At 32.8% G+C, this 72,089-nt stretch overlaps 1 pseudogene; it reads left to right on the plus strand.

The window, feature by feature from the left end:
• Window positions 1-2,112: 2,112 nt before the first annotated feature.
• Window positions 2,113-44,202, plus strand: LOC149572287 (transcription factor E2FB-like; annotated as a pseudogene).
• Window positions 44,203-72,089: the final 27,887 nt, after the last annotated feature.

Genomic DNA, 72,089 nt, shown 5'->3' on the forward strand with positions numbered 1-72,089 from the left:
TAGCAAAGGGTTGTTAAGTCCACTCCATTAAAGGATTTGACTAATGCACATATTAGAATGAATCAATGGCCAATCTTTGTTCTGTAACTTTGATTTGTTGAATGAGATTCTTTCAATTGCAATTATCACCTGACTATGATAGATAAGTCTCTACTATACCATATACTGCTTGTAGCCTTTCTCAACTTCACTAATATTCTTATACTTCTTCACATACTCATTGAATTACATCTTGGATATGATACAATGCATTACATATATATCGATCCAATTAATTGCCTGTAACCTTACTGGAGTCAGCTACAATACCAAATTCATCACAACTCACAAAGTCGGCCCATTGTCATAACTTAGGTTCAGAAGATAGACTTGGTGATGTTCTAACACTTGCCAAACCCTATCAATAGTCCACATACTCTAGCACTCAATTGAAATTGAAGCTCGATCCATACTCATCACTACGAGTAGCAAGAACTCGGTCAACGCTGTGCGACTCAGTGAACACTAAGAAACTCAATAGATACTAAACCACTCAGTTGACACTGCATGATTTGGTCAACACTAGATTCACTTCATTAACACTATGAGCTCGGTAGACACTATAGAACTTGGTTAACACTACAAAGCTCAATCAACACTAAGAACTTGATCACTTCTATTGAATAACCCAATAGACTCTGCTATGCTTAGGCAATATAGTAAACTGACTTAGATGCTTGGTAGACACTATGAAGCTTGAAATCAATTGCAATCTGACTACTTAGCTTTGTAGCTACTAAATCACTGGTAAATAAATGATAAGCTTGGTAGCACTGTAACTAACTGGCTAAGTGTTAAGTCACTAATAGATAAATTGACCTTAATGTCAATAATATGTATATGCTTAAACTATTACTCATCAATTCAATATAATTACTATAACTATAAAAAGCTTTTTGAACAAAGAAAACCTAGAATATGTTTGACATTGATGACAATCAATTATGTAAAAAATGCTACAAATTAGTCTATAGAGAGTATAAATATAGTAATAATTTGTGTCATATTTCTTCTATTGCAACTTCTTCTTATGTTTTATGTTTCTCAATATTGGACATAAGAGAGGGTGCTAGGGGCAATGATAAACTAATATCTATTAGAAATTTCTAGTTGAGCTCTTATTGGAATGAATAAAATCTTAATATAGACAATTTTAAATTGCTTTAACCTTTTGAGAAACCTAACTCATGTATATGTCACCTTAGCAACACTTCCCCTATATTCTCACGACTCATCATGGACACATGTCAACATAAACATGTGTTTATTGTACATTTTTAAACTTTTGTTTAGCTATACATATTGTATGGATAATATTATTATAATTTAACTTATTGTAAAACTATAACAAAAGACATATTATAATTATTTAGGTTCAAATAAACTATAAAAGTCAAATAGCAAACAAACAAATGTCATATTAAGAAAAAACATTCTTTTGATTTATACTAGATACATTGTGGCGAATCATAATTTTTTATTTAAAACATATATAAAATAATTGCACAATAAATTAACTTTAAGATATCTTAAATCATTATTCTACAAAAGAAAATGCCCTCCATGTTTCAATATTATACTAAGTTATAGATAAACTTTAATAGACATGTCAATAGGCTGTCGAAATCAAGAACATTAGTCAAAATAAAAAGCCTGATATATATAGTATTGAAGGAAGGGTACTCATAAAAGTAGGAAAAGCGTTGTCATATATAGAGTATTGCAGAGATCCGGTACATTATTTGTTTGTTTACTTCACGAAACATGAGCAAAACAGGTATACGAACGAAGAATTTTGTGTCAATATAAGCACAGTCTAAATAATCAACCAATGGAAATTCAAATGCCAGTGACATGAAACCAACTTCAGCGAACTTTTCTGTTCATAATCTGATGTAGTTCAAATATAATGGAATTCCATTGCCTTGTAAATAATTCAGCCGGCCTATGAATTGCCCTATAGCTAGGTATCCCTATTCATCTGCCTAATAGAGTTTAGAATCACACCTTATACAAATAAATATGAAACCCTAAGACACACCTTATTCAGAACTTAACACCATTGTATATGAAATGGGCATTACATGTCTGGCTTGTTCTCCATTCCCATCAATGAAGGGCATCAAGAAGAAGATATGGGATTTCATATTTGCAGTTCTTAAGAAGGAACAATCCTATATCGGCAAGAGTCTTGTTGTTCCAAGAGGGTGTTTTTCAGTGTATGTGGGGAAAGAGAGGAGAAAGTGTTTTCTTCCAATTTCTTATTTGAGCCATCCAGTGATACGTGCTGTTCTTGAGAGAAGTGCTGAAGAGTTTGGAGTCAATCAAGCTGGGATTCTCACACTCCCCTGTGATGTGAAAAGTTTCCAACATGTGTTATGGCTGGTTCATACCGATCCCACCGGGTAGGAAAAGAACAAAGAGGAAATGGCTAAGCATTGTTATCTGGTATGTGGCTCACAATTAATTGAAGATGTAGATAGATCGTCACAAGCAAGATTTCATTTGAATGGGAATGGATCCAAAAACTTCTATTAATCATATGAACATATTATCTAGTCTAACTCAAAGCATTTATACACTAAATATTATGTGTTCAGGTTCTATAGTTTGATATTTTCTTTGATGGAACATGTTATGTTATATACTATGTTTCGAAGATCTGAGGAGATTCTCGTCGTAGGTTGGTACTTTTATCGTTTTGTCATGATTTATATAAGTTTTAATGTGAATAGAATGGAAATTTTCATAATGAAATGAATTGTAATATATTAATATATAAAATAAATTGAAAAAGGTGTATAAGAAAATATGCATCACCTCTTAAGCATCTCAGTCTTTCTCCCACAAATATCTAAGAACCTTACTTCAAGTTGGATTACATCAATTGTCTCTTGATTAAATATATGATTTGCTTCTCTAAAATTAATAGACAAAATAGAAAATTCCAAAACAGAGACAAAAAGAGACACAACTTTTAACATGTTTCACCCATGAGAGAGTGGAGAAAATCTCTATTGAATCATTGCAACTTACCTAAATTATGATTTCACATTACAGAAGTGTTAAGAATGTAGCTTCATTCCGATTGAAGCATATAATTCATTATTAATAATGTATATTAGTATTTGTGAATTATGATAAGAATAGTATATATAAATGTGTGTGTGTGTGTGAGCGCGCGCGCGCATGCGCGTGTGTGTGTGTGTGCATGCACGTATATATGTATATATGTGTGTGTATTATATAGTCACAAATGTTCTTATATATGTTGAATGGAAACATTTAATAATAATAACAAATATTGATTAAACACACACACACACACACATATATATTTGTGTGTGTGTGTGTGTGTGTTATATAATCACAAATGTTCTTATATATGTTGAATGGAAACATTTAATAATAATAACAAATTTTGGTTAAACATTCTTAATATCCTTATCAGATGTCATAACTATCTACATGACTTAATACTAAACTATGCCCAATTAGTCATATAAAGCAATTGGTTTTGAATCGATGTTCTTGTTAATGTATTATGGTAAAGGCCATCAAGGGCCATGACTCTCCATGGCATAAGGTACTATGGGAGTCATGCTCCTTCATGGACTTGACTACCGATCACATATATAACTAAGGTTAATGATTACTATTATGACCAATCAATAAAAGTGGCAATACAGTCATAGACAATAGTCATTCAACTAATCATTTCTAGATATTCAAAGTATTTCACAAAATATTTAAAATTATTAATCATTTCATCATTTTTTAAATATACTTATTGACAATAAATAGTAATCATAATATCAATCATAGCTTCAAATTTATATAATTGAGATAAAGTAATGCCTCTCATGTTTGCAATATGTACCTTGCCTATTTTTTATTCGAGAGATACTTGATACTCTTATTATATGTACCTTGAGATGACCTAAGGGTCAGATGTTATACTTTGATTCAATATCACAGATGCTATACTACTATGATATTCATTTTTTCATATTTGTACATGTTGATGACATTTAGAGATGACAGTAGGTCTATGATGATATCTGATTATCTAGTATTTGGACATATTTTTAAATTATGTCATGTGATGGATTTTATGCTATGGTTATTTACTTTATTTTTGTCTCTTTATGCTTTATGTGAATACAAGTGATGTAAATAGATTATTTAGGTATAATTGAAGAAATGGTTAAATTAGTTATTTAATGCATTTATTGCTTCATCTCTGTTATGTTAGAAATAGGAATTACTCAAATAGGGGAAAATTAGCAATCTAAAAACTTCAGTCACCAACTAGATATTATTTCTTACTTTAAACCATACATAAAAAAGTAATAAAGTAATGTTAAATAGTAATAGTAACCATGCACAAAGATAACTCATAATACCATATTTTGTTAGCTAGGGAAACCTTGGCCAAGGACCCTGATGGGGATGATACCCACAAGATAATATACTGATATATAAGTTCTTTGTTAAAGGATGGAGCCTCTTAGGATTCCATGAGAAAATTCAGTATAGAGAGTTCCAATTAGAAGACTTTGAATCCCTATTAGGAGATTCCAACCCTATTAGGATTTGTAGTATAGTAGATGCAAGATGAGCCCACTACCCAAACATGCATTTACAATTCCAAGAAGAGTTCACTACCCAAAAAAGTAATCAGACATCTAGAATATAAGTACTGTAACTTCTTCCTTGATTGATCTTTGATCTTTAGCTTGATCTCGGATCACAAATAGCTTTACAAATCTTTGCACATATTGCTTTCACAAAAGTTCACATACAATTGCTCAACACAGAAACTTCAAGATAGCACATCACAACATTTATATTCACAAGATGTCCTTTGCATAAATACCATGCCTTTACACAAATTGCTACTAGGTTGGCCAACACACACTTTTTCAACTTAAACTAAAAATCTAGGATGTCGGCCCTAATTGGACAAGTAATTACTTTGTAAACAAAATAATTCATTTCCTTCAATTTTGTTGTCCTATTTATTGGTAAAACACAAATATCTCTTATCTGTACAATACATACTAACTTCTGAGGTTATACACATCATCATCAACATGTTGCTATCTCCATCTAACTTTCCTAGTCATAATATGACATTTGCAACAAGTTACAATCAAAACAATACATTGTTGTATAACCAATTCCATACTTAGACAATTTTCTAAGTACCAAAAGCTAAGTATCTTTATATCCGAGGTTTCCTGTAAGCATGTACATCATGTGTTACATAAATGACAACAATTACATATTTCCATTAGCCAATTATCAACATGTTATTATGTGCAATTTCACTTGATCGTGTGCTTTAGTGTGTTGGATTTATATCCCTAGTAGTGGCACATGGAGTTAGTGATTCAACTATTCATATTTTACAATGTCATCCCTGTATGGTTGACGTATCCTTATTTAATTGTTTAAATTAAACCTTTTAGTGATTATTAAATCTGAACTCATTTGCATTATGTGATAAGACTAGTAAGCATATTTATGCATTTAGAGGTTCACATTGTCGTGAAAGTTGTTAAGTTAATTTCTATGATTTTGGGTTTTTGGGATTTAAATTTTATTGAACTTATTTTTTGGTAGCTTTGTCTTAGGTGAATTCTTATTACGAGGAATAACATGTTTCCGTTTGGGTCAATACATAGTCTAGCTAGTCTAACTAGCTATTTGCCCTAATCGATTATTCACTCAAAAAGTTAATAAGTACTGAAAAAGGGATTTGTTTTATCACTTTTCAATTTTGCAAATTAGAAATTGGAGAGCTTTTTCTGAAATCCTTTTCAGAAGGATTGGTTTCCTATTTTCTATGTGAGTTGTGAGCATGGGATCTTCATGAGGTTAGTCTTGTTAGATTCAACTTAGGGAGACCTTGCTTTGTCAACACTTTTGGTAGTAGTAGTGGGTGATTTATTTTATCAAGTTGATTTTAGTTTCTGCCCCTTTTGCTATCAAGTAGGGCTCTCCTATTTTCTTATTTCTACTTCATTTCAGCTTTTATTTCTAGTAGCAGTTTGTTAGGAGGCTCAGAACTACTATTCCCTCTATTTCTATTTGTTGGTTCTGTCTAGTTGGTCGAGTATGAACATTTTCCCTATTTTTGGGATGGTGGTTTGGGGTTTCGCATTGTTATGTTGACCATTTTTGCATACAGTGTTCAAACCCAAATATTATTGGATTTTTGAGGGTTTTGTACCCAAGGACCAAATGATTTTTTATTTTGAAGTTTTCTAGTTTTTGGGGTTTTTACCTTGTTTTGTGTGCCACCTTATTTTCTTAGGTTTTCTTAGCATGATGTTAGTCATGGCCCTGAATGATTCATTTGGATGTCATTCAAACCATCATTGCACTTTTATGTTGCATTGGGATGTGCATTGCATCCTTCCTCCTAAGTCTATTTTTGGTTAAGTGACTTTTTGCATTGTGTTTTCATCTAGCCCTTGTATGATGATCTTCATGATGGTGGTGCGCTACACATGAGTACATACACGTACATTTGTTAGGTGACTAGTGAGGTTAAATTTTCTATGGTACTTCTAAAAGTTATGATCATTGGGGTTGGGTTAGGAATTTGCATGCCTAAGGGCACTCATAGTTGGATTAGCATGGGTAGGTTAGGGTAGCATATGGAGGAGGCTTCTATCTCACGACTTGGCAATCATGGTGCCATAGGTTGGTAGAGGGAGAGCTTTAATTAAGTGATAACTAAATAAAATACTAGGTGGTAATAAAACTTAAGATAATAAAAAATGTTTTGTGCTAGAGCCTTCCATTGAAGAAGTTGAATCTATATGATCTGAGCTTGGGCTTTTCAATGCCAAGTGAATCTCGATGATGTCAACCCCTACTTAGCAGCCCATTGAGTGTCTGACCAAGACTTGCAGTTTATGGATTGTCTATGTTCTTAGTTTAAGTTATCATACTGTCTAGCATGACTGTTAGCCATGGATGTTTGCATTATGTGTGATTGTTATTGGATCATTATCTCCATCAGCATGGTGGGAGTGGACCTACGAGTTCCACGTGGTTGGGGCGAGTAGCTACCTATACCACTGTTGGGGACTAGTGTAGAAAAATGGTCTACTATCCTAGTGCGATTGTTGTTGGATGTTTTCACTTTGTACTTCAAGTCCTAGAGTATGCTTTCTTGTGATATATGCTTTCATTGGAATGCTTGTATATCATGTTTAGATGATGTTAGTATTGATGCATTTCCTTATTATGATGTTTAGCATATTAGATGATGAGTTGATTTCTAGGATTATCTTATGCTTTACTTCTAGCATGTTATATTTCCTTATGCTTATGTTGTAGCACATTTTAGTAGTGATGTCCTCATAAGATAGCACTGACAATCGATAGTTTGGGACGTTACGCGCGAGGGATGGTTAGGGCCCATGATGGTCTTATGATGCTATTATTGTTGGGAGGAACTATTTACTTAGTTGGTTATTTTAGTTAATTGCAATGTTATTTCTATATCCTGCGATGTTGCTTTTAGTTATTTCCCTACACTGCTTGATTAGATGGTTATATGCAATTTTTGTCTTTCAGTATTGTGTTCGAGTATTTACACCTCAAATTGTGGATCCCATACTTCCTGGTGTGGAGGTTCTAAACTTTGTTTTACTCTTTATTTTGTCCTTGGATTGTTCTATGCATTTCTTGGGAAACCATGTATCATCATGGGGCAATACTATAAAATGTTGCACACCGAAAGGAGTTATGTCATGTGATACTAGAAAGTATTGCACCCCCTTTGAAGAAGTGTTGTATGATACGTGTAAAGTATCACAAGCCTTCCTAAGAAGCATTTACAAATCCTTGAAAATATCACATGCCTTCTTTATAAAGGTCATACAATACTAAAAACTATTGCATAGTGCTATATTAAAGTATCGCTCAAGTTTTGGAAAAGCTCACATGGGTGGACAATAGGCACTTTTTGTTGAATAATGTTGTCCTTGATGTCACACAAATGTCATATCAGTCATTAGTCTCAAGTTCACCAAGCTCAGATAGTCTACAATGCAATTTACAGTGCCAACCGAGCTCACTCGGTCATTGAAGGAAATGTGGAAGACAGTGTTAACTGAGCTAACTCAGTCATCGAAGGAAATGTGGAAGACAGTGTTAACCGAGCTAACTCGGTCATCGAAGGAAATGTGGAAAACAATGTTAACCGAGCTAACTCGGTCAACGAAGGAAATGTGAAAAGTCAGTGTTAATCGAGCTTCACTCGGTCTCCAAAGGTTAGTTTCCACCGAGCTCACTCGGTTATCTCAGGAACCTCAGTACTTACCGAGTTCTCCCAGCGATTGAAGGATTGTCACGAAGTTCACTGTATCCACCGAGCTCAGTCGGTTAACACAGGAATTATTTTCTGAAAAAAGTTCACCATGCAAGGTCGGCCAGTATAGGGATTTGCTAATTAATTACTTTTAGCCGACTATTGTAATTATTTGTTTTAGTCAGTGATTTGAGCCAACTAAGATAATCTGAAAGGTATATATGGTCATTCAAGTTATGAATTAAAAGTGTGTGATTATGAAAAAGAAGTTATGAATGTGAATTATAGTATGAAGAGGCGAATGTTGAAAAAAGTCTGATGAAGAATCAGATGTGTTGAAGGAGATGCAAAGTTGTATTTGATCAGTAAGGATTCAGTCAAGCATAACAGAGATCTGCAATCAGCAAAGATAAGTTGCACATTATATCAGGTCATTTCATTGTTGCTTTCTAAGCATTGTAACAGTGTATTCAAAATCTCTTAATAGAGTTGGTTTAACAACCATTCAGTAAATCCTCTAACAAGGTGACAGTTTAGTTGAATTGTTCTAAAGACCTCTACCAAGGCCACTCCTAACAGGGTGATTAAATCCTTTAACAGGGTCACACCTAACAGTGTGTTTTTGTAACCTTTAACAGGGTTGGCTCCTAATAGGGCTCACTTCAGAAGAGTGAAAAATAGTATCTAGATACATTGGTGGTTTTTCCCATATTGGGTTTCCACGTTAAAACTGGTGTCTCTTGTGTTTTAATTATTGAATTACTTTGTGCATGATAACATATCAGTTCTTAATATTTATCATTTGCTGCATTATCAAGTTTCAACATTTTATTAGTCAGATCAAGGGTATATTCAGACATCTTAGGGACTGTGGAAAGTTTTTGTAATAACTGATTCACCCCCTCCCCCTCTAAGTTACTCTATTCTCATTTCCAACAATTGGTATCAGAATTTTTGGTGCTTGCAAGAAAAGATCTCAAGGATCTAAGTCAAAGATCAAGATGTCTTACAAAAGAGAAATTCCAAAACTCAATAGAGATAACTTCTCCACATGGCAAGGATTGATGAGACTTCATCTGGCTACTGTTGGTGATACTGGACTAAAATACCTTGAAGAAAAATATGAAGAACCTCCTGGCACATTGTCTGTCAATGACATTGCTAAAAAGAAGACTCACAAAAATATGATGATAGACATAGCATCCACTCTCAATTATGAAGAATTTGATGACATTAAGGACTACACAACTACCTTTGAGATGTGGAACAAGCTAAAAGAGATCTATTGAGGAGATGATAATGTAAGAAGAGAAAAAGCATAAAGTCTAAGAGGACAATTTGATCAAATGAGGATGAAAGAGGATGAAAACATTGCAAAATATGTTGAAAGAGTTAAAGCATGTGTGAGTGCAATCAGAGCATCTAGAGGTGATATCAAAGGAGAAACAATTATAAGCAAAGTTCTCAGAACCTTGCTTCCTGTTTATGCAATCGAAGTTTCTGCAATTCAGGAAAGAAGGTGTGAAGCAAATCATCAGATAAATCTTGAGGCCATAGTTGGAAGACTAACTGCATTTGAACTAGATAACTTTGATAACTATGTTTCAACCTCCAAAAACATTGAATCAGCATTTCAAGCCAAGCTCTCACTCAAAGGGAAAAACAAAAAGGAGAAGGAATCTCAGTCAGAAAGTGAAGATGAATCAAGCCAAAGTTCAGACAGTGACCTCGAAGTGATTGAAGCTCTACTAACAAGGAAATACTCTAGAGGCAGAGGAAAATACAAAGGTAAAGTTTTTCTAATTTGTTTTTCTTGTGAAGAAATTGGTCATATTGCAGCAAGGTGTCCAAACAAGAAAAACAATGATGAAAAGAAAGATTACAAATGGAATGGCAAGAAAGACTTCAAATCATTCAAGAACAAAGGTAAGAAATCATGCTTCATGGCTGAAAATTCTAAAGACTCTGATAATAGTGAGGATGAAATTGTTTATATTGCTGTTAAAGATGATTTTGACAGTGATGAGGAAGATAAAATGGCACTTGTCTCTCATATAAGTAAGAATGATACATGGATTATAGACAGTGGTTGCTCACATCATATGACTGGTGATAAAACTAAGTTTGATCAGTTTGAAGACTATGATGGTGGCAGTGTAAGGTTTGGTAATAATGAACCTTGTTTCATAAAAGGAAGAGGAAGAATCTGTCTAACCAAAGAGCTTGTATGTAATAATGCCTATTGGGTTGAAGGTCTTAAACATAATTTGTTAAGCATGGCACAATTACTCAATACTGGATTCAAGGTGGAATTCATGCATGGAAAGGCAAGATTGTTGAATGAGCAAGGAAAGCTGATAGGATTTGGCACCCAAACTAAAGGTAACTTGTTCTATCTAGAACTTGGTGAATGCTCATGTTTTATTGCTCAAATTGAAGAAAGTTGGTTATGGCATAAAAAGTTGTGTCATGTCAATTTTGATAACCTGGTAAAAATAAGAAAATTCAAGAAAGTAAGAGGCATTCCTAACATTAAGAAACTTGAGGTTGGTCTATGCAAGAATTGTCAGATTGGTAAAATGGGTAAGACTAGTTTTAAAAGTAAAAACTATCAGTCTGAAGATATATTAGAAATTGTGCATACTGATTTGTGTGGACCCATTGGAATAGAAAGCTATACTAGAGAAAAAAATTTTATTCTTTTTATTGATGACTACTCAAGAATGATGACTCTCATGTATCTAAGGAACAAATCAGAGGCATTTGAGAAATTCAAATGGTATTTGGCAAGAGTAGAAAAAGAAACAGGAAAAAGACTAAAATGCTTAAGGTCAGATAGAGGTGGTGAATTCATCTCACATGAATTCAAAAACTTTTGAATTGAAAAAGGTATTAAAAGACAAGTCTCAGCACTAGGAACTCCTGAACAAAATGGAATAGCTAAAAGAAGAAACAGATCCATCATGGATTGTGCAAGAACCCTGATGATAGAAAAGAACATTACTATCAAATAGTGGAAGGAAGCCATTAGCACAATAGTTCATACCTTAAACCAAGTACAGTTGAAGAAGGACTCATTCAAAACTCCCTATGAATTATGGTATGGCTACAAACCCAATGTAAGTTATCTGAAAGTATTTGGAAGCAAATATTATATTTTGAAAGAATTTAGAAAAGGAAAATTTGATGTAAAGGTGATGAAGGAATATTTTTAGGATATTCATGCAAAAGCAAATCATATAAATGTTTAAATCTATCCACTCACAAAGTCATAGAAAGTGCACATGTGAAAGTTGATGATTTTGCAGACAAATCTGAAGAAGAAAGCAAAAAGGTACCTGAAGATTACAGAATATTTGTTTACATTGAACCAGATACTATACCAAGCATACCATTCACTCAAGAATCCTCAACTCCCGAGTCATCAGTAACCGAGTTGTAAAAAGTTCAAACCGAGCCACAACAACTTTCAGACACTACCGAGCAAGTGTCTACCGAGTCTAAAGTGCCCAAGCCAATTCTTACCAAGCCAGAATAGCCTGAACATGAAATTGAAACACAAGGAGATAGCAATGAAACTCATTCAAGAGGCAAAGAACCTGTATTAGCTAAATATGTCAGAAGACATCATGCATGAGATTAGATCATTGGAGACAAATCTGAAGGAACCTTGACAAGAAGCAAGAAAAATACTTGTTTACTTGCTGATTTTGAACCTAGAAGCATTAAAGATGCATTGGCAAATGATAGTTGGATTGAGGCAATGAACGAGGAAATAGAACAGATACAAAAGAACAAGACATGGACTCTTGTACTGAGGCCTAAAAATAAGAATGTAATTGGAACCAAGTGGGTATTCAGAAACAAGTTGACTGAAGATGGTAAGGTATCCAAAAACAAAGCCATATTGGTATGCAAAGGATACTCTCAAGAAGAAGGCATAGATTATGGAAAAACCTTTTCTCCTATTGCAAGATTGGAAGGAGTCAGAACCTTACTTGGATATGCTGCTCACATAGGATTCAAAGTTTATTAGATGGATGTCAAGTTAGCAATCCTCAATGGAATACTAGATGAAGAGGTTTACATTGAACAACCTAAAGGTTTTGTTGATCCAGATAAAAGGAACATGGTCTACAAATTACACAAGGCACTATATGGTCTAAAACAAGCCCCTAGAGCATGGTATGAAAGATTGCATAACTATCTTATTCATATTGGTTTTCAAAGAACTAATGATAATAGTAGCTTGTATATAAAGGAAGGACCAGATAATAAGATTGTCTTGGCAGAAATATTTGTAGATGATACTGTTTTCACAGGACATGATGATCTTTGCAAAGAATTTTCAGAAGAAATGAACAAGGAATTTGAAATGTCTATGTTTGGTGAAATAAAATTCTTTTTTGGTCTCCAAATTCAACAAAATAAGAATGGCATCTACATCACTCAATCAAAATACATCAAGGAGATATTGAAAAAGTTTGGTATGGAGGACTGTAAACCTATTGGAACTCCTATGTGTACTGGATTGAAACTTACCAAATATGATGAATCCAAAGAGGTAGATCAAACATTGTATAGATCTATGATTGGAAAATTGCAATACGTAGTTCATACTAGGCCAGATATTGCCCTTACAGTTGGTATTGTTGCAAGATTTTTAGCAAAGCCAAGAGAAACTCACTTGATGGAAATCAAAAGAATAATGAGATATTTGAAAGGAACTGAAGATTATGGCTTATGGTACAAATTTGGAGGTAATTTGGATTTGAAAGTGTTTACTGATGCTGATTGGGAAGGAAACCTTGATGACAGAAAAAGCACAAGTGGAGGAGAACTCTTTCTTGGAAAAAGATTGGTTTCTTGGACTAGCAAAAAGCAGAATTGTACATCCCAATCTATAGCAGAGGCAGAGTATGTTGCTGTAGCAGTAAACTGTTCAAATATTGTTTGGTTTAAGAAGTTATTGCAAGGAATGGAGATGGAAATCAAAGAACCAATCGTCATGTTCTGTGACAATACTAGTGCAATCAACATATCTAAGAATCCAATGATGCATTCCAAGACCAAGCATATTGCAATAAAATATCATTTTGTCAGAGAATTGGTGTAAGACAAGGAGATCAAATTGGAATATGTCCATACAAAAGAACAAATTGCTGACATATTCACAAAGCCTTTACCTAAGGATGCATTTTTGTTTCTCAGAGGTAAGTTAGGGGTCATTTCCCTATCTGAAGTCCACTAAAAATAAGTTCTAGTGATGCATCAACGCATACAAGATTGAAGATCTATCTGTTGATGCAGTTTAATCAGAAATCATTGCATATGAATCAGTACTAAAGGTACATTATAATTCACTTAATTTCTATTGTCTTTGGCATGTGTTGTCAAAGAGGGAGAGATTTTACTGTCATATCCTTCTGAAATTTGTGAAGATTTGAAAAGTTTTCCATGAAGTCCCTTAACAGAGGGAGACTATTGAAAGAGGGAGAAGTCTATTATCTTGTTGAACTTGTTTTCAAAATTTCATTTCTGTTATGACATGTTGTGTTGCCATCAAATGCCAAAGAGGCAGATTGTTGAATAATGTTGTCCTTGATGTCACACAAATGTCATATCAGTCATTAATCTCAAGTTCACCGAGCTCAAACAGTCTATAATGCAATTTACAGTGCCAACCGAGCTCACTCGATCATCGAAGGAAATGTGGAAGACAGTGTTAACCAAGCTAACTTGGTCATCAAAGGAAATGTGGAAGATAGTGTTAACCGAGCTAACTCGATCATCGAAGGAAATGTGGAAAACAGTGTTAACTAAGCTAACTCGGTCAATGAAGGAAATGTGAAAAGTCAGTGTTAATCGAGCTTCACTCGGTCTCCAAAGGTTAGTTTCCACCGAGCTCACTTGATCATCAAATGAATCATGGAAAAGTTAGTGTTAACTGAGCTTCACTTTCCACCGAGCTCACTCGGTTATCTCAGAAAACTCAATACTTATCGAGTTTTCCCAACGATTGGAGGATTTTCACGAAGTTCACTGTATCCACCGAGCTCAATCGGTTAACACAAGAATTATTTTCTGAACAAAGTTCACCGTGCAAGGTCGGCCAATATAGGGATTTGCTAATTAATTACTTTTAGCCGACTGTTGTAATTATTTGTTTTAGTCAGTGATTTGAGCCGACTAAGATAATCTGAAAGGTATATATGGTCATTCAAGTTATGAATTAAAAGTGTGTGATTATGAAAAAGAAGTTATGAATGTGAATTATAGTATAAAGAGGTGAATGTTGAGAAAAGTCTGATGAAGGATCAGATGTGTTGAAGGAGATGCAAAGTTGTATTTGATCAGTAAGGATTCAGTCAAGCATAACAGAGATCTGCAATCAGTAAAGATAAGTTGCACATTATATCAGGTCATTTCATTGTTGCTTTCTAACCATTGTAACAGTGTATTCAAAATCTCTTAATAGAGTTGGTTTAACAACCATTCAATAAATCCTCCAACAAGGTGACAGTTCAGTTGAATTGTTCTAAAGACCTCTAGCAAGGCCACTCCTAACAGGGTGATTAAATCCTTTAACAGGGTCACAACTAACAGTGTGTTTTTGTAACCTTTAAAAGGGTTGGCTCCTAACAGGGCTCACTTTAGAAGAGTGAAAGACAGTATCTAGTTACATTGGTGGTTTTTCCCATATTGGGTTTCCATGTTAAAACTGGTGTCTCTTGTGTTTTAATTACTGAATTACTTTGTGCATGATAACATATCAGTTCTTAATATTTATCATTTGCTGCATTATCAAGTTTCAGCATTTTATTAATCAAATCAAGGGTATATTCAGACATCTTAGGGACTATGGAAAGTTTTTGTAATAACTAATTCACCCCCTCCCCCTCTCAGTTACTCTATTCTCATTTCCAACACTTTTTGGATTTTTTGGAAGTTTTTTGGAGGTGTTTTGGATACGCTTTGTGGTGTTCTCAAATGCCTTAGAATTGCATTTTGAATTCAATATGTTTTGGGATTCATATTTGTTTGTGTCCTTCTGTGGTTAGTCATTTTGGTTAGTAGTGGTGTTTGGAGATCTGTTGGTGTTTGGATGTGTGATTAGTCTTCCACTGTGATCTTTGTGATCCTCATATGTTGTATGTTAAAAAAAATAAAAAAATTATATGATGTTATAGAGGAGAGAGTCCTCTTCTAGAATGTATAATTTGTCTCCCGATAGATTTGTTTTGAAAAATGTGGTGGGAGATGAAAACTATCAATTTTGGTTGAGTTAAAATTTGAATTATTGTAGAAGAGAAAATATAGGTCTAAAGCTATTTTTTTAAAAATTGTTCTAGCTATATATTTTATCTATAATATAGTTTGAGATCAAAAGGAAATAAGTTTATTTCCATATAGTTTTATGGTGGGAACTAGACCCCTAATTTTCAGCATTTTTCAGCGACTAAAAAATTATCTGTAAAAAATAGGAAAATATATCAATTCTTATTCCAAATAATTATTAAAAATTCTAATCCTAAACTTCATCCATTTCTGCAGATTTCATTAGTTTACTTCATCTTCAAATTCAAAATAATAATACCCAATATATGTCATTCAATGTGAACAGTTATACTTTTGTTAGCCTTTTCCTTTACAAAAGGGTGACATAGGTTTTTACTTTTACCCTAGGATTATAACAATACTTGAAGAACTTTAATTAGATTCTTACATAGAAGAAGATATTAAGATGCCTGAAAATGAATCAAATAAGACATCCTGAAAGAGATGCAAGAACAAGGCTAAGAAAATAATTGTTGATGTTGTCAACTTAGACTATATTCTTCCATCAATATCAAAACTAAAATCTACTTATCAAGTGTTTAAAGGTATTCAATTTATACATTTGAAATCAGAAATACGATCACATTACTCACTTTAAAACAACAAATCTTAAATATCAAAATGATTAGAGAGACATTTTCATCTTACTTCTTGAGAATCACTTAATTAAGAGATTAAATCTCTATTACAGAGAACAATATTGGTGATCAAGAACTTTCTCTAATAGCCCTTAGAGGATTACCAATTTCATGGGAATCTTTATCTAGTGTGCGAGTTGGCCTTCTCTACCTAACTTTAATCAATTGAACAATGAGTGCACTCAAGAGATATCTTGACTAATCTCAAGAGGGATTGGTATAAATAAAGAGGGAGAAATTCAAGCACTAAATGCAAACTCTAGCAACAAAGGGAAGAAAAATAAATTCAAATGAAAGAGAGGAAATAACTACGAAAATCACAAAAACATATATCTCTCTAAGGTCTAGTACTACAAGTATGATAAATTTTGGACACACACACACACACATTCTGCCTTGAAAGAAAGAAAGCTTAAGATATCATAGTTGAATTTAAAGAAATTGAGAATCATGTATTCTACCTAGCTCTATCAAGTGAGTTAAACTCTAACAGCAACTCTTGGATAATTGATAGTGGAGCTTCAAGACACATAGCTGGGTTTAGGGACTAGTTTGAAACTTTTGAAGGACATTCAACTGAAGAGGTAACCATTAGAGACAATTCCACCTATCTAGTCAAAGGAATATGGACCTATTCAATTCAAATAAGAACCAAAATTACTTTACAATTAAAAGATGTTCTCTTTCAACCAGACATAAAGAGAAACTTGATTTCTATTTTAGGCCTAGGTGATCAAGGTTATCTTGTTACCTTCCATGAAGATAAAGTATTACTTTGGCTTAAAAAATTCTAACATTAATAATTTTATTGTTGTTGGATCTAGAGATGGTAGCTTATAACAAATATGTAATATTAAAAAACATGCACTAATCCATGAAACATCAAATCATAATGATGTTTGGCGTACAAGAATAGAACATCTTTGGTACAATGACCTATGTGCTATAAGAAGGATTGCTAATAGATTACCTCACTTAAAATCTTAACATACTAGAATTTGTAAAGGTTGTGCTCTAGGGAAGAACACTAAAAGGTATTTTTCTTAAAGTGAACATAAATATAAAAATATACTAGAACTTGCCCACACTGATTTATGTGGTCCAATGTCAACACCATCATTAGTGGGATTTTTGGATTATGTAATCTTTGTCAATGATTATTCTAGGAAAAATTTGATATATTTCCTAAAACTTAAGAGTCAAATGAAGTAGTTGAAATTTAAATAATTTAAAGCCTTAGTGGAAAATAAATGAAGGAAGAAAATAAAAACCTTAAGATCAAATAATGCATGGGGGGATAGGGGGAATATATATCTGGAAACTTTAAAGAATTTTGCATTTCTATTGGGGTTAAGAGTGAGAGTACAATACCTTATAATCCTCAACAAAACATAGTCACAAAAAGGTAAAAAAAAACCATCATTGAGGTTGCAAAAGACATGATGCATGATGAAAACATACATTTTTCATTTTGGGCTTAAGCCTCAAATACAACTGTGTACATCCAGAATAGATACCCCCATTCAATCTTAGATAATATAATAGTACTTGAAGAAGTGTTTGCATGGATTAAGCAAGACTTAGGACAGCTAAGAATATTTTTTTTCCCCATATATATTCATGTTCCTATAGAAAAAAAGGACTAAATTATAAGCGTCCAGGAAGAAAGGAATATTTGTTGGTTATAGTGAAACCAAAAAAGGATACAAAGTCTATGTTCTAGGACAAAGATCAGTTGAAATCAGTAGAGATGTTAAATTTGAACAAGATGTTTCTCTAAACATTGAAGATGATTCAATCACAAAATTAGATATAACTGAGAATAAGAGGGAGAACATTATAAAAAATTATGAACCTTCGTCATCATCTAATCTTGAAAATGCTAAAATTTCCAACAATAAGAAAAAAATGGGCAAGAAAGATGGTTGAAGAAAATAATGTGGCACCTGATGAAGTATTTAGAGAAACTAGAAGAATGACAAATCAAGCACGCTATATTATAATTATGATCAAGCTTACTAAAATAGAACCATCAAATGTTGAAGAGGCCTTGACATGTCAAGCTTGGAAAGATGCAATAATGAAGAAATATCAATCCATCTTAAAGAATGATGTATGGGATGTTGTATCTAAACCTAAAGATAAATCATTTGCATCTTCAAAATAGTTGTTCAAAATCAGATATGTATCAGATGGTAACATTGAAAAACACAAAGCCAAACTTGTTGCCAAGGGGTTTTCTTAGGCTAGAAATGATTATGAAGAGACCTTTTCTCTACTCACCTTATATGCTTCTATAAGAGCCATTATTTTCATTGCATCATAAATCTCTATGTATGTAAAATAAAGAAAGCTCTCTACTACCTTAACAAGCTCTTCGTGCTTGGTATCAAAGAATAGACAACTATTTCTCCAAACTTGGATATTCCAAAAAAGAATTTGATCTTAACATATATTTAAAATTTTCTTCATTGTACATCAATCCTTTCTTGCATATTATCAAAAATTTCCTCACTGTACATCTAGATGTAATTATATAGGCCTACTAGATTGTTTTGAAGCATTCTTTCCTAGATTCCATATACAATATCAAAGGGTGCTACACCTATGGCTTTCTTTATTGTCACCCTGTTAGCCCATATTGCCAACTATAGTTTAGAATCCCATGCTTTTTTATTATCATCCAAAGTCCTCTTTATGACTTTTAACAAGCTCTTGTTTGTAGGTTCAACTTGTCCATTTTAGTATGGATGATAAGGGGAAGATGTTGACCTTGTTATCCCATATTTATCACAAAACTTTATGAACTCTTTTGGCCTAAAACACATGGCATTGTATAGACATCCAAACCTTGAAATAACATTATTCAAAAGGAAATTATTCACCACTTTACTAGTAGCATGTCTTGTAGGAGTGGCCTCTACCCATTTTAAAAAATAATCGGTGGCTACTAGAATTAATGAATAACTAGCACTTGATTTGGAAGAAATTTCTCCTATAAAATCTATACCCCATTTCTAGAAAGGTGCTTGGGCTTCAACTATTTTTAAAGGAGTATTTCCAAAAAACTTGAGCTTACCTACAAATCTTTGACAAGCATCACATATTCTAACCAATAATTGAGCATCTTCAAAAAGAGAAGGCCACCTAAATCAAGGTATTTGTTGGAAATATAAGAGGAGTAACTGAGAGGGGAGGGGTGAATTAGTTACTACAAAAATATTTCTTAGATCCATTAGATGTCAGTTCAAAAATATAAATAGATAACTAAATACTTTTGAAGCTCAACAAACACATAGAATGTTGTAACTTGGTAGTAACTGGATTAGCTCAATAAAAGATTAACAAATAAATTATTAGATGTTATCTGTGATTACCATTACTTTAATTTAGTTGCAAACACATAAAGAAAACAACATGAACACATTTGACACCAAGATTTAATATTGAAACCCAATTTGGGAAAAACCACCAATAGCAACTAGTTACTAATTTTCACTATTCTAAAGTGAGCCCTATTAGGAGCCAACCTTTTTAAAGGTACAAAACATAGTATTAGGTGTGATCCTGTTAGGAGTGGCCTAGTTAGAGGTCATGAGAACAATTCAATGGAATTTCCACCTTTTAAGAGGATTTGCAAATAGCTATTAAGCCAACTCTATTAGGAGATTTAGATCACTACTACAATGGTTAGAGAGTAACAATGAGATTACCTGATTTGATTGCAACTAATTTGTTAATTTTAGATCTATTTTCTAGCTTGTACTTGATCCTTCCTGATCGAATATGGGTTTGCTGCTCCACATGGATATTCTACTTATTCTTCAAATTAACTTCCTTTGCTCATCATTAGATATTCAATCACATCTTCACAATTTGCACATTTTCTTCCACTTTCCACACAAACTTTGAAATCACAACTTGACCTTATACTTATATCTTCCACTTTTTCAAGTTAGCTCAAATACAACTTACAATAATTAATATTCATCACCTTAGTTAGCTGGAATCAATAGATAAATCAATTAAGATTAATAGAAAAAAATAAGAAAATCCTTCATTAGCCAACCCTACTTGGTAGAAACTAACTCTAAAACGATTTCCTTTATTAACCAATAGAAGCTCAATTAACATTGCAAACTTACGAAAGTCCTTTGGCAATTGAGTGAGCTCGATTAGCACTAGTTCCATCCAACTTTACTTCAAAACTTGAGTGGGCTTAGTTAACACTCACTTTCTACAACTTTTCTTTTGATGCCCAAGTGAGCTAGATAGGCACTGGCTTCTAAACTAGGCAAACATAAGAATACTTAATAAACACTGAGAACTGTCTTCACTGCCTGCGTGAGCTTGAGATATAATGACTGTAGATGATATGAAATTTGTGTAACATCAAAGATAAAACAAAATTAACTAATTATATCCAACACTCTCATCACTTTATGGGTAGTGGTTTTAGCCATATAATGTCCTCCACAAACTCTTGCATGCATTTCATTCAATATCTCTTTGGATTTTTCTTGATCAATACATTTCAATAACATTCCTCTAAAGTTTCTCTGCCACAAATTATTCCTAATAGTAATATACCTGATAGCCTATAATATTATTCTTTTTTTCTCATTATCTCTCAAATGGGATTGAACTCCCATGTGCTATAAGTAATATATGACGTTGGTGTACCATTCATAATGATTCATATCACATAACCCTAATCTTATGTCATCTACTACCAAATTTATTTGATTTTCATCTAGGTTTGATTGGGCCATGAGCTTCACTAGTCCTTGACCCCATACTAATTTTGTGATCTAGATATCAATGTTGAATTCCTGAATTCTATTAATTCATCTGCATCTCCCACCAAATACCTCCTGCTGAGAAAATATAGCCTTCACAACTACACTTGGTACAAATACAATAACAATAACACCTACAAGATAACACCTGAAGGCTTTGACTACTTTTACCAAGGCATAATCCTATTTTTCATTTATCTCATACTTTAATTCAGTAATCTAAAGGGATCTACTAAAAAATGTAATAGGCTGTTCATACCCTTCTTCATTATTTTGTAGTAGAACTGCCACCATAGTATGAAAAGATGCAAAAGAAAATATGTGCATTGGTTTTGTGCAAATAGGGGTCCTAAAGAATGGAGCATTTCTTATAGCTATTTCAATATCTTGATAAGCATCTAAAGGTTCAAAATCCCAATTGATAACAACTTGCTTTTTGAGAATCTTACATATTGGTCTACTAATTTTAGAAAAAATTGTAACAAACCTTCTCAAAAATTTTGATTGCCCAAAGAACGATTGTATTTATTTTGCATTCTTTAACTTAGGAACTTTATCAATGGAAGCTACTCTTTTAGGATCTATCTTCACCCCATCCTTTGACACTATATGGCCTAACATTCTCCCTTCTATTACTCCAAATGTACACTTCTTTGGGTTTAGAGATACTCCATACTCTAAGGCTTTAATGAAAATATTCTCTTGATGTGTATAGTGGTCCTCAAACTTCTTGGAATATGCTATGAGGTCATCTCAATACACTACCATAAACTTGTTAATATAATCATTGAAGGCCACATCCATAGCTTTCTAAAAAGTTGCCCTACATTAATTAGCCCAAATGGCATTCTCACAAATACATAAGTACCCCATGGAGTTGTAAAAGTTGTCTTAAATTTTTTTTTTTTCATTTATAAGGACCTAATTATATCTTGAGAATCCATCTATCATAGACATCAATTCAAAACCAATCAGTTGTTGCAACATAGCTTCCATGTTTGGTAACCCATAGTTGTCTTTCAAGTAATAATGTTCAAGTTCCTAAAGTCCACACATAGACTTATGTCTCCATTCTTCTTTTTGACAGGCACCAATTTTGATACCCAAGTAGAATGCCTAATTGATTTAATTATTCCCCCATCCCTCAACTTCATTAACTCTTCTTCCATTTTAGGAGCTAAGGTGGGATTTACTAGTATTTGTTTTTGTCTAAAAGGTTTAACATTTTCTTTGAGTGGTATGAAATGCTAGAATAAATCTTCTCTATAGGTCTTAAGATCATCACAAGACCATGCAAAGACATGTCTATATTTTCTTAGCAAATCAATCAAAGGCTTTCTGATTTCAACAAATAAATTTTGACCCGTATAAAGTTTCTTTGGGGGCTTTAGAAGTATCCACATTTATCTCTTCTAGTTCTTGGGATTTATGATCTTTGATTCCAAACTTCACCCTATCTTTGTTATCAAACATATTTTCCAAAACCACTAACCCTTTGGGTACTTTATTTTTTTTCAGCTGTAAAATTTCTTGGACAAATATGATCTCTTTTCCATTTTTTTTTCAATTAAGGCACTACAATCTAACTCTTGACCATGGTATTTATGTTCACATGAAAATAAATTTAAAATATCTCTATCATCTTCAAATACTTGCCAATGTTCTATATTATCAAGTATTGAGTGCTAATTTTGTACCTCAATCTATGCAATTCTAGTGAATGATATATCCTTTGGCTTAATAGTAACATTTTCTAGCAAATTAGCCATCTTATTTTGAATCCTTTCCATCCAAGAAATACCAAATACATCAAATAACTCAATTTGATCCCACATAACATTTCTATATTGTTTCAATCTTTTGTTCTTAGAGGCACAATTTTCTCTAACTTGGGAAACTACTAATTTAGAATCACCTATGACATGTAACTTCTTGATTTGATGATAGGTTGCAACTCTCAATTCTAATAATAGAGATTCATATTCTGATATATTATTGGTGCATGAAAAATTAAAGGTGAATGAATACCTGAAAGTGTTCTTCTTAGGAGAAACAAAGACTGCTCCTACCCCTAAACCTTCTTTAGAACTTGCCCCATCAAAATGCATGGTCCATAGAATTGGTGAATCCATACAACATTCAAACTCATGTGCAATCACAACTAGAAGTTTCTCAAATTCTAAGATAATTGCTTTTGCCCTAAATGCATTTACACCAGTATCTAGAAAGCAAGTAGAATCCTTATCAATTTCATCTCCCAAAATATGATTGACCATTGGTTCCCTATCTAACCTAATGAAATTATCACATATATGAAAAGTAGCATAAGATAAGTCACATTTTCGGCTACGTCCCATAGTAGCATTCCATTTTCTAGGTAGCAAAATTCCATAATGTGGAGGAACATCAACTACAAGGATTGACATTGCCAATTCTACATCAGGGTATGTAGCTAGTTTGAAAGGTAATATATTGATTAATACTTATGATAAGGACTTCCCTAGCATCCATACCTCTACATATACCTTGTTTGGCATCTACTTCTAGTCATAAATCTTCCATGAATTTGAAAGGCATAATGGTGTTAGAGGCTCCTAATTCTATCATGCAATTCTTAAGAGTTTTCACTTTTATAATTAGGCTAAGAAAAAATGGGTCAATATCTTGTAAATAAGAAACAAATGTATCATCTAAAAACATTTGAGGGATTTGAGATACAGTGCCATTATCTTCAACTACCATTGGGGTTTTTTGTATAATACTTGTTCAGTTTTATTCCTATTATTACTTATCCCACCCAACCATGATAAGGCTTTACTCTTATGTTCATCAATTCTAAATAATTTAGATAAATTTACTTTGAGAATTATTTGGGATAGCATGGATATCATGTCAATTGTTTGAAAAAAAAAGGTTTTACAAGCATACCTAGACCTAAAGTTTTTTGAACAATAGGCACAACTACTTGCTTAGTAATATCAAATCCTAACTTCTTCTCTTACATATTTTTTTTTAACTGTCTCATTTGTCTACAATTGGACCTTCTTTTTAGGCTCCCATCTCTTAACCTTGCTCTCTTTAACCTTTTCTTTTTCTAAATTATATTTCTTACTTTCATCCTTCATCTTATGTGTAATATCCTTTATAAAGATACCAGAAGGTTTACCAGATTCATTGTTCACTATTCTATTTCTCAAACTATAATTACTATGAACTTGAGAGATCATTTTTGCAATAATTCTATCAATCTCCTCTTTAGAAGGCATTCTTAAATTTATATGACCTACATTAGAAGATGTAACACATACCTTATCTTCATCATGATGTTTATCATCTGAGAATACTTGTTGATGATGTAATTGGTAAACAACTCTTTGATTAGCTATGCCATTCTCATGCTCTTCTAGATCAGAGTCTACAAAATCATCACACATATTGACCATCTTACAAATTACATCATCATGATTCTTTCCTTCTTCTTCTTCCTCACTCTACACATTTTGATCATCAACAAATGATTGAGAAACTATATAATAGTTTGAGGAATGAGGTAATTAGCATATGATTCACCATGGTATATCATTATTCATGTTGATAGAACTTTCTTGCAAAGGATTAGGAGTACCTTTATCTTTGACATTTTGAGTTTGGTTAGGAATAGGCTTACCATCTTTCAATTGGGTGGTATACAGGTAATCCTACATTCTTGGTCGGCTATTGAAATGGTTGTTGTTCATTGGGGATTTCTCACCAACATTAGGTTTGTGTGTGTTGAAGGTTGGTGGGTTCATCTTCTTCAATAAGTCCAATACCTAACCTATTCTGGCTTCCTCAAGCTCCTTTCTTGTATTATATTTATCATTCTCTTTCTTTTTGTTCTTGGGGTTGAACAAATTTGGATCATCTCTAATTCTTAGCTTACCAAATGCCTTCCTATTGTTTTCAATATTCACAACTACCTTGTAATCATCCCTTGTAGTTTTGGGATCTTTGTCTCTAAACTGATAAGCTATTTTACTATCAAAGGCATCGAAATATTTTATAAGGCACACATCCTCATTCAATCTCATAACTTGAAATAGCTTGTACATTCCCTTCTGAAACCTTACATTAAAATCAAAGGTAGATTTATTAGGGTTCTTTTGTATATTGTTGAAATCATTCAACATAAAGCCAATATTAGTGTTATCTCCATATTGTTCTTTAAATAGCTTTTCTAAATCATTCCATGAACTAATGCTATCGTCTAGTATTATTCTAAACCAATCCCTCACATCTTCAATTAATGAATGTACAAAAAATTTCATCACTACATCCTGTTGGAAATAATCAAGACTAGGTAGGTTACTGAGAGGGGAGGGGTGAATCAGTAACCTCAAAAAATTTAAATTAATTCAGCACGTAATCCATTCACCATTAATTCATCTAATCTACTACAATCATGAGAAAAGATAAACATTCATCACATATGAACACAGAATTTTGGTGACCCAAAAACCTTACAAATAGAAAGTTAAACTAGGGTGGGAATGATACCCACAAAACTTCACTACTGTAGTATAAAGTTGGCCTATTAAGGCTTACATTGACCACTTCTGATGATCTACCCTGTTAAGAGCAATTTGGACTACTAGATCAACCTTGTTAGAGGTTTTACAAACATAGAATGAAGTATGCACTTTGTTAAGAGATTTAAAGAAAGACTATTAAGTGTACCCTACTAAAGGATTTAGAAAAATAATTCACCTATTAGGATGAAATAGTAGATTTGACTTACAACTTGATTGCTAATTAGATCCTTGAAGTATAGATCACCTCTTGTGACAGATAAAACATTATTGCTCCTTGTAGACCTTTCTGAATATTCTGCTCTGCTACTAATTTGTGTTCAATCTTCTCAAAATATTACATATCCATCCATCCATATACTCATTAATTTATTCATACATTGAAAATGATACAATACATTACATATATACCATTCCAATATTTATAATTACAAGGTCAACTAAAACACAAGTAAACAAAATATTACTGAGTTGGCCAACTAGTAGAAACTTGGGTTCTGTAAGCTAACTTGGTGAAATTCTGATGCTCGGTGTTTACTACATTACTCGGCATCATCATGCACTTGGTAGAAGTAGAGGCTCAGTCCATAGTAATCACACAACATAGCTTTGAACTCAGTGACCATTGGAGACTCGGTAGATACTAAATACTTTGTTTACCTTGCTTGCACTTGGTAAACACTACTCATCCCATCACTCGGTAGACACTGGCTTCTTATCACACAAGCTAATGACTTAGTCGACACTGTGAAGCTCAATGACCACTATCTACTTAGTGATAACTACTAGACTGCACATTGTCTATATTCACTCAGTAGCTTTTGGATTGCTCGATGTGAACTGTGAAACTTGGTTATCACTGGATTGCTTGGTAAACATTGGAGACTAAATGATGAGCTCAGTAACCATATAGAATTGAATAAGTTTTGTCACTAATGAAAAATACAACATAATGCCAACACATCCTCATGTTCAAATCCAAAATCATTTAAGATATATATAAAGATTCTCAAATGTTCACCAATAACAACATTATTTCCTAAAATTTTTACTATCTTATCTCTTAAATCAAATGATATTGGATGTGGAAAACCATAAATACCTACAAATGATATTTTTGTATATTTCTCCATGTATATAGGCCTTTTCTAAAAACCAACAACATTTTATGTTCTTTCTATATTGATTTGGTTATGAATAACATTTTTGGGGTTGTTGCCTTGGAATAATAGGGATTTGGGTACTAGTAGCGGATGATGAATTAGGGGCAGACTAAGATGCATTTTGTTTAGGGACTACTAGCGCACAATTAGCTATAGAAGTTGTGGCTTGTGTAGAAAAATTGGGTGATGAAGCTAAGGCAGAATTTGATTTAATAAATTGGATCTTCCTTCTAGTTTCTTTCACCAAAGCTTCATTTTCAACTTTCTCAAGCTCTTTTACAAGATCCTCTTTCTCTTTTTGGGCCTTTTCTAGATCTAGATCCAATTTAGACATGAGAAGTCTCACTATTTTTACTTGGTACATCTTGAGGTTCATTCATTTGGATTCCTATAGCCTTTCCTTTTCCCTTATCAGCAATTTTCATAATAGGATCTACATGATATGCCTAGACAGGCTTGTAGGGTTAAACTTGAGTTATGATATGTTCTTGCTTTTGGTTTATGAGTTTTTCTTGCTCTAGAACCTCAGATCTTAAACTATCTATATCTACAAAAATATCAACATGGAGAACATAATTTTTTTCTTCAAGCTTTTTATTTTTCTCTTTTAGGATAGCCATCTATCTAAAAAAATTATCCCTTTCAATAAGAGCATTCAAGGTTGCTTGCTCTCTTTCCTTCTCCAAATGAGCATGTTTGGCTTCCTCTTTTGCAACCCATTTCTTTAGGAGTCCTATTTTTGAGTAAGATTCATTCAAATCTACAGAAGCAACTTCTAAATTAGTAGGTTCATAAAGATCTATAAGGTTTGTTTCCACATATGGGATTGCTCTAGGATTAAAAGGATCCTCCATGATATTCTTATTTCCCAACCTACGATTCATTTTACCTATCACATCTAGTCTACACAATATATCTCCCATTGAGGAAACATTCTTGTCATGGTAAACTTGTTCTTCTTGTAATGGGGAACTAAACATCCCTCCTAAGATTCATGTGGTATTTGATTTAGAACTTAATGAAGAAGATTCCCTCCCTACCATAGATTGTTATTGAGAGTTTACTGATATGATACCCCTTGGTTTCAAAGTAGGGTTTGCATCCACTTTCTTCTTGTTTTGGATTTTTCTACCACCCTGGGCCAAATCAGTATACAATGGTGCATCAGGATTAGCTCTTGTATAAGCTCGTGTACTCTTCCTCTTATCAACCATTTAAGGGGACTATTTATTAGTAAGCACTAGATCCAAAACCTTGACTAAGTCACCATCCTATTCTAGGGAAAATATAACATGAAAAGCTTTGACTCCAAGAAAAAACATGGGATACTATGAAATAGATTGACACACAAGAGAACTAATAACAAATAACATAGGACTACAAATATTACTTAATAGATAAGACACTTTTTTATAAATTTAGTATATTTCAATCTACATCTAAGTACTGGGGAATTTCTCCTTTTCTAAAATCTCAAGATTTGTCACTAGAAAATTCCAATAACCACAAACAATTACTAAAAGAATATTACAAACACATACATAAACAAGACCAGAAAATTGTATTACTTTTACTCACAAACATGTGTTGAACAACTCCCTAGTAGAGTCACCATTTACTAAGAAAAAAAATACTTAATACCAAGATGGTGAAGACCAAAATAACCTAAGGGTTAGCTAATTCCTATAAATGGCTATATGTTCTTCAGATTTGGACCCAACTTCAACAAAATTATGGAAGATTTTCTTTTCTTTTGGCTCTACAAGACCATTATAGGTGCACTTGAGGGATTAAAGATTGACAGATTGACAATACATTCACATTTCATAACAATATTCATCCCTTATAGTAGATTGGTCATAATTGTTCTTAGATATAAAAATAATTATAGGCAATAGTAGCTAACTAAGACTCTAAATCCCAATGAATTAGGCACTGGTCATATATTCAGTTCTAGTTTGAAGAAATCCATGGGTTTGCATTGGGAATGAATATAAAATCAAATCAATTTTACTTTGATGCATGAAGAATCTTATAGCTTGTCTGGTACTTGTTTACATTTGATTTCTGAGTCCTAGTTAGTTGTTACTACCCAAAATTATTTGTAGATTTAAGAAGAATTATGACCAATTGACTACAAGGGATGAATATTGTTATGAAATATCATGAAATTAATGAAATGTGAATGTATTTTCAAGTTGTAAATCTTGAATCCCTTAGGTGCACCCACCTTGGTCTTGCAGAGCCAAAGGAGTACATAATCTTCCATAATTTTGTTGGAGTTAGGTCCAAATCTGAAGAACATATAACTATTTATAGGAATTAGCTAACCCATAGGTTATTGTTGCAGCCACAATAATTGTAGAAATAGGCACTTACTACATCCAATTTAAGACATTCACCTACTCAAGGGTAGTAGGAACAACTATGAATCCAATGAAACTCCCAAGATATCTGTCAAATAGGCTCATTTTACTACAAATTGTGAGACAACTCTCATCTACGTATGATTGAGTAAGGAAACAATATAAGAAGACTTGGGTATGGCCCATTGCCATAGGTCCATTTTGAGTCAAGAAGAAGCAAGATATAAGGAATTTTGATTTTGAATGGGATCAATATCGCTTGGAGGACTATATTTCCCCCTGTCCATATTTTAACAATATTGGCATAGTTCAATATTTGACAAGAAAGCAATTTGAACATGAAGATGTAGTAGATGATTATGATATCTAGATAAGAGATTGTTGTAGGATGACTATTTATTTGGTAGGAAATGCCTTGAAAATAAAGGTCCCATTCAAGGTTGGTTGACAAGACATTTAAGATGTCTTGGATCTCCTATATAATCAGGATAAGATATATAATCGACTAATCACAAAGACAAAAAGTGGTAGAGAAGAAATTAAAGATATCAATTGTAGGGAAAGGCATATCATCCAGTTGACCAAGGAATAGATTAATAATCCATTCAATTTTGACCCAATTTCTAAATCAATAGTCTCATAGGCCATAACTTGCATAATAAAGGGAAGAGGGGTGAAAGTTACAGTACAAACATTCATAGCCCAATCTCTAATAAGGTTAGAAATGGCATATCAGGATGATAGGGAAGTTGGATATGTTAAAGAAGAAAAGGGAAAGAATAAAAGAAAAAAAGTTCCTCCTCAAAAAGTTGAGCCTGAAGTTGAAGGGACTCAAGCCTAGGAGGCAACTCAAGCACCTGAGAAACCACTCAAACCTAGGATAATCCACAAGTTCCATAGCTAGAATAAGGATAAGGACCTAAAGAAGAAGCACAAGAGGTGTCCCCACATGTTCAAGAGGAAGAAGTCTCTCCATTAGCTCCTAAAAGAACTAAGACTAAAACTCCAATCAAAGGGACTAGAAGATAGAAAGTGAAAAGAAAGGTTATTACTATTCCTTTAGTCCCAAAAACCATTCCTGAAGAGGATGAAGAAGATGAAGAGCACAACCTTCCCTTGAGTTAGAGGACTCATTTGGTTAGGGCTACTGATGTAGAAAAGAAAAAGAGTTCCACTATAATGTCGCCATCTTTTCCTATACAACTAGGGGATTACCAACACTAGTGGGTTGATCAACAAGAGGGTCAAGGGACTAATGTCTTTAGCATGTCAAATTTTGATTTTATGCCTATGGGTATGGACCTCATTGGTGACAAGATAAGGGATACACCAATTGATCAGTCTTTGGAAGAAGATTAGAGTCAATTGCCAACTTTTTCATAGGGACCTCTAGGTACCCCACCATCACCAAGTCAAGATTTGTCTTTCTTGGATAAAGGTTTAGCCACTCCTCTCCCTCTTAGTAATGAAGATCAAGTACAAGTGGTGTAGGAATAAGAGCCACAACAAAGAATTGCTGATGAAGTATTGAAAGAGGGGCAAATATATGAAGAACCTCAACAAATTTCTCAAGATACAAAGGTGAGGACTGTGGACTCACCAGACACAAGGATGCCAGATGTATATCCCTCACAAAAAGAGAAGACTCTGGAGAGAAGCAATAAGGGAAAGGGTCTAACTATACAAACTCCCTTTTCAACTAAGTATATGTATTTGATGGGAACTACTCCAAGATAGTTAAACAAGGAGGTGATGGTTCGGCAGAAAATGTAATTTATTGTACTCTGGATAAGGGAATGAAAGAATTTGTTGAAGCCCTTATGAAACTTGAGCTACCTATGGGCAATACAAAAACATTGGCCTTCATTATGAAGAACAAAAATTAGGACTTGTTTTCTCATATTTCCATTCCTCCTCTACATGTAGATATAAAAAATCTTACCCTGAAAGATTATCAAATTAAAGAGGGCTTGCTATGAAATCCCACCGTGGACATTGCTAAATTGTTGGTCACTAAAGGAATTAAAGAAGTGTTTAATGACTTGGACCAAGATGAGTCTAGACAAAGAATGACCTTATCAAAGGCCATTTGCATGAAGTGGCTGGTCCTTTGGACCTTGATCATCCTAAGGTGACTCTAGGTGTGGCACTTGATAGGAAGGAGAAGGCAGGTGTACAATTGGATCCATTTTAGAATGCATGTCAGTAATGGCAGAAAAGTTTTAAGAAAAAAGTTGTAGAAATAATACAAAAAAACCTTAAACTATTGCACCATATGAAAGTTAATGAAAATAGGTTGTTTTCTATACTAAACCAAGATTTTGGATTGATGGATGAGGTACATACAAGTAAAGACCTTCAAGAATTATAGTGAATTAAGGGCCAGAGGTATTGTATGCTTATGGATGCACATATGGGGGAGGAATTGGATAAGATAGAATATTAGATTGAGAAGATTGTTTCTACTAAGAAAGTAATGGAGATACTACATGCAAATATTCATAAGCACAAGGATCAGACCCAAGAGTAGATTTTGGAAGTTGAGAAGTATTGCAGTGATGCTTGCCTTGACATTTTTAAAGATAAGTTGAGGGATAAACTCTTGTCTATGAAAGTAGTTTTTGAATACTTTTAGAAGACCTTTGAAGAATCTTAGATTGATGAAGACATTAGACAAGTATTTAAGATAGAGGAGGCATTGCTAAAATTAGATGTGAAACTAGAAGACATTTTATTGACTCCCATAGAAGTTAGCAACTACTAGAAAATAGTAAAGATTAAATATGATTTTTTGGATTTGCTGGATGCAACCCAAGTGATGGATATCATAGAGAAATTCAAGATGAAACATCTAGAGATACCTCTGGTATGATGGGGAAGAAAACCTAGAAGCTAGAATTTCAATTTTGACACTTCAAAATTTTTTGGATTTTTTGAATCTATCACTACGGTGCACTTCTCCAAAGCTGCACAAGGTGCATCTCCAAAGGTGAAACAATTTTTTTTCAAGAAGTTAGAGGTGCACCAATAGTTAATTTCCAATTCTAAATTTAGAGCTTTCCATGCATCAAAAACACATTTTGATCGTAGTTCAACTCCTATAGACATCCAAAGAAGGTTGAACTTCTATCTTTGGAATCTCCAAAGATTCCTACATCATCTAAAAGCTTCCTTCTTCTTATCTACTTCTTCTTTATTTATTTTTAAGTCTTGTAAAGGCTCATACACTCAATTATTAATACAAAGAAGGGTGAAGTCTTCCTTAGCACCATTTAGAGAGTTAGTTTGTATATAATTAGATTTTTTTTATTAAGTTTTAAGCATATATTTGTATAAAGGAATCTCTCACTCTCAACACAAATTGAGGAGAATATTTCCTATAAATTGAGGAATTAAATATGTATCCCAAGCTAGTATTTTGATGCAATAATATACAATTTCTAGAGAGTAATAATAAGAGCTTTTGATCTGATACAACTCACAACATATCTTGCAGATTTCATATCACACTTTAGTTCAATCCTTTTCTTGGCTTCAATCATTGCAGCTCTGACAGCTTGTCTTACTTTCAAGCTTCATCTCCTTGAGTCTTCTTGCTCATCACACCAATACAATCATCTCTGTGGTCATCTATCGAAACAGAGTTTCTGTGCTCTCTTCCTCCTTAGCACCTTCTTCAACACTTCATGCTTTCATGCTTGACCAAATATTTTTCTTCATGACCTTATGACTCCTTAAATAGAAATTTGGAATACTTTTCCCGCTCGATTCTCCCTCTCCAACTTTAGGGTTTCCATGGATTAGGTAGGATATAATGTATTTGTCCCATATCTCATTTTTATCTAGAAAATTCATCTAGAATCTAGTTGTATTTGACAAAAACATTTTACATAGTGTTTTTTTCCACTAGCTCATCATTCTTATCTTCTATCTAGTTCACAAAATTCTAGATAACAACCATGTCAGTTCAGATCTGAAAAATCTTTGACTTTTTCAAAATAATGTAGTAGCTCAACACTTTTGACTCTCTGATGCTCAACACATGAACACAACTTGGCACTTGATCTTTACTTGGCACTTGATCTTCACTCAACACTTGATCTTCACTTGACACTTGATCTTTTCTCGGCACTTGATTTTTACTCAGCACTTAATTATCAAGTATATTGTCAATACATCACTTTATTATTGTCTTAACTGATCTTTGCACTTCATTCCAAAACCATAACTCAACCTTTCCCTTAGGTTCTTTTGTTACATCTTATTGATTCCTCATCAATCAACTAAGTGATAATGCTTGGATCTTATAAGAAATTTCCATTCCAGCAAATAGTAGGTTTGACATCAGTGACAAAATAATGATGGAACACATTCTATAGCAACAATATCTTTCATACAATGATCTATTTCAATCAGATTAAAACAATCTCCCTCTTTGGCATTGATGGCAAACCAAATTGATCAACCAAACCAAAACTGACTGATTAGGCTAAAACAGTAGGTCAAATGCCAGAAAGAAAACTTGTTGACTTTTGTATTTCCCTTTGATCTTATTCCTTTTGATTCATCTTACATTTAGTCTCCTGAGTTGTTCCTTCTGAGAGCTTATTAGTGTCTGCTATTCCTCTATTTCAGGAATTTGACCAATTGTAGCTATTTTCTCCCTCTTTAATTAGTTCCCTCTATTTTCTACTTTCTTCATCTTTCTTTATTTTGATTAGTTTCTGCTATTTCTCCCTCTTTGACAATAATGCCAAAGACAAATTATTTCAGCATCTTATCATGCAACTATAGCATTTACAAGAACTTCCAATATCTCCCTCTATCACCTTGCTTATGACTTGTTTGGAATGTCAGTACGTAGATTACTTTAGGCTAAACCTAAAGTAAGTACCCTCTACATCAACTTATATCATCTGATCAATCAACTTACTTGATGTAGGGTAGTGTTGTTGTTACTTAAGTAGCCTTGGTTGGGGTATCACCCCTAACTTACCTCTAAGATATTCAAATGTATCTTTAGGTAATGGTTTTGTGAAGATGTCAGAAGTTTGTTCTTTTGTATTGATATATTTCATCTTCACTTGCTTTTCTTCCACCAATTCTCTTACATAGTGATACTTGATTGCAATATGCTTTGTTTTGGCATGCATCACAGGGTTCTTTGATATTTTGATAGCACTTATGTTATCACAATAAAGTATCATAGGTTCAGTTATTTCTTCCTTCATTCCTTTCAATAGATGCTTGATCCACACAATATTTATACAATTTATAGTAGCAGCAACATACTCAGCTTTTGTTGCGGACTATAATGTACAACTTTTCTTTTTACTAGTCCAAGTGACTAATCTTTTTCCTAAGAAAAGTGCTCCTCCACTGGTGCTTTTTCTATCATCTATGTTACCTCCCCAATCTGCATCAGTGTAGGCTTTTAAATCAAATTTTTTAGTCCTCTTGTAGTACAAACCAAAATCTTCTGTACCTTTTAGATACCTCATTATTCTCTTGACAACCATAAGATGATTTTCTCTTGGGTTTGTAGAAAATCTTGCCACTATTCCAATAGATAAAGCAATATCTAGTCTACTGTGTACAACATATTGTAGTTTTCTAATCATGGATCTATACATTTTCTGATTTACTTTAGTTTAATCATCATTCTTAGATAACTTATGTCCTGTTGCCATTAGTGTACTTACTAGTTTTGATTCATCTAAACCAAATGTTTTGAGTATTTCCTTGATATATTTTGATTGGGTTACAAATATACCATGTTTTAATTGGTGTACTTGCAATCCAACAAAAAATTTGATCTCTCCAAACATTGACATCTCAAATTCATATTTCATTTGATTAGAAAAATCTTTGCATAGAGCATATTTTCCTCCAAATATTATATCATCAACAAAGATCTCAGATATCAAAACATCTTTACCTTTCTCTTCCTTGATATACAAAAGCTATTGTCAACTATTTTCTCAAATCCTATCTTGACAAGATATTTGTGAAGTCTCTCGTACCATGCTCTAGGTGCTTGTTTCAAACTATATAATTCTTTATGTAGTTTACAAACCATATTCATATTGTTCTCATCAACAAATCCCTCTGGTTGTTCAATATAGACTTCCTCTTTCAATATACCATTTAGGAAAGTAGACTTTACATCCATCTGATAAACTTTAAAACCTTTATATGTAGCATATGCAAGTAAAGTTCTTACTCCTTCCATTCTAGCAATAGGGGAAAATGTTTCCCCATAGTCTAATCCTTCTTCTTGAGCATGTTTCTAATAATCTCACCATTCTCATCTAGCTTGTTTCTAAATACCCACTTGGTGCCAATCACATTCTTGTCAGCTAGTCTGGGAACCAAACTCTAGGTTTTGTTCCTCCTTATTTGATCAACCTCTTCTTCCATAGCTTTATACCAGTCACCATCTTGTAATGCATCAAACACTATCTTAGGTTCAAATTTTCTTAACAGACATGATTCATTTCTTAGTCTATTCCTTGTCATTGGTCTTGCATCTTTGTCACCAATTATTTGTTCAGCAGGGTGATGTCTCTTCACATATTTGGATAATCTTGGTTCTGTCCTTGTTTCCATGTTTGATCTTTCAGATTCAGGGTCACTATGCACTTCGTTGTCAAGTAGTTCTACATCTCTTTCATGTGTATTGACTTTAGAATCAGAATGTGCATTTTCTTCATTCTAAAACTCAGCTTTTGAATGCATCTCGACATTCACTGGTTGTGACTTGGCTGAAACTGAAACATGCTATTGAATCCCAATTTGATTGATAGCATCCTTGTCAATAGGAATTCCTTCATAAGAATACACAAAGGTTTTGTAGTCATCCATTCTCTTTGGTTCTTCAACTTGGACTTCTGTATGCTCATCAAAGTTTACATTTGCACTTTCCACAATTTTGTCAGTGTTAGTATTTAAACACTTATAAGCTTTACTTCTAGTGGAGTAACCAAGGAATATGCCTTTATCACTTTTTGCATCAAATTTTCTATTTCTAGTATCTTTAAGGATAAAGAATTTGCAACCAAATACTTTGAAATGCTTTACATTAGGTGAGTGACCATACCATAATTCAAAAGGTGTTGCATTTGTACCTTTCTTAACTTGTACTCAATTCAGTGTATAAACAACCACACTTACAACTTCTCTCCCATATTTCAAAGCAATAGTCTTTTCCATCATCAATGTTCTGGCATAGTCAATCACATATCTATTTCTTCTCTTAGTAATTCCATTCTATGGGGGAGTCCTCGGAGCTGATGTTTGTCTCTTGATTTCTTTGTCATTGCAAAATATCTCAAATTCATTTGATGTGAATTCTCCACCTCTATTTGATCTCAAGCATTTCAAACTCTTTCCTATTTCCTTTTCAACTCTAGCCACATACCACTTAAACATTTTAAAAGCATCAAATTTTTGCTTTAAGAACATAATAGTCATCATCTTGGAATAGTCATCAACAAACAACATTATATATTTATCTCCTTTGTAGCTTTGTACTTCTATTGGACCACATAAATCAGTATGGAGTAACTCAAGTACTTCTTTAGATGTATAGTTTTTACTCTTGAAACTTGACTTAGTCATCTTTCCTAGCTGAAATTGTTTGCACATGATGTTGTTAGGCTTCTTTAGTTTAGGTAAACCTCCCACTTTCTTCATTTTACTGATATTGACTAGATTATCAAAGTTGACATGACATAGCCTTCTATGCCATAACCATTCATCATCAAATTTTGCAACAAAATAAGAAGCATTTTCCATATCAAGATAAAATAGATTACTTCTTGTTTGATCTCCTTTTCCTATCAATTTACCATTAGTATCATAGATATTTGTTGTTTTGTTTCCAAATTCTACTTTGCACCCTACATTTCCTAACTGTGAGACACTCAGCAAATTACAGTTTAGTCCTTCAACATAGTATGCATTATCACATGAAATTTTCTCTGTAATCTTAATGGAGCCTTTTCCTTTGATTTGACATGGAGCATCATTTCCAAATCTAACACTATTTCCATCATATTGAGTAGAGTCAACAAACTTACTTTTGTCTCCTATCATGTGATGTGAGGGCCCACTGTCTATGATCCATGTATCATTCTTGTTCATACATGTTACCAGTGCTACAAGCTCTTCTTCATCAGACTGGTCCTTCATAGCCACATAAACAACTTCATCATCACTATCATCGGAATCCTCTTCAGTGATATAGCACTTCTTGCCTTTGTCTTTGTAATCTCTCTTATCATTTTCTCTTCTATTTTTGTACTTGTTGCCTTCCTTGTAATCCTTTTTTTGTGTACACCTTACAGCAATATGTCCTACTCCATTGCAATTGAAACAAATGATAGGTAGCTTACCCTTGAATTTTCTTTTGCCTTTGTGAAATCTTCTAGCTAGTAATGCTTCCAATTGTTCCACATCTTCCTCATCAGTGCTACTATCACTGGATATATATTTCATCTTTCTTCCCTTCTTTGATTTCACCTATTTAGTATCTTTCAGTGATAGCTTGGCCTTGAAAGCAGATTCAACATTCTAAGGTCTATAGTTGTCAAAGTTAGATAACTCAAATGCAGTGAGTCTACCCACTATACCTTCAAAACTTAGATTGTTTCCTGGCACACATCTTAGCTCTTGTATAGTTGATACTCTAATAGCATAGATAGGGAGAAAATTTCTTAAGAACTTACTATTAACAGTATCATCATCTAATTGACCATTCAAACATCTTATTGCACTTACCACTTCCTTTATTCTAGAGGCATAACGAGTAGCATTCTCACTTTCCTCCATTTTCATGTCATCAAACTTTCCTCTGAGGCTTTCTCTTTTTTTTCTTTGGACATTCCAATCTCCTCCATATATGTTTGCTAGGGCTTTCCACATCTTAAATGCAATGTCACATCCTTTGATATCATCAAATTCAGCATAGTTGAGTGCATAAGAAATCTCCAACATTGTCTGATTGTGTTCCTATTTGTTTTTCAAATCTTCTGCAGTAAGAGTACCAGTTAGGTTAGCATGTTCAGTAACAATAGAATTTTGGGCATAATCTCCTATGGATCCAAGATGAAACTTCATCAAACTTTTCCATGCAACAAAGTTGTCTTTATTGAGCTTGGGAATTTCTCTCTTAGGTATTTTGATCTTTTCTACTTCTAGTTCCTTTAAACTAAATCAGTAGCAAGGCTTTGATACCAATTGTTGTAAATGTTTTAGAGTAACTAAGAGGGGGGGGGGGGGTGAATCAGTTATTCAAAGTCTAAATGCCCTAAAAATACTTTTTTTCACTAATTGTAGTGAGCCCATTAAACTACTCATCCATCCAAGCTTAAAATAACCATCTTAGTAAGTTACAACAAATCAACATACATGAATAAAACATGCAAGATCAACACATGATATAGTGATTTATGTGGAAACCCAATTCGGAAAAAACCACCAGTAACATGCTACTCAATTCTCACTCTTCTGAAGTGATGCCCTATTAAAGGCCTACCCTGTTAAAGGCTTACAACACTCTGTTAAATGTGACCTTGTTAGAGGATTTCACCATATTTTTAGGAATGGGCCTGGTCAACGAACTTTGGAACATTCACTTGGAATGTCACCTTGTTAAAGGATTTACAACATGGCTATTAAACCAACCTAAGCCCATAGGATTTATACTAACTGTTACAATTGCTAGAGAGTAAAAATAAGAGCTTTTGATCTAATATAACTCACAACATATCTTGCATATTTCATATCACACTTCAGTTCAATTCTTTGCTTGGCTTCAATCACTATGGCTCTGATAGCTTGTCTTACTTTCAAGCTTCCTCTCCTTGAGTCTTCTTGCTCATCATACCAATACAATCATCTCTATGGTCATCTATTGAAATAGAGTTTCTATACTCTCTTCCTCCTTAACACCTTCTTCAACACTTCATGCTTTCATGCTTGACCAACTCTTTTGCTTTGTGACCTTATGACTCCTTAAATAGAAATTTGGAATACTTTTCCCACTCGATTCTCCCTCTCCAACTTTAGGGTTTCCATAGATTTGGTAGGATACAATGTATCTGTCCCATATCTCATTTTTATCTAGAAACTTCATCTAGAATCTAGTTGTATTTGCCAAAAACATTTTACATAGTGTTCTATGCCACTATCTCATCATTTTTATCTTCTATTTGGTTCACAAAATTCTAGATAACAACCATGTCGGATCAGATCTGGCAAATCTTCAACTTTTCAAAATAATGCAGCAGCTCAGCTTTTTTGACTTTTTGATGCTCAACACATGAACATAACTCAGCACTTGATCTTCACTCGGCACTTGATCTTTACTCGGCACTTGATATTCACTAAGCACTTGATCTTTACTTCACACTTGATCTTCACTCGGCACTTGATCTTTACTCGGCACTTAATCTTCAAGTATATTGTCAATACATCACTTTATCATTGTCTTAACTGATCTTTGCACTTCATTCCAAAAACATAACTCAACCTTTCCCTTAGGTGCTTTTGTTACATCTTATTGATTCCTCATCAATCAACTAAGTGATAGTGCTTGGATCTTATAAGCAATTTCCATTCCAGCAAATAGCAAGTTTGACATTAGTGACAAAATAACGATTGAACAAATTTTGTAGCAACAATATCTTTCATACAATGATCTATTTCAATCAAATTACTACATCTAACACCTTGCGTTTAGCATATCTAGTCATCCCATGAAGATAAATTGCCATTCCAAGTCATTCTGTGAAGTTCTGTTTTGAGCAATGTCTGAATCTACATTTTTGCCTATATCAAATAGTTAAAGGATACCTTGTTTACATTCAAGTATCTCACACCTAGTGTTGTTTCATGACTTGCTTCTTTCAGAGTGTTTAGTATCAACACTAGAGAAACTATGTTTTAGAATTTGAGTTGTTTTGATATGATTAGCTAGGTTTTAAAGTCTTCAAAGTTTTTCCTTTATTGTTTTCATGCTGATGTAAATTGTTTAGAATTCTAGGAGGCCCTATTTGAATTGTTATAACTTTGACCTAGTTGACCAAAATGGTAAAATTCCTTTTGCATTGCATTATATAGGTTAGAGGCTTGCTATGTTTCAATTTTGAGCTTATGACAAATCCATTTGTTTAGTTTTAAAATGTGATTCCAAATGCAATTTGTAAAGTTTTGCTAGTGTCATAAGGTGTAGATTGGTTGGTACCCCTATTCATGATGTCATAACTCTAAATCTATGATAGGTGAGATCAAATGGATTGTTCTATTGTGTTCTAATCTAAAAAATTCTTTAAGTATACCAATTTGAAAGTCCTAAAAAATTTGTCTGTACACTTTCTCAAGTCCATTCCATTTGCAAAAATTTCTTTTCTGCCACTATTTCTAGTTTGCAAATTCTAAGTAGCCCACTTTGACCATTTGCCAAATGTGCCCAATTATTCCTCATGAGCCCAAATCACAAATTTGTATTCTCCTTGTGACAATAAACTAACACCCCAGTTTTTGTGCCCCCAAGTGTTAATTCTTCCTATTTTCAAAGCCATATCTAAATGCATTTTATGATTTTTTGACATGTTTTCTTACAAGCAATTCTGAGAAGGCAACTTTGAGAGTCAATATTTTTTGACCCAGATTTTGTCATGACACAAGATTTAGCAAGGTTTAGGAATGTGGAATAGAGAATTAGTATGTTTAATTTTAGAGCTTGATCAAGTGTAAGAATGTGGAACAAAGAATTTGTATGTTTAATTTCAGAGCCTGATCAAGTGTTTTTAAAAAAGTTTTCAAGGCTAGGCAAAGGACCTCTTGGCAAAAAGTTGACAAGTTGTAGAAAGAGGTGAATTGAGTTTTAAAACTTGATTCAACAATGATCTAATGTTTTTTAGTTAGAGTTAGATGTTTCAATAGACTAGTTTGATATGCTAGTTGTTTGAAAACAAAAAGAAATTAGTCGGACCCACTTTAGGGTCCAACTAATTGCTTCATACTGATGGAATTTTTTGGAATCCTAAGGGTGTATTGAGTTTGAAAAGGTTTTGTTCATGGTGGTCAAGAGAAAATGATGACGTTTCTTTGACTACTAAATGAACTTGGACAAATTGCAATGAAACAAATTTGTCATAGTATAAGAATTGTGAACATTCAATAATGTCCCATGATATGCTGGCTAACGATTGCAAACAAGTTGAGAAGGATGAAAAATTTATATTTTCAATTTCAATTATGGATCAGCGAAGTCATTTTTTTTCAGTGAAGGAGTCTCACTTGGGAAACTTTAAGGCTTGATGTATAACTAGTGAATAGTTTTTCCTCTTATGCATTGGTGTTCGATTCCTTTATCAGTTCAACAAGGTACAACTAAAAGTAGAAAGTGGCATCTATAGAGTCTTAAATGTGAAAAGTGGCTAAATTTGAAGGTCTTGGCTCTTTTATGATTGTGGAAAAACTACCCAAATTTTCTTATAAGGGTCGTGGATCATAGGTCTACATGACCAATGAACATGAAGTTCACAGATCTAGTCATACTCGAATGAGAAGAAGTCCAACCATGTATGCTTAAAGGTTGTAAATAAGAATTCTTATCTTTCAACAACTAGAGATATAAATAGACCACATTTATTTCTCATTGGGAGTTGTCATTGAGTACATTAGAAGCAGGGGAAGGCAATGTATTCCTTTTAAAAAAGAAAATGGCCAAACACTTTTCTAGCGAGGAAGATGAAGCTTCACAAAGACATAAAAAACCATGTAGAAAGGGAGAAATGAGGTAACATATGGTAGTAGCATTAAGTAAATAATTAATCACCAGAAAGATGATATACATGTGTTATTTATAAATTAGAGGGATCCACTGGTGCATCTAGGCTAGTGACTGGTCAAGTGAAACAAAGGACCATGAGATGGAGTCCAATGACTTGATGTTAGTGAATGGATTTATGGAAGACATGAGTAGTATTATTGCACTCCCCTTAGGCATAGATAGTAGCCATTACAGCCAGCCTAAGCTTGCAAAGCATATGAAAAATGTTCCTTAGACACGTGGGCAAAGCTCCCACTTCCATCAGTAGTTGTCGCTCAGTTTGCTAACAAAGAAATTCATGAATCTGGTCAAGCAAGTTGATGATGGTATTCTCAATCTAAACAAGGTTTTTGATACTTTAGAAGTTCAAAAAACATAGAATATATGATGTAAAAAATGTGCTTGAAGGCACAGGTCTTATTGAGAAAAAGATGAAAATAAGAATTTGTTGGAAGGGCCTTCATGCATTAGGACCTCGAGATGTTGAGAATGATATGATAGTTCTTTAGACTGATGTTGACAATATCTATGTTAAAAAATGCAATTTAGATGAACGTATCAGAGAAATATAGGAATGACTAAGGAGTTTGAGTGAGAATGAGTTAAGCTATGTTCTTGTATCTATGGAGTGAAAATGAAATGATAGATGAACATTGGTTTTCAAATGCTTCTTCCCGTGTGCATAAAGTTTTATTTTTGTGGAAGAGCATTCAAAAATTTTAATCCCACATTCTAATCATGGTGGAGATTTTCATTTTTTAAATAGAAGAGTACTCTAATGCATAGTGTCTTATGAGAAATGACCTTTTAAGCCTCAAGTAGCTTGCATGGTGGGCCCAACCTAGAAACCAAGAATTAATTTTGAACAAACTTGATGAAATAATTAAATGATGTGGAAATGACATGGAATCCATGGACCAAACACATGATGATAGGTGGTAGTGCATGGTGAGAAAATGATGAATCGAGTAGCGATGTGGTAGACTGAAATCTAATGCATAGGATGGTGACATGTGGTAGATCAGACAATTGTCACCATGTCACCAAGGAAAGATGCAAGGATGATAATTATAGCAACATGGTGACTACCTAACAATATAGTGATGTCAATAATGACATCAATTTCTGATGAATTACAAATTGACGAGTGGTAGTGACATGGAGCTAGCTAGACTGATATGGACCAAGCTGACAATGACATGTGGCAAGGTTTCTAGATGTGGCATGCATCCTAAGGTGTTTCTGAGGTGGCATATAGTGACATGTTTCATGACATTTCTATGTTGTGATGATGTGGCAAATGCTAGCTCGATAGCAACATAATGATTGATGATGTAGCAGTGATGTGGTACAATAATGTGGTGGTAACATGATAGAATAGGTAACCAATGTGATGGTGACATGTAGCACCTGGGTGGCAACTATCAAATGACAACAAAAAATTTAGCAAATCAAATCTTGACATGTGTCAAGGCTGGTCAAAACATGTTGACCCAAATTGCAAAATAAGAGGGAAAAATTCAAAAGTGTAGAAATAAGTTTTGAAAGGCTTTTCTAAAAAATGACATATACATAGGGATTTTAAATTAATAGGGGATATCTAGTAAAGTTTGAACTTTAGAATGTGATAAAATTTTTGCATAAATTTTTAAAAGAAGTGCAGACCTATGAGGCTAGTCTAGGGGCAAGATTTTCAAATGGAGGTCCTGGGAGGTTTCAATAAGTTTGTATAGCACTATTATATATCACTAGAATTAGGAGAGAGTGAACTTTCCATTTCTAGAGTTTTTATTTGCACAGGAGGTTCAAGTTATGTGAGGAATTTTTTTAGGTGCTCAATTTTTAATTTATTTCAATTGAGGTAGTATAGATTTGATTTCTAGTGAAATGGTGAATTGATTGTACATAAAAGGCAGCATGAATGGAGTTACAGCAAATTTTTGTCACATTGAAATTAGTTGAATCAAGTTGTCATCATCATTTTATGATGCATTTTAGATATTTGTTAACATAAGGGTTTTCATCATTGAGGAAGATATATTTTGGCTTTGTTACAAAACAATGATGAAAACCAAATCAGATATCATGGTTAGAAAGACGAGAGAGGATTTACAATGATAGGGAATGAGGTTTCAAGTGGACACAAGTCACTTATAGATTAGATCTGGGATTCCATTCTTCTTCTATAACTTCCTCGTTCTCATCCATTTTAAAGGTCAGCTCAAGTTTTGGAGAAATTTCTCAATGTTCTAATACCATCTTGGCATTAATTTCCCTTGTAATGAATAGAAAGAAATAAGAATACAGATAGTTCTAGTATGTTATTCAGTTTTACATTTCATTTTCATGCATCTTATTGTATTTGTTTCAAAGAAATGAATGAAAATGTAGTAGCAAGTTAGTCTTCATTCTGATGTCTTGTCTCCCATTCATCATGAAACTCAATTGCAATCTATTAGATTGAAGATCTTATGAAGGGATAGATTGAGTATTATATTCATAAAGATGTAGATGTCTGATTCATAAGGTTAATAGATAGATCAGGAAGTCTTGATGCATAGGATATGTCAATGAATTTTAGAGATGTGTGTTAAGGGTTTGTAGGATTTCCCAATAGATAAGACACTAATCAGTTATAGAATCAAAGTGTTATGTTATTCATGTCATGTTTTACTAAAATCAACATCATTAATCAAGTATTTTTCCTTTAAATGTTGAAGAACTGAAATGTAATACCCTCACTTAGCTTAACAATTTCTTTGGCCATGTTATTATCTATTCCATGTCTAATATCTTTACATAAGTGTTAGAAGATTTAGGGTGTTTATCTACTTTGTTATATTCAAGAGTACGTTTTAGCATTATTACCATATAAATGAAATCGAGGTACCACTAGATGTATCTTAAGGATATGTTAAGGATGGGAAGTAGCTGCCACTAGATGTATCTTATTCTCATCAGGGTAATTTGGAACCATGAAGTTTCATAACACCAACAATGTCCATTAAGAATCTACCTTCCATGTTATTTAATTTCATCTCTTATTACCTTATCTTTGTTATTGTCTTTTCTAACCCTTGGTTAAATTAGGAATTTATATAGTTGCATTGTTAGATTGCATTCATTAAAAAAATAGAAAATACCAAAAACATATCTTTTTTTTTCATGGTTAATTTTGAAACAACAAGCAGATTTATCATCTTATCTAAAATTGGTACGAACCAGCAAAGACCTCTTTGTGGACAAATACATTTATCTTCAACTGAGAAGATTCCAGCAAGTTGCAAGATCACCCAAAACCTTGGAGTTGATCCTAGATCAGCTTTTCAAGAGAGGAGTTTGAAAGGATTCTTGTTGTTAAGTGTCGTGCAAAATGATAGCTCAACACCAGGTTAAGATACAATTGGCATTATCGATAAAATATTTTAGCTAGTGGACAATTCAATGAATGTGAGTTATTTATTGATATTATGGATAAGAGGAATTTTTTGAAACCTTAATGAATATGATAAAATGAAAAAAAAAATCTACAGAAGGAGAGGACAAAAAGTGAAATGTTTATCATCTAGTTATAGGTTGAGTTGCTGAAAGAATTATCGAAGAAGGGCATACCATGTAGATCTAAAGTGAGAAGTAAAGTGGATTGACTAATTTAGTGTAATGGCCATTCAATAAGGAAATATTATAGTATAATGGAGGTCTAAACGTGAAAAGGTAGTTTCAAAATTATCATATCATTTCACTATTACTATATAACCATTATAGCATAATATCTCTTAACCAAGTGGAATTAATAGTTCTATTTATAAATAAATTCCATTGAATGTTTGTTGGACCTTTAGATAGGTTACTCATTGAAGGGTGATAATATCTAGATGATCTTTGCTGAAAATCCCCTAATAGGGTCACATCTAGCAAATGTGTATGTAACCTTTGTCAATGTTATCTCTTAGCTGAGCTCACCTTAGAAGAGTGAATTATTTTGGATGACAATTCCTAGGTGTTTTTTACCCTAATCAAGTTTCTACCTTAAAAATAATGCTGTTAATGTGTGTTGATCAGTTTAAGTTATTAAAAGTGTGGTGAATTCTTTAAAGGGCTTGAAGATAACTATGTCATTGCTCACCCCCCACCCACACCCCCAATTTTCTAACAATTAGTATTAGAGAAAAGGTGATTGCAAGATAAGTTTAAAATACCTAAGCTAAAGATACAAAGATGTATAAGAAAGAGGTATCTATATTAAACAAGGATAACTTTCTACAATGGAAAAGTAGAATGAGGTTCTAATTGTCTCAGATTGGAGACTATTCACTATACTTCCTACATAAGCATTACCAATCACTATCCCTAGGACTGATGATAATGGACCAGATAAGAGAAAAGAAAGATAACAACACCATAATAATATAGATTGTTTGTTCTCTTATTTATGCTAACTTTGATGATGTTAAAGACTATGTAACTAATAATGAAATGTGGCACAAAATATTAATTGTTCATGGAGGAGATTAGAATGTATTAAGGGAGGAGAATCAAAGTACAACATAAAAATTTGATGATACGAGAATGCAAGATGGGTAGAATAATGTGCAATTTTGTAACAAAATCAAGGAAGTTGTCAATGCAATCAAATAATTCTAGATGGTGGGTTCATAAGTGAATAATTTTTAGTATGAAATATTATAATAACTCTATTACCTATCTATGCTATTAAAGTTTAGTCCATTCAAGAGTTGAGATCCATGCCTAGTAATGTCATTACTCTTGATGCTTTGGCCAGTATGTTGATTTCTTCTAAGCATAATAATTTTAATAATTGTTTACCTAAGATTTAAAGTACTTTCAAATAATCTTTAACCATTAGAAGTTCAAGAAAAGAAAATAAAATTCATTATAGTCAAACTGATAGTGACTATGAATCAAAAGACAAAGATCAAGAAGATCTAGAAGCAATACTGAAAATGACATAACCAAGAGGAAAAGGAAAGTATAAAAGTAAACCACCTTTGATTTGTTCTAAATGTAGAATGGTTGTTCATATTGCATCTAGATGTCCTGAAAGGAACATGAACAAAAGAAAATATAAAAGGGAGAACATATATTGAATGAATAGAGACTTTAAGGACAAAGGAAAGAAGGTGTATTACCTAGTAGAAGAAGATGGCACCAGCTATGAAATTGGTGATCAAGAAGAAGGTTAGGAGTTTTTTTATGTTTCTATAAAAGATTAGTTAGAAGGAAAAGAAATTTATGAAGAGGAAAAATACCTCAGTTCTCAAGTTAGTAAGAATGATACCTGAATTATTTATAGTGGTTGTTCACATCATATGACTGGTGATCTTGAAAATTTTTATAATTTAGAAAATTATGATGGAGTATTTTTTAAACATGGAAAGATTCCTTGTCTCCTATAAAAGGAAAAGGTTTCATTATGTTGAATGAGAATATTATATATGACAATTCATATTGGGTACAAGGACTAAAAGATAATTTTTTGAGTGTGGTTCAATTGAATAATATAGGTCACCAAATGGAGTTTCAAAACTTAAAGATGAAGATATATGATGATGATAAAAACCTAATTGGTACTAGAGAACAAACAAGAGGTAACTTATTCTATTTAGATTCTATACAAAATACATGTTTGATTGAAATAACTAAAGATGTTTAGCTCTAGCACAAATGGTTATGTCATGTGAATTTTAATAGCATAATCAAGGTTATTAGGAAGAAAAGGTTGAGAGGTTTACCAAGCTTAAGAAAACATGATAAAGTGGTGTGTAATCAATGTCATATGGGTAAAATGACTAAGAAAAGTTTTAAGAAAAAATGTCTTTCTCATCTAATAATGTATTAGAGTTGGTTCATATTGATCAAGTTGTAGTCCTTTAAAAGTGAAAATTTATTATTGGTATTGGTATTTCCTTTTATTTGTTGATTATTTCTAAATAATAATATATATAATGTTTCTAAAGGAAACATATGATGCATTTCAAATGTTCAAATGGTATTACAGGGAAAAATTGATAAAGGAAAAAATAAAGAATTGAAATGTTTAAGGTCTGGTAGAGGAGGTGAATTCATTCTTGATGGGTTTACTATCTTTTGTAATGAGAATGAAATTAAAAGATAACTCTGTACACCAAGGACCTCACAATAGAATGAATATTTAAAAGAAAAAAGAGATTAAATTTTTATTGTGCTAGAACATGATTACACAAGTATACTAGAGAGGAGCAATCAACACTATAGTTTATTCCCTTAATTGATTACAACTTAAGAAAGGTATGAAAGAAAATCCTTCTGAACTCTAGTGTGCATACATCCAATGTTAGATACTTTAAAATATTTGGAAGTAGGTGCTATAATCATAAATATTATAGGAATGGTAAGTTTGATTCCAAAGGTGACGATGACATATTCCTATGTTATTCCACTATGAGAAAAGCTTATAAATGTTTGAACAAGGTTACTAACAAAATGGTTGAAAGTACAATATGAGAATTGATGAGTTTGCAGAAAGGAATTTGATGAAGAAAGAAAGAAAGAACCCAAAGATTATTAAAGATTTTTATATGTAAAAGAAGGCTTACCAAGTATCCTACATAAGAAATGACATGAAGTAACCAAGAAATAGTATGTTTCTACTTAGAAACCTATTGAGCCCTCACCAAATGAAGAAAATTTAGAACAACAAAGAGCTAACCTTGTATTAAAAAAGTATTTTAGGAGGAAACATTCAAAAAACTAGATAGTTTGAGACAAAAATGTCGGTGTAATTATAAGAAGTTAGTTTAGAGATAACACATGTTTGGTTTTATAAATTTATCCTAGTTTAGTCAAAGATGCAATAGAAAATCAAGATTGGATTAATAAAATGAATGAAGATATTGATCAAATTGAGAAGAGCAATACTTGGACACTGGTACAAAGATGCAAGGATGAGAATGTTATTGGTATAAAGTAGATTTTCATGAGAAAAAAAAGTATAAATAAAAATGGAGAAGTTATAAGGAACATATCAAGGCTAACCCAGTATGCAAAGGATATGCTTGGGAAGGAGGAATTAACTACGGTGAGACTTTTACTCCTATTTCTATATTGGAAGGTGTAAAAATTTTACTTTCATATGTTTCTTATAGAAGGATTCAAGTTTTATCAAATGAATGTAAAGTCTATATTTCTGAATAGAAATTTTGAATAGGATGTCTGAATTGAGAAACCATAATGATTTGTGGTGTAGAATCAGAAAAAAATTGTATGAAAGCTATACAAGGCATTATATGGATTGAAGAAGGAACACCAAGAATGGTATGAAAGATTACACTCTTATCTAGTGAGAATTGGTTTTCTAAGAACTTATGAGAACAATAATCTGTACCAAGAAAGTAAATCTAAGGATAATATCTTTATAGCTAACATATTTATTAATGAAATCATATTTGTAGGAAATAGACTAATGTGTAGAACATTTTTTGATGAAATGAGAAGGAATTTGAGATTTCAATGTTTGGAGAAATCAAATTTGTTATTGGATTGCAAGATCAACATGTCAAGGATGGCACATATGTAATTGAATCCAAATATGTCAAGGAGATTTCAAAAACATTTGGTATGGAAGAATCAAGGCTAGTTGGCACACTGATGATGATAGGATGTAAACTATCAAAGGAAGATGATTCAACTAAGTTAAATGAGGCACTTTATAGATAAACTATTGGAAAGCTACAATACATTATTCATAGTAGACCAAATTTTCCTCATGTTTTAGGTATTGTGGAAATTTTTTCTTCTAATCCTAAGGAAAACATATGACTATTGTGAAGAGAATCTTTGGATAATTGAAAGGAACAAAGGACTATGGTTTATGGTAAAAGAAAGGTCGAGGTTTTCAATTAAAAGTATATGCTAATGCTAATTGGGTAGGAAATGTGGATGACATAAAAATTACAAGTGGAGGATCTTTCTTTTTAGGATAAAAATTAGTGACATGGATAAGCATGAAATAAAGTTGTGTTTCACAATCTAGTGTTGAAGCAAAGTATGTTACAACTCCAATCAATTGCTCTAACATTGTGTGGATCAAATTATTACTGGAAGGTATGATCCTATAACAATATGCTATGACAAAATAGGTTTTATAAACATTTCAAAGAATCCAAAGATGCCTGCAAGGATAAAGCACATATCTATTAAGTATAAGTATTTGTGAGAACAATTTCAAGAGATAAAAGTGAGGCTATAATATGTGAAGTCAAAGGATCAAATTTCTAATATATTTAAAAATCTATTACCTAAGGATAAAAATGAATATTTGATAGTTAAATTAGAAGTCCCTTCAAACCTTAGCCTTTTTGGGTTCCCATTTGTTCACCTTCACATCACTCATTGTAACAACCAATGGGTCCTTAGTTTTATTTATCTTAGGAGTCTTTTTAATATTGCTTTTGATGAATACCCTAGCTAACTTACCATAATCATCATTTAAAAGCCTATTTTTAGAGTCATAAGTTCTCTAAACTTGAGCCACCATGTCTATTGTGATCCTATCTATCTCTTATGTAGATGATTTTCTTAAATTTATATGGTTTGAATTGGATGACATCTTGTAGAATCTTTCATCTACTTCTACATCATCGTCCAAGAACACTTACTAATGGAATGCTTTAGAATTGTGTCTCTATATTTTCACATACATGTCATATTCTTCTTGGTGAGAGGCATTGCCATATTAAAAGAAGGAGCCTGCAAAGTTGCATGCAACATCATCTTGATCATCTTCATTAATAGCCTCTTCTTTATCACACTCCTAAGATGTAGAGAATTATTGGGATACTTCATAATACTCAAGGAGATGTGGGGATTGGTAGGCCATACAAAAAGGTATGCCTTTTGCAACATTAAAAAAACTTCTCTATAACAGATCTGTAGTGACCTTCTCATTGTTATTCTTTGCAAAGTTTGTGATAAGTTTCGCATCCTTCCATTGAAAAGTATAAGATAAATTTTGTAGCTTGTTCTTCCTAGTGAAGATATTACAAAAGTGAGGTCTATCATTAGCAGAACCTTAATGGTAGTAGAAAGAGTAGGATTCAAATCTTTTAACATATTCTAAATGATTTGAGCAATACAAATACAAAAAGCCCAAAGAACACTTACATGCAAGAGCCTATCACAGAGAAGAAAAAGAAAATAAAAGGCAAGGGTTTTTCTCTTAGAATATGAAAATTGTATTATCAGACTAAAAGACTAAGAGATATTTAAAAGATATCAATCCTTATAGAAAGAAATTGAATAACCTAAAAGGGAAACCCTGATAGGTAAATGAAATTTAGTATTTAGTAATTAATTAATAAATAGAAGTGCAATGTGCATAAAATTAAATCTTAAGAAGGAAGTAAAAGTAATTTAAAAAATAAAATAAAATTAATGCTTTACTCTAAAACCCCCCTTAAGATGAGGACTAATGTAGCTACAAATAATGCAAAAAGATTAAGGAAACTACAATGAAATGCTGAAATAAAATATGAGTCCCAACAAGGAGGCCTGATGAGGTACCCAATCACAAGCAAATCTCTATGAAATAGAGAAATAGGGAAAATATAATGGGAAAAATCTTACTCTAAAAAGAGATAGAAAGAAAAGAAGCAAGGAAGGACTCATCACTAAGACCCCCCAAGGAAAACTTCCTTCACTCTAAGCACAGAACACAACTAAAGATACTATGGGGATGCAAAAGGTTTAGTTAAGAGGTTAGAATGAATCTAGATGATACTACATTGGGGGAGTATTCTAAGAATTTGAGAGTATTGATATGTTGCATACATGAATGTGTTTGTCATTGATGTTAGCATAGCATGATTTTTGTAAAGACTATCTGAGTAACAGAAAGAGATCTTCATGGTATGGACAATGATTTGGTTTTCTAGTGATGCATGGTTATGGAAATATTCAACACAATGTCTTGATGATGTGGTTAAGTATGCAAAGTATGATTCAAAGACATAACTAAGTTGTACTTGATTTATAAAGAGTGGTTCAAAGACAAAGTATTGGAAAAGTAGTTCCTGATGTTTGTTTGCTAGATTACATATGAGATGTAGTAAGAAGAAGCACAGTCAAGTAATGATAGAGGAAAATCCATTGATGATGTTAGCAAGTGTACAAGCCCTAGTATTACACATGTGAAGTTTTGTATAGATTATGAGCTAACAATGCTATTATAATTATAATTAATTAATTATCTTATTATAATTAATTGGGAAAGCCTCAAGGCTGACTCAAGGAATTATTATGAAGATATGATATAAGGGAAATATGTGTTCCTTGTTTGTAATGTGTATCCATTATTGCAAGAATTGCAAATTGGGACAAGAAGCAGAGTGCTTACTAAATGCATTTAAGTGATCCAAGGGATTATTGGCTGTAAGATTTTTGATCTAGTTACAAGATCATAAGGATACAAAGTCTAGTTAATAGGACAAAGAAAGAGGAAGGAACAATATAGTACAATTCTATTATTATATAAGGAATAATACATAGATCATTTAAATAGTGGGCTCATTGGTCTTGTCCTTGAAGTTGTTTGGGTAGTGGGTCCATCTATCTTACACAACTCCTAACAAGGTTGGAATCTCCTAATAGGAATTCAAAGTCTCCTAATAGGGACTAATATATATTGAATGTATTCATATAATCCTAATAGGATCCATCCTCTAACAAGGAACATTTATATAAATACATCATCTTGTAGGTACCATCCCCACTAGGGGTTTCTGTTTGATCAAGGTTTTCCTTAGTTAACATATCTAGTGTTATGTGTATGAGTATCTTGTTGTGGTATCATTTTATATTATTCACATGGTTAAGTTTGTTTAAGGTTGATAATTGTGATGATATTTGGATAACTCATTCAGCCCCCCTCTCTCAGTTATATCAATGGACTATACATTATAACAATTGGTACCACATTATCAGATCCTTGAAGGATAAGCTTAAAAAATTTAGGAGATTGATGCTGAACATTTTTAGAAAGAATAGTCCTAGATTTGATGGTTTGACTATGATAGTTGGAAGGAGAAGATGAAGACTCATCTGTTGTGCATCGATTCAGGATATTGGATATTGATAAAGAGTAATAATAAAATCATTGAAGAAGAAAAGCTTGAAGGATGTAGTGAAGAAGAGAGAGATCTATTTATGTGTAACATGAGAGAAAGAGAAGATCTACTAAAAACTCTTCTAGAGAATGAATATAATTGGGTAAAGTCTCTTGTAACATCTTATGAAATTTGGAAAGCATTAGAATCTACTTCTAAGGGCAACAATCATGCAAAGAGAATGCAATTACATAATAGGATATGTGCATTTCAAGATGCTAAAATGATGGAAGATGAATCTATAAGAAATTATATTAGCAAAATATTAGAAATTGTTGTAGGAATTTGGTCCTATGGTAGAACCAAGGAAGAAGATGAATTAATATGGAAGATCTTGAAAAGTTTGACACCACCATTCAAACTAGTAGCCTAGATGATTCAGCTGGTAATGCCCTACACTAAGAATTTTATAATGGAAACATTTCTTGGAAGATTAGAATCCATAGAAGTAGATCTAAAATAGTCTAAACATCTAGCAAGAGTCAAAAAAAAATGTAGTGCCCTGAACATTCAACCTAATCTAAAAATAAGTGCGAACATATGTGGAGATTTTGTTGGTAGCAATAAATATGTTGAAGACAAGAAGATTGAGGAAGGAATAACACTACATATGAGAAGAGAAAAAGATGGTAAGAAAATGTTTAAATATTTGACTTGTGATGAATTTGGTAATTATGCATCTAAATGTCCTAAAGAGAGAAAATGTTTAAGCGAAAGTTTAAGCCTAGAAGAGATAAAGATAGAAATTGTTTGTATGCAAATGAAGATGAAGAATCTAATGAGAAAGATCAAAGTGAAAGTGATGATGAATTGAGATTTATGGTTATCAAGGATGATGGTCTTGATATAGAAATTAGAGAAGAAATAGCTCTAATTTCCAAAGTGGAAAATAAATATGATTAGCTAATTGATAACGGTTGTTCACATCACATGACTAGTGATATGAATAAGTTTGTCAAGTTCTAGAATCATGATGGAGATATTGTTAGAGTTGGTAACAATGCAACCTATTGTATAACAAGAATTGGATCCATTACTCTTGATGGTAAAACTAAGACTAATGATGTTTACTTTGTTGATTGATTGAAGCATAGGTTTTTGAGAGTTAGACATTTGGTGGACAAGGATTATTAGTTGCAATTCACTAAGAAGACCTGCATTATTAAAGATAGAGATGGTAAGCTAATTGGAATTGGTACTAGACCCAGAGGTAATATATTTTAGTTGAATCCTACTAAAATGAAATGTTTCATAGCTAAAGTGGATAACAATTGGTTGTGGCATAAAATATTTTGTCACATAAACTTTGATAATATTGTGAAGGTTAGTAGCACTCTTGTAGTCAAAGACTTGCCTAAGATTACAAAGCCTACTAATGTTGTGTATAAAGAATACATTTATGCTAAGTAGAAGAATGCATCATTTCCAAGAAAGAAGTTCACTACTAGAGAGAAGCTCAAGATCGTTCACACAGATTTGAGTGGTCCTTCTAGAATAAGAGAATTCTATGGTAAAGATATTTAATTATTTTTGTTGATGAGTTCACTAGAATTATGTGGGTAGCATTTCTTAAAGAGAAATTTGAAGCTTTTGAGAAGTTTAAAATATTTAAGAATAGAGTTGAGAATGAATCTAGTGTTAAGATAAATTGTTTGAGATCTGATAGAGGAGGATAATTCACTTCTAGAGAGTTTAACATATTCCTCAAAGAGAATGGAATCAAAAGACATCTATCATCACCTATAACACATAAGCAGAATGGGATTGCTGAAAGAATAGTAGTAGACATAGCAAGAGTGATGTTGTTTAAGAATAATGTTTATAAGGAATTTCGAAGAGAATCAATCAATACAAAAGTATACACTCTAAAAAAAGTACATATAAAAAAGGTATGAACAAGACACCTTATGAACTATGGTTTGGATATTAACCATTAGTTAAGTATTTCAAAATATTTGGGAGAAGATATTACATTAAGAGAGATGATGACATTGGTAAGTTTAATCCAAGAAGTGATGAAGGTATATTTCTAGGTTATTCATTGAAAAGAGAGACATACATATGTTCTAACTATAGAACTAAAACAATAGTTGAATGCACAAGTGTAAGGATTGATGTAAATTTTGGAACTAAGGAAAAGATGATAGAATATAATTCAAGTAAAGAAGAAGATAATTTTGGTATTGTTAGACAAAATGCTAAAGTTTTCTTTGAGACTAACAATGATTTGTATAATGATGTGCTAACTATTAGGAAAAGAGGAGAGCAGAGATCTAAACCAAGAGAAGAGATAAGATTTGAGATGTTGACTCCTAACTCTAACAAATAGTCACCCTCATGAGTGGATAATTGGAAGAAAAAGAAAAGGTGTGATGACAAGGAACAAACTAAATGAAGAGATATATTTGATATATCGAATTAAGCCAAAAGGAATAATTAAAGCATGTAAAGATGATCATTGGATTTAAAAAATGAAGGAAGAATTCAATTAGATTGTGAAGAATGATACATGGGAGTTAGTTCCTAGAACTAAAGGCAAGAATGTGATAGGAACCAAATGGTTATTCAAGAGCCAGATGATTGAGCAAGGTGATGTTGTGAGGAAGAAAGCTAGACTTATATGTAAGGGATATTGATAATAAGAAGCCATAGACTATGAGGATACATATGCACCTATAGACAAAATGAAAGAAATAAGGATGTTCCTGAGTTTTGTAGTGAATAAGAAGTTCAAATTTTATGAGATGGATGTTAAATTAGCCTTTTTGAATGGAGAACTTGAAGAAGCGGTATGTATTGAGTAGCCAGAAGATTTTCCTTTATCAAAAGACAAAGACATGGTATGCAAACTAAAGAAATATTTATATGGTCTAAAGCATGCACCTAGAACCATGTATGCAAGGCTGGATAGTTATTTGGCCAAGCTTGGATTTGTTAAAGGTATGAGAGATAGTAACTTGTATTCGAAAGAAGTTGAATATAGTTTGTTGCTTATTGTAATATTTGTTGATGACATTGTTTTTGGTGGTAATGATGAAGAAAGAGATAAGTTTGCTAAATAAATGAAGAATGGGTTTTAAATGATCATGATAGGAGAAATAATGTTTTTCCTAGGATTAGAGATTGTATAGAATAGTGATGGTATTTTCATTTCACAAGCTAAGTATTTGAATGATTTTTTGAAAAGGTTTGGTTTGGAAAGTTATAAACCTAATGGTACACCTATGGTAACTAGTCACATGTTATCTAGCAAAGATGAGACAGCTACAGTAGAGAAGAAGATGTACAAATCCATGATTGGAGGCTTGTAGTATTTGACTCACATCAAACTAGATATAAAAAATGAAGTTGGGATTATAGCTAGATTTCAAGCTAATCCTAAGGAATATCATTTTGTATTAGTGAAGAGAATATTGATATATTTGAAAGGGGCATTTGACTATAGAGTTTGGTATGAAGGATCAAGTGATTTCACTCTATGTGCATATACTGATGAATATTGGGAAGACAATATGGATTAGAGTTTGGGATTTTCTTCAAGGATTCCAAACATTCAGCATCTAGAATGTCCCTAGAAGAGAAACTAAACATGTTGATAGGCTTGCAACAATTAGTGCTTCTTATGATATAATAGAGTGTGTTGCTAATGAAAAGGAGAAATATATTAGAATTTTTATAAGGCCTATTGCTCTTGATAATTACACAAATTGGCAGGTTATAGACTCAGATGTGTAGATTGTCAATTTCTTGCAAAATGAAGCAGAGTTCTTTGCTAAAAATTAGTCTAAACTCCAAAATTGGAATAGGGACAAGATTTTGAACTTGAACTTGAATAAGCTACCTAAAGGTCTAGTCATCTTGGAAGGCATCTTCAACTCCAATGATCAAGAAAAGGGCAAGGGTTTAAACTTGACAGAAAGCAAGGATGACCATACAAATATCACTATTTCTAATGGGAGAACCCTCAACTTGGGGAAGGTATGCACTAATATTGAACATGTAATGTCCCCTTTTGGGACATTATATACTTTTCCTTCTATTTGTAATAGTTTTATAATATTTATCTTTGATACCCTCTACCAATGTTACTATTCCATATATATTTAATAGTAAGAGGTACAACCTTTCATAGCAATAATCAGATTATATTAATAATAATATAAGATTACTTATAAAATATTATTATTTTAATATTATACTAATTATGATTATAATATAGTATAATCATATGATTATAATATAATATAATATTACTTATAAATACAACTTGATTATGAAATATTATATGGTTATAATATAATATAATATAATATTTATAAATATAATATGATTATAATATAACATAGTATTACTTATAAATATTATCTTAATATAATATTCCTATAATATAATAATACTATTTTTAATTATTAGTATTACTTTACATATAATACTTATTTGAAATATATGTCAAAATGGGGACATCACAGTCCTCCCCTCTAAAAATTTGCTTGTCCTCAAGAAAAAACAATCATAGATACAAACATATTTGCATATAAAGCCTAAAAGATTTATAAAATATACATTTTAATAAATGAAAACATGAAGCAAACAACTTGTAATGTCCCGTTTTGGACATTTTACTGATTTTCCTTCCTATTTGTATTAACCTAATAACATTCAATGTGATGATCCTCTCAATGTTTTGATTTTGTATAAATATGCATGTTTCATAGAGTCATGTCCTTTCACTGATGATAATTATATTAAGAATTGTAATTAAATTAATTATTATATATTTATATTAATAATATACCATATATTAAATAAATAAATAAATATATATATATATATATATATAATATTTATATTCAATACTATATTATTTTAAATGTTACAAAGTATATTAATAATTATATTATTAATATATCAAGTATATATTATTTTATTATATAGCATTTGCATATTAAAATATATCTTAATCATAATATGATTATTTATTATATTAGATTATTATTATCATATATGATATATATGATATTATAATATAATATTACTTTATAAATTATTATTTTAATATTATTATTAATATTACTTCATATATAGTACTTGTTTATTATATGTCAGAGTGGGGACATCACAATCCTCCCCTCTTGAATTTGCTTGCCCTTAAGCAAAATCTTTCATACACAAGCTTTGTCATAGACACAAAAAATATTTGCATTGAAAAGACCAAAAAGATTTATGAAATACACATTGAATGAAAACATGAAGCATACACAATGTACACAGATCATGAAAACACGAAGTAGACATGATGCAGATAGATGAAGGCATAGAGAAAACATGATGCAAACACATAAGACACACATTATGCATTTCCTTAATTGTGAACCTACTACCCAAAAATCATTAGTACACATTATATATAAATCAATATCCTGACAAGGCATTTATCAAAAGTATATGTTCATTATAATGTTACTCATTAATTCTTGTGTATGGGAGGAGAAACCATAATAGGGTGCCCTGTTACCCAACTAGTGGGCCTCACCATTTGCCCTTATTATCGTTACCTCTCTCCAATCATTATTTCCAAGAAGGTGCCTTTGTATGATATACCCTAGGATATCCCATCACTGTAGGCCTTACTCGATACCCGTAGGCTTTATTTGGTACCCCGAGTGATGTCACCTAGCCCATTCCATTGCAAGCCTTATCTCAACTTGGAGAATCATGATCTTCATTAGTACTAAGTATTATTCAATTGTTATTCTAATGCTTCCTTGATTGATTAATCTATTTAATTATCCTAAGAGAAATTAACATTAACCCAATACTCCATTTTAATGTATATTCTTGCAATTTTGATATTAATTTAATTATTAATCTTGGTATATATTTTTAATAGAGAGGTTTAATACTAATTATCATTCTTGACATATATGTTTAAAGCTAATGTCAATCCAACGATTATTATTATATATATATACTTTAGATAATGTATTAATAACAATTCAATTGCATATTCCTCAATCGAAGTGACTAGTCAATTCAATTCAATTGCATTTTCTTCAAGGGCCCATTTGGTAAGCGGAATAGGAATACGTATTCCAAAAATTTTGAATTCCTTGTTTGGATGAACCAAAATGGGATTGGAATATGAAGTAAAAATGGAATACGTATTCCATTTTTGGCCCAAAAAATGGGTTTTGCAATTCCACCAAAATAAGTGGTATTGGAATATATATTCCTATTCCATTTTTTTTAATTTTAGAAAACATAAATTTTTGGGTCCACAAATTCCCATCAAATATTGACTGAACCAAATGGAGAACAGGAATACATTCTATTCCGAAATATGTATTCTAGAATACATATTCCTATTCCGCTCACCAAATGGGCCCCAATTGAAATGACTATCAATTCAATTCAAATATTGATTTCATTGTTGGAAAATCATTATAATATTCATACCTGGTCACCTGTGACAATTGGAGTACGAGGGATTATAACCCGAGTTTGGACATTGTGTAGAGGTTGTACCTATAGTCTGACATTGTACAGGATCTATATACTAACAGAGTATTTAATTAATAGTTTTATTTACTACAAACTTCACATGGAGGAGAGGAGTTTCACACTTCCTTTATTATTATCTTATTCCAAGCTTTTCCTTGCTTTTCTTGATTTGGGTGCATTCATCTTCAAACTATATTCTTCCCCTATGTTTTGATCCATTGATTGCTACTTTTCCATATTCCAATACCCTTCAATTTAACTTATTCTTGCTTGTAGTCCTTTGATCAGTTTATGTGTTCCCCACTGCTGCAATTCGGTTCATTCAACTACATTTTAAGCCCATCTGAGGCACCCCTTTTTGGAGAGTTCTTTTGTCTATGCAAAGGCAATGGAGAAGTCATGTGATAGTTTTTGGAAATGGGGCAATGCTCGAAAGAAGATGGCATACATGAAAGAAAGATGTCTTGAAGTTGGATCTTGCTTAATGCCTAATAAACCAAGCTCTATTGCAAATGAGCTTTCTGTCAAAATTCATAATGAAGAAGGCCCATTGAACGTTAGGCTAGGGATGGATGGTGCTTTTGGCTCCAGATCCCATATGGCTTTTGAAGTCACTGCATCAAAATTTGGAGGTTCTTGTAGAGTTGGAAGTTCAAGTATGGAACATATGAAAGTTAACCACAACGATTCAGAGAATAGGGACATCGAGGTCAATTGCAAGAGCTGGTATATTATAGGCTATGGAAATTGTTATACATTATTTAATTTTTAAAAGGATGTTTTCTGGGATTATATCCAAATTTGGAAGACCCTTGGCTTGAAATTCTTGCCATACAAGGGCCATCTCTTTGGTAGTTGATATTAGTGGTTCAACTGTGATAGATTCAATGCTCATGTGCTTGCGAGATTGTCTAAATTTGCAGTTGCTGAACTTCAATTACTGTGATTACATTTCTAATGTTGGTATCTTGGCCAGTTCTATAGATAAGGAATTTCATAAACAGTTTCTTCCATTCTCCTTCCATGCTTTTTGATGACAATCTATAGTTCTCCATATACCTTGTAGTGTCTTAGAATTAAATTTTTTTCCACGGGTTGGTAGGAAAGATGCTCTAATACCACTTGTAATGTCCCATTTTTGGGGCATCTTCAGATTTAATATTTTATTTGTATAATTTTATAATATTTCTTATGATCTTGTAATGTCCCCTTTTGGGACATTATATATTTATCCTTCTATTTGTAATAGTTTTATAATACTTATCTCTGATACCCTCTACCAATGTTACTATTCTATATATATTTAATAGTAAGAGGTACAACCTTTCATAGCAATAATTAGATTATATTAATAATAATATAAGATTACTTATAAAATATTATTATTTTAATATTATACTAATTATGATTATAATATAGTATAATCATATGATTATAATATAATATAATATTTATAAATATAATATGACTATAATATAACATAGTATTACTTATAAATATTATCTTAATATAATATTACTATAATATAATAATATTATTTTTAATTATTAGTATTACTTTACATATAATACTTATTTGAAATATATGTCAAAACGGGGACATCACAAAACAAGAAGTCTTCATTAAATTATGTCAAGAGTTTAATGATGTTATTTCTTGGACATATAAAGACTTAAAGGGTTTTGACCCAAAATTATCTCAGCATACCATAGATTTAGATGATAATTCTAAGCCTGTTAGGTACTAGCAGAGGCCAATTAACCCTAAGATTGAACCACTAATGAGAAAAGAATTGAAAACACTCATAGAAGCCAATATTATTTCCCTTGTCAAGCACTCCTCATGTGTGGCTAACCTTGTCCCTATTAGGAAGAAGAGTGGATAAATTATACTATGTGTAGACATTAGAGACCTTAATAGGGCTTCTCTTAAATATCACCACCTCCTTCCCTCCATGGAACATGTCCTATCCAAGGTTAGTGGTTCATAAAGGTTTTCTTTCTTAGATGGTTTTTTAGGCTATAATCAGGTGTTAGTACAAGAGTCTAATAGATATAAGACTTCTTTCACTACTAAGTGGGGTACTTATGCTTTTTGTAAGATGCCTTTTGGACTAACTAATGTAGGTGCCACATTTTAGAAGGAAATGGAGATGGCCTTCAAGGGTATGTTGGAAAATTTTGTGCTAGTGTATGTGGATGTTATAACTTTATTTTGAAAGCATGCAGCAGATCATTTTGATCATGTAAGATAGGTATCTAAAAGATGCAAAGAGTATGGTTTGTCCTTGAATCCCAAGAAGTGTGTATTTACTAATGACCAAGGAAAGTTCTTAGGGAATATTGTGTCAAGGAATGGGTTAAAAATATATCCAAAGAGGGTAATAGCAATTCTTCCTCTCCTACTTCCCACCCATAAGAAGAAATTGCAAATTTTCCTTGGTAGGATCAACCTCGTAAGGAGGTTCATCCCTAACCTTTCTTCTATGTTGAAGCCTCTCACAACTATGTTAAAGAAGAACCTAGTGTTCACTTCAATCAAGGATAGAGGGGTTAGATTTGAAGAAATTAAGTAGGCAATTGCATCAGCCCCTACTCTTATCAACCCCAATTTTGACAAAGATTACATAGTTAAATGATAAAAATGTGAAACATCCCATTGCCTTCTTCAATGAAGGGATTAATGGTTATGAAGAAAGAGATAGTTAAGTAGAGAAATAGGTCCTTGTTGTTGTAAGGGCTCTGAAAAAATTTAAACATCTCTTATCTCACAAAAATGTCTAGCTTTTGGTTCCACATGAAAGTGTAAAGGATTTGCTCTTGAACAAGGATATCAATGAGAAGAGAGCTAGATGGATTATCAGAGTCACGGAATATGATATTGATAGTAAGATCACTAAATTGGTAAGGGGTAAAGGAATGTGTGAGTTGATGGCTTCATCTTTTGAGACACATAAAGAGGCTTCCCTCTTAATCCCAAATTAGAAAATAACAGAGAGTGAAGATCAGAATGATTGGTTGTAGGACATGATTGCCTTCTTAATAGAAGGAAGATGCCCCCAAGGCCTTGATAGAGCCAAGAGAAGATAGTTTAGATTTTAGGCTATTCTCCATATCTTGGTCGATGGAGTATTATTCAGAAATGATTTTGATTAAGTCCTATTTAGATGTATACAAATAGATCAGGTTAGAAGGTTGTTGAAGGAATTTCATGATGGTCCTATTGGTGGTTATTTATGAACTACAGTCACTATAATGAAGATAATGAGAGATAACTATTACTTCCCCCCCCCCCCCCCCCTATTTAATGACCACCAAAGTGAGCAAGGAAGTGTGAGAATTGTATTTTCTTCTTAGGGAAGAAAAGATTGGATTTCATTCCACTCCATCCCATTCAAGTTGACCAACCTTTTACCCAAAGGGGTTTGGATTTCATTGGTCCAATGAATCCGCCCTCTAGTGCTAGTCATAAGTTGATCTTGGTAGCCATAGACTATTTCATAAGATGGACTAAGGAAATGGCTTTGAAGCATATAATAGAGGCCTTAGTGGTTGAATTCCTTGATGGAATTGTGACAAGATTTGGTGTTCCCCCAACTATCATATCTAATAATGCCAAATCTTTTTTTGGAGCTCACATATGTTCTTGTGCTCTAAAATACGGCATATATTTGAGCACTTCCTCAAATTATTATCCTTGGGTCAATGGCTTGGCTAAATCCTCTAACAAGAATCTCATTAGAATCATGAGGAGGATAGTTGAAGAAAATCAAAGGAGTTGACATGCCAAGTTGAATACAACCCTTTGGGCTTACATAATTACACCCAAGAGAGAAATTGGGAATTTTCCTTTTTACACTAGTTTATGGAAGGGAAGCCAGGCTTCTTATTTCACTAGAATTTCCCTCTCTTGAGTTGGCTCATCAATTAGAGTTAGAGGGAAATGATACCATGACAATTACATTAGAAGAATTGATTTAATTAGAAGGAAAGAGGCAAAAAGATATACATACACTTGAGGCTTGTTAATAGCAGGTCAAACAAATTTTTGACATAAAGGCTATAGCTAGGATTTTCAGAGAAGGAGATCTTGTTCTCAACTGGGATACTCATAAAGCCAAGCCAAGAAGGAATTCTAAGTTTGATGCTATCTAGATATCACCAGTTGTAAGTAGGCCAATGCTTTCTATCTTTCTAGGCCCAATGGTGATGTTCTACCCATTCCACTTAATGGAATTTACCTCAAATCCTACTTCTAGAGAGGGTTAGAGTTTCTTGTGTTACAAGCTAGAGTTGTCGCACCAAAATATTAACATATTAACACTCAATACAACCACTAGAATTATAGAACATAGGAGGCAATTAAGCCATGTCACAAATCCCAAAGGGAACATTGGTAGCTAGTCCAACAATCCCCCCCTCAACATTACCCAAGGAGATTTGAACTTGTGAACAAGCTTGGATACCACTTGTTACAAGCTAGAGTTGGTGTTGCACCAAAAGATTGAACTATCAATGCTCAATACAACCAATAGAATTATAGAAGATAGGAGGCAGCTAAGCCATGTCACAAATTCCAAAGGGGAACATTGGCAGTTAGTCCAACATCTTTTATATCAGAGTAGTTAGTTTCTAGTTTTCCAAGAAGTGTTGAGCATAGGTTTTCTCTTTGTATGATAGCTAGGTTTTAAATTTTTTGTAGTTGCAAAGAGGGAAAAGGCATAGTTATGGTCTCATAATGTACAAGATTTTAGTTTTTATGACTCCATAGCCTAATGGATTCTTAAGGCCACTGGTCATGTACATAGTAGGCTAGTATCCCCTCTAAGTTGCCAAAATTATTATCCTGTCAAATTGAGTTTTGCCTGTCAAGTATGGCCAACTCTCATATATATTCAAATATTAAAATAATTGAATAAAAAATACATTTAAACTTTGTCTTATCCCTTATTTTCCTAACTTCAAGCCTTTTATACCTTATCCCTTTATAGACTTAAGTCACAATCATGCAATTATCCTTCATCGCCCAGTTGGTGTAGTCTATGGCCTAACCATTAGAGGAGATTTGAATGTGTGATATGGTATTTTTATCAATCAGTGTGACTTTGAGGTTTAAAAAACTAAAATCTAGTTTCAAGTGGTGATGATGTGATCTCCTCTTATTGCTCAGTCATCAAGGTATGATCTTAACTCCAAGTTTGAGCTGCAATGTTGCAAACCTTCCTCATCCACATGATGGCAAAGATTTTAGTGTTAACCATAGTTAGGAGAGAAAATTCATAAATCACCTTGTGCACATGTTGGCTAGGTTTAGTGATAGGTTAAAGAATTAAGTTGCAGAGTAGTGATAGCATGAAATGTGAAAACCAAATGGTTGTTATAGTTTTAGTGGGTTTAGGTCTTGACCTATAGTTAGTTTTGTGATGTCATGATTTTTCCTCATTTGCATAGTTACTAGAATTTCATATCAAGTCAAGGTTAAAGCTATGATGACATGAATGATAGGTTGTTAGTTTGGGTCATGATTCCACATGGTCACAAGCATCTAATGTTAGGTTGGATATCAAGTGGTGATGAAATGAAACACTAGTTTCATGTTGTCACCTGATCATGCAAGTTAGAGGAAGATGTTAAGGATAATTTGTGAAGTAGTGATATGGTTTGTTTGAGGCCTTGTAAGAAATAGTAATTGATATAAAAAGGTGGTTGTAAAGCTATGATCGTGGGTGGTCAAACATGAAACATAAGTTGAATATTGGTAGGGTGGTCGAATGATAAAGTATGATTGGTCCACATGAAAGACCATGGGGATTGGCTCCAATTGATGAATGATATGGTTGACTTGGAGGGTTGATAACAAAGGAAGTGGCTCTTTGATGGAAGATCTAATCTTTTAAATCTCCTATACCACTTTCACTATTTCCCATGTCTAATAAATGAAAAGAGACACTCCATCACTTCCTGTTGGTCTATCTAATTAGTCATAACAATCATGGCCATCATCTCTATCTTCTTAAGGGCTCTATTTGGTGAATAAGTGATTTTCCTCTATCTAGATGTGTGGCATAATTAGATCTTTCCTAGATTAGCAGTGACTATTCTCTACCATCTTGAATGTAGTTGTTGAGTTTTTCCTAGGTTAGAAGAGATTTGAGTTTTTCTTGTACTATAAAAGAAGATTTTGTAACCCTTCTTAGGGTAGATCTTTTCTTTGATTTTGTGATATTGTATGTTTATGTTTTGCTACTATAATTTCCTCTGCCTCTACTTTAATACATTCTTCTATTGCATAATTTTCTTCCATTAATATACAATGCAATGCATTCTTTCCTTTATGTTAATGTAATGTCTCTTTTTCTCAACTATATGATTGTGTCTATTTGGCTCTAAATGATATAAAGTGAAGTCTCTTCCTTATAGAATTCTTTTGGTTTTGATCTACATATAGTTGTTGGGTTAAACAAGGATTGAATTTGTATACTTTAGGGTTTTATTGATGAACTCTGCTTTTTTAGGTAGAGATAAGGTTTAATATAATATTTCCTATATCACCTCTTCTTAGATTAGATTAGGTAGTTTTCTTTCATGCATTCTTTCTCCCATTTCCTCTCATAAAATAATTAGCTACATCTTAATAGTAAGGAAACCGACCTTCTTTAGAGATTTAATCTCAAGTTGAAAATTTGCACACTTTTGAGATTGTTTCCATGTTACATGAGGCTTCCTTTAAGTAAGACTTTAGGCAAGGGTGAAATATTTTGTGTCAATATTAAAGTCATGTAATATTTCATATTGTAATCCATAATCTAATCTTCCCTTCAAGCATCTAAATATCCTCTTTACTATTGTTCAGTGTGTCTCTTTAGATTCTTACTACAATTCAAACTACATTGGCTATATCTAGTCTTGTGTATGTCAAGCATTTTAATCTTCCTATCATTTATCTATACAATTTTTTTATTGTACTAGGAGACTTATTTATACTTGATAATTTTCATCATGTAACCATAGGCTTTCTAACTAGTTTACAATTCTCTAATCCAAATATTGTTAGCAAATCCTTATGATATTTATTCTATCCTGAGAAAAGGTCACCCTTGTTTCACATTATTTGTAATCTTGAGAAGTATTTCATCTCATAAATCATAATGATCTCAAATCAATTCTTAATTTCTTCTAAAAATTGCTTAGTAGCATAATCATTTCCTCCAAAGATAATGTCATCAACAAATACTATAATAATCAACAACCCTTCATTTTTACTTACGTACATGTTGTCATCTCCCTTAAAACTTTTTTGGATAAACATTGATGATATTTGGTGTAGTACCTAAGAGTCCTAAATATTCTACTTAGGTTAGTTAGGCACATTGATCCATTCGTAAGGCCTAGTTCTAGGATTAGGCATAATTTTGAGCCCCTGGGTAACTAAGGTTAAAAAAAAAAGGTCAATAAGCCTAAAAATCATAGGATTATAGGTTTCTCCATGTTTTTAATTTTTAGTTCCATGCTGGATCACTTTCATAATATTTGGACCAAGTTTGGTCACTAGATTTGCAATTTTACAAATTTTGCAAAAGTTGCTCAAGAAGTTGTCAACTTTTGAGAAACTTTCTTAAAAGTTGTCAAATACTTCTAAAATATTCTCCCAATATCTAAAATAGTTTTAATTGGTCTTTTAACCATTGGGAATTCAATAAAAAGCTCTCATAGGTGGGTGGTAGGAGATATAATATAATTTGATATTTCAAATCAATAAAGAAATAATATTTCTTTGTAAAACCCATGTGTTTGGCCATTGTACAAATTAATATGGATGCGAGGGCATGTTTCAATGGTTTTATGAGTTGGAGCATTGATTTTATTTCATTTTTCAATAGGTATCATGCTTTGATCTATCATAGTTTGGAAGATACCAAATTTTATCTCTCGTTGCCTAGAATGCAACCATAAAATCAACATTCTAGTAGGGCTGGGTTATTTTGGCACATTCCACATAGGAAATTGATTCCCTTTCATGGAATGAAAGATACAAAAAATTACTTTGAAATTTTTTATTTTAGAAGTATTAAAATGCAAAGGGCTAGATTTGACACCATACCCTAGGTGTGCATCTCTATGTGTACACCAACAACATTTAAGGATAGTCCTTCTCAGATTTTGATTGGGGATTCACCAAAGGTTGAAACCTTTGATTTTAGAATATTTTCCATGCCAAAAAATTTATACATACTTGGTTTGAGTTTTTTCATAGTAGAAAGAGTACTTGTAGTGTAAATGGAGCCCTAATTAGGCCTATTAGCCCGATCTAATGTTGCAATATCAACAACCTCTATACATTTCCATCCTTTGGTGCTCTAGAATGTTTCATAAAACCAAAAAGGGTATCAAAATCCCTAAAAAAAATATCATCTCATTTGGAGATATTAAAACTTATGTTCCATTTCCATTCTAGGAAGGGCTAGAAGCCAAACCCTTGGTTTGTGAAGCAACTTGATGTTATGGGTTGTTAAAGATGGAAAGAACAATTGAATCTTTGTGAGTAAGACCTAAATACATTAGAAAAATGATTGTAGGCCACCCCTAGTATTTTCATCCACTTATTGGGGTTTGATCCCTTTTTTTGTTAAGGGAATCCAATAGTGCATTTGGTATTTTGGTGCTTAGAACCTTGGTAGGCATAGTGATTAGGTTACCTTATCTTGTGGGGTTATGATAACCTTCCTTTAAGCCCTTTTCCATACTTGTGATAGGTATTAGGAACTTGGACCCTTGACCTTGGGTGTTGAGGGATTTGAGAACTTTAACCATTTCTTTTTGCTTAAAGACTTTCATTGTCCACTGCTGCATCAACTGGTATCAAAACCATGTCTGAAACTGAGAATGAGGAGATGCTTACAAGTGTTATAAATAGTGAGTTAGCAAATATTGTGAGAGAAAAAAAGGCTGCAAATTAGACCTTAACTCAGAGACTTCAAGAACTTTAGAAGAAGCTTGATGATAGAGACAAAAAAAATGGATCTAAAGATGAAGGGGAGCATGGATCTGAACAATGCCTCCCTACAAACCAAAGGCCTATCATAGATGCCTTGAAATCCATGTGGAAGAGAACTAGGGAGGAGAAGATATATTTTCTAGTTTTCAATGGCAAGATGAATGTAGATTTAGCCATGGATTAGATAGAGGCTTTGACAACATTCTTTGAATGTGAGGATATCCCTAAAAAGTAGAGGGTAAAGATGGCAAGATCAAAGTTGAAGAGGGAAACCCTAACTTGGTGAAACTTTATCTAGATAGAGAGGGTGAAGAATAGAAAGAGCATGATCAACTCATAGAATAGGATGATAAACTTGATCAAAGAAACATATGTACCTAAGGATTATGGAGTACAACTCCATAGGAGGAAGAAAATCTTGAAACAAAATGACATGGATGTAGGCTCATTTATTGAGGAGTTCCTAAAACTATTTATGAAGAACAATATGGAAAAATATGAGGAAGTGAAATTGGCAAGGTACATGAATGGCTTGAAAGTGCCCTTTCAAGAGGAACTAATCCTACATTAACCTACCATAATCAATAAGTGCTATCAAATGGCAATAAAGTTAGAGAAAAACTAGAAGAGAAAGCAAGACTTTGGCAAAGGGAAGAGCAATGATAGTGGGAAGAATTTTAGAGGCAAGGGAAAATCCTGAAACAAGGTATACAATAGTGGTAGAAGTAGCAAGGTCCCTAACCAAGGAGAAAAATAAAATAATGACTCTAATTCAAGAGGAAACTATAGAGGAAGAAGGACTTTCAATAGAGGAAGAACAAATCTAGGAAGAGGTAATGGACTATTGAAATGCTTTTTATTGCAACGAATAGGGACACCATGCAAGAAGATGCCTTGAGAAGAGGAACAACAACAATCAAGGTGAGAGGAGAACAACACTTGTCTAAGAGGATAAGCAAGAAGACAATGCTAATGTTAGAGACTTGTAACCAAAAGAGGTAACATGCCTGATGATGAGCAAGTCTTCCTTCAAGTACCACAAACCCAAGAACCTCCACAAAGGAAGAATCTCTTCAAGACAAAGATCAAATGTCATGGAAAGCTATGCAATCTTCTTATAGATTTTGGTTCAACTAAAAATATTCTGTCTTGTGAAATGGTTTAGATGTTGAACCTACCTAAGAAGCCACACCCTTACACCTATCATGTTTCATGGTTAACCAAAGGCCAAAAAGCTCTAGTCATAGAATAAGCTTGGGTAGGGTATTTTGTTTCTAATTTCAAGGACAAGTTATTTGTGACGTCTTTGAAATGGATGCCTCATACATCCTTTTAGGAAGACCCTAGAAATTTGATGTTGATGCCATACATCATTGTAGGAAGAACACCTACTCCATCACTAAAGATGAGAAGACCTTCAATACAAAGCCTCTACTAGATAAACAATTTAAAAAAGAACCTACTATAATTATCACAAGAGAAAAAGAGATTTTTAAAACCTTGATAGAATATGAGATGGAGCCATTTATCTTAATCTCAAAGACCAAATATAACATAAGGTCTAATCAAAAGGAACCCATACCAAATGAAGTTGTAAAACTACTACAAAAGTATAAAGATGTCACTCCTATTGACCTTCCCACTATCCTCTCTCCCATTAGGGATATTATCTATCAAATAGACCTCATACTAGGCTCATCCCTACCTAATAAGGAACCATATAAAATGACAACATTGCAACATACAAACATTTCAAAATAAATCACTGAATTGTTCAAAAGAGGACTCATACAAAAGAGTCTCAGTCCTTATGCCATACCTTTAGTCTTCGATCCTAAAAAGGATGGAAAGTGTAGGTTGTGTACTAATAGTAGGGCCCAAAACAAAATCAAAATAAGGTATAGGTTCCCCATGCCAAGGATTAAGGACCTATTGGATCAATTAAGAGGTGCTTGCTACTTCACCAAGATGGACTTAAAGTTTGGTTACCATCAAATCATAATCAAGCCAGGAGATGAATGGAAAACAATGTTCAACACAATTGAAGGTTTTTCTGAATGATTAGTAATGCCTTTTGGTTTAAACAATGCCTCTAGCACTTTTATGAGGATTATGAATGAGATAATCATAGATTTTATTGGAAATTTTGTTTTAATTTACCTTGATGACATACTAATATTTAGTCATAGAAAGGAAGACCATCTTGATCATATGGAATAGGTACTAAGAAGACTCCATTAGCACAAGTTGGTAATCAACTTGAAAAAATGCATGTTTATGAAGAAGGAACTTGTGTTCCTAGGTTTTGTGATCTCACAAGGTACCCTCAAGATGGATCCTAAGAAGGTAGATGCAATCAGCAATTAGACTCCACCAAAGAATCAAGGTGATTTAAGAAGCTTCCATGGGCTTACGGCCTTCTATAGGAAGTTTATAAAAAAATTCAGTCATGTGTGTGCACAAATGCTTGAAACAATAAAGGGTGGAAAGAAGACTAAGTTTCCATGGAAAAAGGAAGCAAATTATGCATTTCAATACTTGAAGAATAGGGTCTCTTAATATCGTATCTTGGCCGTCTTTGATTTTAATAAAGTATTCACTATGGAGATAGATGCAAGCAATTTGGTGATAGGTGTTGTCCTAAGCCAAGAAGGCAAACCAATTGCTTTCTTTTCAGGGACATTGAATGAGGCTAATAGAAAGTAATCTACATATGACCTAGAGCTCTATGCCATGGTCAAAAACCTCAAGAAATAGAGGCACTATTTGATTCCAAAACAATTTTTTGTCTACATAAATAATCATGCATTAAGCGTCCTAAATTCACAAGAAAAAATTTTAGTCAAGAATCTTAAATGGGTGGAACAATTTTAGGCCTATACCTTCAATATTAAGCATAAAAGGGGTGTATAAAACAAGGTTTCTAATGCTCTAAGTAGGAGGATTGATATTATTGAAGAATTTCAAATAAAAAGTGTTGGAATTGAGTCTCTCAAATACTTTTACCTAGATGACCTTGATTTTGTAGAAATATATCAGATTTACACCAAAATGGAGGGTAGATATCACATTGATTATTTTGATTATCTGAATCAAAATGGACTTCTATTGAAAGTACCAAAATTATACATACCAAAGTGTTCAATGAGAGAAAATATTATAAGAGAAAAACATTGTGGTGGCCTAGGAGGTTACTTTGGCATTGACAGGGCAATAGACAGGGTGGAAAGGAGTTTATTTTGGCCCAAATTGAACAATGATGTTAAGAAGTTAATTGAATTTTGTACCATTTTACAACAAACTAAAGGGATGAAAAAAAATAAAGGTTCTCCAACCCTTACCAATCCC

This window comes from Cupressus sempervirens, chromosome 2 (genome assembly GCF_028749045.1).
Source record: "Cupressus sempervirens isolate cs-2001-9-10 chromosome 2, ASM2874904v1, whole genome shotgun sequence".
Classification (NCBI taxonomy): Eukaryota; Viridiplantae; Streptophyta; class Pinopsida; order Cupressales; family Cupressaceae; genus Cupressus; species Cupressus sempervirens.